Raw genomic sequence first — 64,984 nt, 5'->3', positions numbered from 1 at the left:
CTCCGAAAAACCATCGGTACATCAAAACACATAAACTCATAATACCGATCGTCATCGAACGTTAAGCGTGCGGACCCTACGGGTTCGAGAACTATGTAGACATGGCCGAGACTCATCTCCGGTCAATAACCAATAGCGGAACCTGGATGCTCATATTGGTTCCTACACATTCTACGAAGATCTTTATCAGTCAAACCGCGTAGTAACATACGTTGTTCCCTTTGTCATCGGTATGTTACTTGCCCGAGATTCGATCATCGGTATCTTAATACCTAGTTCATTCTCGTTACCGGCAAGTCTCTTCACTCGTTCTGTAATGCATCAGCCCGTGACTAACTCATTAGTCACATTGCTTGCAAGGCTTATAGTGATGTGCATTACCGAGAGGGCCCAGAGATACCTCTCTGAAACACGGAGTGACAAATCCTAATCTCGATCTATGCCAACCCAACAAACACCATCGGAAACACTTGTAGAGCATCTTTATAATCACCCAGTTACGTTGTGATGTTTGATAGCACACTAAGTGTTCCTCCGGTATTCGGGAGTTGCATAATCTCATAGTCATAGGAACATGTATAAGTTATGAAGAAAGCAATAGCAATAAACTATATGATCATAGTGATAAGCTAACGGATGGGTCATGTAAATCACATCATTCTCTAATGATGTGACCCCGTTCATCAAATGACAACTCATGTCAATGGTTAGGAAACTTAACCATCTTTGAGCAACGAGCTAGTCAAGTAGAGGCATACTAGTGACACTCTGTTTGTCTATGTATTCACACATGTACTAAGTTTCCGGTTAATACAATTCTAGCATGAATAATAAACATTTATCATGATATAAGGAAATATAAATAACAACTTTATTATTGCCTCTAGGGCATATTTCCTTCAGTCTCCCACTTGCACTAGAGTCACTAATCTAGATTACATGGTAATGATTCTAACACCCATGGAGTCTTGGTGCTGATCATGTTTTGCTCGTGAGAGAGGCTTAGTCAACAGGTCTGCAACATTCAGATCCGTATGTATCTTGCAAATCTCTATGTCCCCTTCCGACACTTGATGACGGATGGAATTGAAGCATCTCTTGATGTGCTTGGTTCTCTTGTGAAATCTGGATTCCTTCGCCAAGGCAATTGCTCCAGTATTGTCACAACAGATTTTCATTGGACCCGATGCACTAGGTATGACGCCTAGATCGGATATGAACTCCTTCATCCAGACTCCTTCATTTGTTGCTTCTGAAGGAGCTATGTATTCCGCTTCACTCGTAGATCCCGCCATGACGCTCTGTTTAGAACTGCACCAACTGACAGCTCCACCGTTCAATATAAACACGTATCCGGTTTGTGACTTAGAGTCATCCGGATCAGTGTCAAAGCTTGCATCGACGTAACCATTTACGATGAGCTCTTTTTCACATGCATAAACGAGAAACATATCCTTAGTTCTTTTCAGGTATTTCAAGATGTTCTTGACTATTGTCCAATGATCCACTCCTGGATTACTTTGGTACCTCCCTACTATACTTATAGCAAGGCACACATCAGGTCTGGTACACATCATTGCATACATGGCTGAAGCATAGGGAATGACTTTCATTTTATCTCTATCTTCTGCAGTGGTCGGGCATTGAGTCTCACTCAACTTCACACCTTGTAATACAGGCAAGAACCCTTTCTTTGACTGGTCCATTTTGAACTTCTTCAAAATCTTATCAAGGTATGTGCTTTGTGAAAGTCCAATTAAGCGTCTTGATCTATCTCTATAGATCTTGATGCCCAATATATAAGCAGCTTCACCGAGGTCTTTCATTGAAAAATTCTTATTCAAGTATCCTTTTATGCTATCCAGAAATAATGTATCATTTCCAATCAGCAATATGTCATCGACATATAATATTAGAAATGCTACAGAGCTCCCACTCACTTTCTTGTAAATACAGGCTTCTCCAAAAGTCGGTATAAAACCATATGCTTTGATCACACTATCAAAACGTTTATTCCATCTCCGAGAGGCTTGCACCAGTCCATAAATGGATCGCTGGAGCTTGCACACTTTGTTAGCATCTTTTGGATCGATAAAACCTTCTGGTTGCATCATATACAACTCTTCTTTCAGAAATCCATTCAGGAATGCAGTTTTGACATCCATTTGCCAAATTTCATAATCATAAAATACGGCAATTGCTAACAAAATTCGGACAGACTTAAGCATCGCTACGGGTGAGAAAGTCTCATCGTAGTCAACTCCTTGAACTTGTCGAAAACCTTTCGCAACAAGTCGAGCTTTGTAGACAGTAACATTACCGTCAGCGTCAGTCTTCTTCTTGAAGATCCAGTTATTCTCGATGGCTTGCCGATCATCGGGCAAGTCAACCATAGTCCACACTTTGTTCTCATACATGGATCCCATCTCAGATTTCATGGCCTCAAGCCATTTTGTGGAATCTGGGCTCATCATCGCTTCCTCATAGTTCGTAGGTTCGTTATGGTCTAGTAACATGACGTCCAGAACAGGATTACCGTACCACTCTGGTGCGGATCTTACTCTGGTTGACCTACGAGGTTCAGTAGTAACTTGATCTGAAGTTTCATGATCACTGTCATTAGCTTCCTCACTAATTGGTGTAGGAATCACTAGAACTGATTTCTGTGATGAACTACTTTCCAATTCGGGAGAAGGTACAATTACCTCATCAACTTCTACTTTCCTCCCACTCACTTCTTTCGAGAGAAACTCCTTCTCTAGAAAGGATCCATTCTTAGCAACAAATATCTTGCCTTCGGATCTGTGATAGAAGGTGTACCCAACAGTCTTCTTTGGGTATCCTATGAAGACACATTTTTCCGATTTGGATTCGAGCTTATCAGGTTGAAGCTTTTTCACATAAGCATCGTAGCCCCAAACTTTCAGAAACGAAAACTTGGGTTTCTTGCCAAACCACAGTTAATAAGGTGTCATCTCGACGGATTTAGATGGTGCCCTATTTAATGTGAATGCAGCCATCTCTAAAGCATAACCCCAAAACGATAGCGGTAAATCAGTAAGAGACATCATAGATCGCACAATATCTAATAAAGTGCGGTTACGACGTTCGGACGCACCATTATGCTGTGGTGTTCCAGGTGGCGTGAGTTGCGAAACTATTCCACATTGTTTCAAATGAAGACCAAACTCGTAACTCAAATATTCTCCTCCACGATCAGATCATAGAAACTTTATTTTCTTGTTACGATGATTTTCCACTTCACTCTGAAATTCTTTGAACTTTCCAAATGTTTCAGACTTATGTTTCATCAAGTAGATATACCCATATCTGCTCAAATCATCTGTGAAGGTTAAAAAATAATGATATCCGCCGCGAGCATCAACTCTCATCGGACCGCATACATCAGTATGTATTATTTCCAACAAGTATGTTGCTTGCTCCATTGTTCCAGAGACTGGAGTCTTAGTCATGTTGCCCATGAGGCATGGTTCACAAGTATCAAGTGATTCACAATCAAGTGATACCAAAAGTCCATCACCATGGAGTTTCTTCATGCGCTTTACACCGATATGACCTAAACGGCAGTGCCACAAATAAGTTGCACTATCATTATTGAACTTATATCTTTTGGCTTCAATACTATGAATATGTGTATCGCTACTATCGAGATTCAATAAAAATAGACCACTCATCAAGGGTGCATGACCATAAAAGATATTACTCATATAAATAGAATAACCATTATTCTCTGATTTAAATGAAAAACCGTCTCGCATCAAACAAGATCCAGATATAATGTTCATGCTCAACGCTGGCACCAAATAACAATTATTTAGGTCTAAAACTAATCCCAATGGTAGATGTAGAGGAAGCGTGCCGACCGCGATCACATCGACTTTGGAACCATTTCCCACGCGCATTGTCACCTCGTCCTTAGCCAATGTTTGCTTAATCCGTAGCCCCTATTTAGAGTTGCAAATGTGAGCAACAGAACCAGTATCAAATACCCAGGCGCTACTGCGAGCATTTGTTAAGTACACATCAATAACATGTATATCAAATATACCTTTCACTTTGCCATCCTTCTTATCCGCCAAATACTTGGGGCAGTTCCGCTTCCAGTAACCAGTCCCTTTGCAGTAGAAGCACTCAGTCTCAGAGTTAGGTCCAGACTTGGGTTTCTTCACTTGAGCAGCAACTTGTTCGTCGTTCTTCTTGAAGTTCCCCTTCTTCCCTTTGCCCTTCTTCTTGAAATTGGTGGTCTTGTTGACCATCAACACTTGATGCTCCCTCTTGATTTCTACCTCCACAGCTTTTAGCATCGCGAAGAGCTCGGGAATTGTCTTATCCATCCCTTGCATATTATAGTTCATCACAAAGCTTTTGTAGCTTGGTGGCAGTGATTGAAGAACTCTGTCAATGACACTATCATCAGGAAGATTAACTCCCAGTTGAGTCAAGTGGTTGTGGTACCCAGACATTCTGAGTATATGTTCACTGACAGAACTATTCTCCTCCATCTTGCAGCTATAGAAATTATTGGAGAGTTCATATCTCTCAATCCGGGCATTTGGTTGAAATATTAACTTCAACTCCTGGAACATCTCATATACTCCATGACGTTCAAAACATCGTTGAAGTCTTGGTTCTAAGCCATAAAGCATGGCACACTGAACTATTGAGTAGTCATCAACACACGTCTGCCAGGCATTCACAATGTCTGCAGTTGCTGGCGCGGGTAGTACACCTAGCGGTGCTTCCAGGACGTAATTCTTCTGTGCAGCAATGAGGATAATCCTCAAGTTACAGACCCAGTCCATGTAGTTGCTACCATCATCTTTCAACTTAGCTTTCTCTAGGAACGCATTAAAATTCAACGGAACAGTACCACGGGACATTTATCTACAACAACATAGACATGCAAAATACTATCAGGTACTAAGTTCATTATAAATTAAAGTTCAATTAATCATATTACTTCAGAACTCCCACTTAGATAGACATCCCTCTAATCATCTAAGTGATCACGTGATCCATATCAACTAAACCATGTTCGATCATCACGTGAGATGGAGTAGTTTTCAATGGTGAACATCACTATGTTGATCATATCTACTATATGATTCACGCTCGACCTTTCGGTCTCAGTGTTCCGAGGCCATATCTGCATATGCTCGGCTCGTCAAGTTTAACCTGAGTATTCTGCGTGTGCAAAACTGGCTTGCACCCGTTGTATGTGAACGTAGAGCTTATCACACCCGATCATCACATGGTGTCTCGGCACGACGAACTGTCGCAATGGTGCATACTCAAGGAGAACACTTATACCTTGAAATTTAGTGAGAGATCATCTTATAATGCTACCGCCGAACTAAGCAAAATAAGATGCATAAAGGATAAACATCACATGCAATCAATATAAGTGATATGATATGGCCATCATCATCTTGTGCCGTTGATCCCCATCTCCAAAGCACCGTCATGATCACCATCGTCACCGGCTTGACACCTTGATCTCCATCGTAGCATCGTTGTTGTCTCGCCAACTATTGCTTCTACGACTATCGCTACCGCTTAGTGATAAAGTAAAGCAATTACATGGCGATTGCATTTCATACAATAAAGCGACAACCATATGGCTCCTGCCAGTTGCCGATAACCGTCATAGAACATGATCATCTCATACAACAATTTATATATAATCACATCTTGACCATATCACATCACAGCATGCCCTGCAAAAACAAGTTAGACGTCCTCTACTTTGTTGTTGCAAGTTTTACATGGCTGCTACGGGCTTAGCAAGAACCTTTCTTACCTACGCATCAAAAACCACAATGATTTTTCGCCAAGTGTGATGTTTTAACCTTCAACAAGGACCGGGCATAGCCACACTCGATTCAACTAAAGCTGGAGAAACAGACAACCACTAGCCACCTGTGTGCGAAGCACGTCGGTAGAACCAGTCTCGCGTAAGCGTACGCGTAATGTCGGTCTGGGCCGCTTCATCCAACAATACCGCCGAATCAAAGTATGACATGCTGGTAACCAGTATGACTATTATCGCCCACAACTCTTTGTGTTCTACTTGTGCATATAACATCTACGCATAGACCTGGCTCGGATGCCACTGTCGGGGAACACAGTAATTTCAAAAAAAATCCTACGATCACGCATGATCTATCTATGTGATGCATAGCAACGAGAGGGGAGAGTGTTATCTACGTACCCTCGTAGACCAAAAGCGGAAGCGTTATGACAACATGGTTGATGTAGTCGTACATCTTCACGATCCAACCGATCCTAGTACCGAACGTACGGCACCTCCGCGATCTGCACACGTTCAGCTCCGTGACGTCTCATGAACTCTAGATACAGCTGAGGTCGAGGGAGAGTTTCGTCAGCACGACGGCGTGATGACGGTGTTGATGAAGTTACCGACGCAGGGCTTCGCCTAAGCACTACAACGATATGGACGAGGTGGAAATCTGTGGAGGGGGCACCGCACACGGCTAAACAATCAACTTATGTGTCTATGGGGTGCCCCCCTCCCCCGTATATAAAGGAGTGGAGGAGGGGGAGGGCCGGCCTCCTAAGGCGCGCCCAAGGGGGGGAGTCCTACTCCGAGTAGGAGTAGTTTTCCCCCTTCCCTAGTTAGAGTAGGAGAAGAAGGAAGAGGGAGAGGGAGAGAAGGAAAGGGGGCTGGCCCCCCTCCCAATTCGGATTGGGCTTGTGGGGGGGCGCGCCCCCACCTTGGCCGCCTCCTCCTCTCTTCCACCACGGCCCATTAAGGCCCATTAACTCCCCGGGGGTTTCGGTAACCCCCGGTACTCCGAAAAAATGCCCGAACCACTCGGAACCTTTCCGGTGTCCAAACATAGCCATCCAATATATCAATCTTTATGTCTCGACCATTTCGAGACTCCTCGTCATGTCCGTGATCATATCCGGGACTCCGAACAACCTTCTGTACATCAAAACACATAAACTCATAATACCGATCGTCATCGAACGTTAAGCGTGCGGACCCTGTGGGTTCGAGAACTATGTAGACATGACCGAGACTCATCTCCAGTCAATAACCAATAATGGAACCTGGATGCTCATATTGGTTCCTACACATTCTACGAAGATCTTTATCAGTCAAACCGCATAACAACATATGTTGTTCCCTTTGTCACCAGTATGTTACTTGGTCGAGATTCGATCGTCGGTATCTTAATACCTAGTTCAATCTCGTTACCGGCAAGTCTCTTTACTCGTTCCGTAATGCATCATCCCGTGACTAACTCATTAGTCACATTGCTTGCAAGGCTTATAGTGATGTGCATTACCAAGAGGGCCCAGAGATACCTCTCCGAAACACGGAGTGACAAATCCTAATCTCGATCTATGCCAACAAACACCATCAGAAACACCTTTAGAGCATCTTTATAATCACCCAGTTACGTTGTGATGTTTGATAGCACACTAAGTGTTCCTCCGGTATTCGGGAGTTGCATAATCTCATAGTCATAGGAACATGTATAAGTTATGAAGAAAGCAATAGCAATAAACTAAACGATCATAGTGCTAAGCTAACGGATGGGTCATGTCGATCACATCATTCTCTAATGATGTGATCCCGTTCATCAAATGACAACTCATGTCAATGGTTAGGAAACTTAACCATCTTTGATCAACGAGCTAGTCAAGTAGAGCATACTAGTGACACTCTGTTTGTCTATGTATTCACACATGTACTAAGTTTCCGGTTAATACAATTCTAGCATGAATAATAAACATTTATCATGATATAAGGAAATATAAATAACAACTTTATTATTGCCTCTAGGGCATATTTCCTTCAATATTCACATGATCCACTTGATGTATGTTTTGGTGATCAACTTGTGGGTTCTGTGACCTTGTGAACTTATGCATAGGGGTTGGCACACGTTTTCGTCTTGACTCTCCGGTAGAAACTTTGGGCACTCTTTGAAGTTCTTTGTGTTGGTTTGAATCGATGAGTCTGAGATTGTGTGATGCATATCGTATAATCAAACCCGCGGATACTTGTGGTGACATTGGAGTATCTAGGTGACATTAGGGTTTTTGTTGATGTGTGTCTTAAGTTGTTATTTTAGTACGAACTCTAGGGCTATTTGTGACAGTTGTAGGAATAGCCCAATAGATCGATTAGAAAGAATAACTTTGAGGTTGTTTCATACCCTACAATAATCTCTTCGTTTGTTCTCCGCTATTAGTGACTTTGGAGTGACTCTTTGTTGCATGTTGAGGGATTGTTATATGATCTAATTATGTTATCATTGTTGAGAGAACTTGCACTAGTGAAAGTATGAACCCTAGGCCTTGTTTCAAAGCATTGCAATACCGTTTTTGCTCACTTTTATCATTAGTTACCTTGCTGTTTTTATATTTTTCATATTACAAAAACCTATATCTACCATCTATATTGAACTTGTATCACCATCTCTTCGCCGAACTAGTGCACATATACAATTTACCATTGTATTGGGTGTGTTGGGGACACAAGAGACTCTTTGTTATTTGGTTGCAGGGTTGTTTGAGAGAGACCATCTTCATCCTACGCCTCCCACGGATTGATAAACCTTAGGTCATCCACTTGAGGGAAATTTGCTACTGTCCTACAAAACTCTGCGCTTGGAGGCCCAACACGAGTCTACAAGAAGAAGGTTGCGTAGTAGACATCAACACCTCCTGAGGTTGTTCTTCCACTGTACTAGTTCATCCTCAGCCCACCTCGAGGCCAATCCACCATAAAGCAGGAGTAGGGTTTTACACCGCAAGGTGGCCCGAACCTGGGTAAACTATTGTGTCCCATTTCCTTCCTGTTCATCGAGCTAGGCCGTGAGATTGGCGAGTAGGCGGACTGGGGAGGTTGAGTTCTTCGCACGCACCCTAGAGTTCGAATCTACCAGGGTTTGTGGAGCCCGAAATCCGACATTGGTGCCTCTCTGATGATGCGTGAGTAGTCCTTTGTAGACCTACCGGTCCGTAGTTAGTAGCTAGATGGCTTCCTCTCTCTCTTGTTTCTCAATACAATGGTCTCTTGGAGATCTATTTGATGTAACTCTTTTTGCGGTGTGTTTGTTGGGATCCGATGAAATTTGAGTTTATGATCAGATCTATGTTTTTATCCATGAAAGTTATCTGAGTCTTTTGATCTCTTATATGCATGCATGATTACTTATAGCCTCGTATTTCATCTTCGAATCTTTGGTTTAGTTAGGCCAACTAGATCGATTTTTCTTGCCATGGGAAGAGGTGCTTTGTGATGGGTTCGATCTTACGGTGCTTGATCCCAGTGACAGAAGGGGAACCGACACGTATGTATCGTTGCTATTAAGGATAACAAGATGGCGTCTATTTCTACATAAATAGATCTAGTCTACATCATGTCATTGTTCTTATTGCATTACTCCGTTTCTCCATGAACTTAATACACTAGATGCATGCTAGATAGCGGTCGATGTGTGGAGTAATAGTAGTAGATGCAGGCAGGAGTCGGTCTACTAATACTGGGTGTGGTACCTATATAATGATCATTGCCTGGATATCGTCATGATTATTTGAAGTTTTATCAATTGCCCAACAGTAATTTGTTTACCCACAGTTGCTATTTTCTCGAGAGAAGCCACTAGTGAAATCTACGGCCCCCGGGTCTCTTCTTTATTATATTTGCCTTCGCGATTTATACGTATCCAACGTATCTACTTTTCCAAACACTTTTGCCCTTGTTTTGGACTCTAACTGGCATGATTTGAATGGAACTAACCCGGACTGGCGCTGTTTTCAGCAGAATTGCCATGTGTTATTTTTTTGCAAAAATAAAAGTTCTCGGAATGACCTGAAACTTCACGGAGAATATTTTTGGAATAAATAAAAAATACTGGCGAAAGAATCAACACCAGGGGGCCACACCCTATCCACGAGGGTGGAGGGCGTGCCCCCTGTCTTGTGGGCCCCCTGAGGCTCCACCGACATCAACTCCAACTCTATATTCATGTTCAGGGAGGAAAAATCAGAGAGAAGGAGTCAACGCGTTTTACGATACGGAGCCGCCGCCAAGCCCTAATCTCTCTCAGGAGGGCTGGTCTGGAGTCCGTTCGGGGCTCCGGAGAGGGGAATCTGTCGTCGTCATCAACCATCCTCCATCACCAATTTCATGATGCTCACCGCCGTGCGTGAGTAATTCCATCATAGGCTTGCTGGACGGTGATGGGTTGGATGAGATTTACCATGTAATCGAGTTAGTTTTGTTAGGGTTTGATCCCTAGTATCCATTATGTTCTAGGATTGATGTTGCGATGACTTTGCTATGCTTAATGCTTGTCACTAGGGCCCGAGTGCCATGATTTCAGATCTGAACCAATTATGTTTTCATGAATATATGTGAGTTCTTGATCCTATCTTGCAAGTCAATAGTCACCTACTATGTGTTATGATCCGGCAACCCCGAGGTGACAATAATCGGGACCACTCCCGATGATGACCATAGTTTGAGGAGTTCATGTATTCACTAAGTGTTAATGCTTTGGTCTGGTACTCTATTAAAAGGAGGCCTTAATATCCCTTAGTTTCCAATAGGACCCCGCTGCCACGGGAGGGTAGGACAAAAGATGTCATGCAAGTTCTTTTCCATAAGCATGTATGACTATATTCGGAATACATGCCTACATTATATTGATGAACTGGAGCTAGTTCTATGTCACCCTATGTTATAACTGTTGCATGATGAATCGCATCCGACATAATTATCCATCACTGATCCAATGCCTACGAGCTTTTCACATATTGATCTTTGCTTAGTTACTTTTCCGTTGCCACTGTTACAATTACTACAAAACTGCTACTGTTACTTTTGCTACCGCTACCGTTACTTCCATACTACTTTGCTACTAAATACTTTGCTGCGGATATTAAGTCTTCCAGGTGTGGTTGAATTGACAACTCAACTGCTAATACTTGAGAATATTCTTTGGCTCTCCTTGTGTCGAATCAATAAATTTGGGTTGAATACTCTACCCTCGAAAACTCTTACGATCCCCTATACTTTTGGGTTATCAAGACTATTTTCTGGCGTCGTTTCCGGGGAGCATAGCTCTATTCTTTGAGTCACTTGGGATTTATATCTGCTGATCACTATGAGGAACTTGAAAGACGAGAAAACCAAGATTTATCCCTCAACTACTAGGGGAGGTAAAAACTGTCATCTAGCTCTGCACTTGATTCACCTTCTGTTATGAGTAAACTTGCGACACCTACTCCTGCTATTGATTCTGATATGTCGCATGTTATTGATGATGCCACTTCTGCTTTGCATGATACTTATGATGAAACTACTTCTATGCTTGATAATACTGTGCCACTAGGTGAATTTCTTGATGAACAACTTGCTAAGGTTAGAGAGAATGAAATTATTGAAACTGATAATATTGATGAAAGTGATGATGAAGATTCTCCCCCTAGATATGAATTACCTGATGTGCCTGAGGGTTATGTTATGGATGAAGAAACTGCTAGAGATCTTTTTGCTTGCAAAGATAGATATGATCTTAAGAAACTGTTAGCCAAGCTGAAAGAAAAGTCTTTCAATGCTAGAATGAAATATGACCCTGCTTTTGCTACTTCGCCTATCTGTATTTCTGATAAGGATTATGATTTTTCTGTCGATCCTGAGTTAATTATTTTGGTTGAATCTGATCCTTTTTATGGCTATGAATCTGAAACTGTTGTGGCACATCTTACTAAATTAAATGATATAGCCACCCTATTCACTCATGAGGAAAAAATTCGTTACTACTATATCCTTACGCTATTTCCATTCTCATTAAAGGGTGATGCTAAAACATGGTTTAATTCTCTTACTCCTGGTTGTGTGCGTAATCCCCGGGATATGATTTATTACTTCTCTGCTAAATATTTCCCCGCTCATATGAAACAAGCTGCCTTAAGGGAAATATATAATTTTGTGCAAATTGAAGAAGAGAGTCTCCCACAAGCTTGGGGGAGGCTTCTCCAATTACTTAATGCTTTGCCTAATCATCCTCTTAATAAGAATGAAATATTTGATATCTTTTATAATGGACTAGCTGATGCTTCTAGAGACCACCTGGATAGTTGTGCTAGTTGTGTTTTCAGGGAAAGAACTGTTGATCAAGCTGAATTGCTATTGAATAATATGTTGAGTAATGAATAATTGGACATTTCCTGAACCAACTCCTAAGCCAACTCCGAAGAAAAGGGGTATTCTATTTCTCAGTCCTGAAGATATGCAAGAGGCGAAGAAATCTATGAAAGAAAAGGATATTAAAGTTGAAGATGTTAAGAATTTACCACTATTGAAGAAATACATGGTCTTGATAACACGACACAGGTAGTAAAGGTAAATTCTCTCTATAGATTTGATGAATGTGATATTACTCGTTATAAGTCTGCTAGCCAATGCTTAGATGAGTTTGATAATTTTATTGTTAAACAAGAAAACTTCAATGCTTATGTTGGTAGACAATTGAAACGTAATGCTTATATGATTGAACACTTGAGTGATTATATGTCTAGAGTTAAAGGTGAACTTAAACTTATTAGTAAACATGCTTCTATGGTTACCACTCAAGTGGAACAAGTGCTTAAAGCTCAAAATGATTTGCTCAATGAATTAAATAATAAGAAAAATGATAATGTTGTTAGAGTTATGACTAGAGGGGGTAAAATGACTCGGGAACCTTTGTATCCTGAGGTCCACCCTAAGAGAATTGAGCAAGATTCTCAGAGAACTAATGTTGATGCACCTAGTCCTTCTAAGAAGAAGAAAAATAAAAATGATAGGACTTTGCATGCTTCTAGTGAACCTGTTGTTGACACACCTAAGAATCCCAATGATATCTCTATTTCTGATGCTGAAACACAATCTGGTAATGAACATGAACCTAGTGATAATATTAAAGATAATGTTCATGTTGATGCTCAACCTAGTAATAACAATGATGTAGAGATTGAACCTGCTGTTGATCTTGATAACCCACAATCAAAGATCAATGTTATGATAAGAGAGACTTCGTTGCTAAGAAGCACGGTAAAGAAAGAGAACCATGGGTTCCGAAACCCATGCCTTTTCCTCCCAAACCATCCAAGAAAAAGCATGATGAGGATTTTGAGCGCTTTGCTGAAATGATTAGACCTATCTTTTTGCGTATGTGTTTGACTGATATGCTTAAAATGAATCCTTACGCTAAGTATATGAAAGATATTGTTACAAATAAAAGAAAAATACTGGAAGCTGAAATTTCCACCATGCTTGCCAATTATACTTTTAAAGGTGGAATACCTAAGAAACTTGGAGATCCAGGAGTACCAACTATACCATGCTCCATTAAAAGAAACTATGTCAAAACTGCTTTATGTGATCTTGGAGCCGGTGTTAGTGCTATGCCTCTCTCTTTATATCGTAGACTTGATTTGAATAAGTTGACACCAACTGAAATATCTTTGCAAATGGCCGCTAAATCAACTACTATACCTGTCGGTATTTGTGAGGATGTGCCTGTTGTGGTTGCAAACGTTACTATTTTAACGACTTTGTTATTCTTGATATTCTCGAGGACGATAGTATGTCTATTATTCTTGGTAGACCCTTTTTGAACACTGCAGGGGCTGTTATTGATTGCAACAAAGGCAATGTTACTTTTCATGTTAATGGTAATGAGCATACGGTACACTTTCCGAGGAAACAACCTCAAGTCCACAGTATCAATTCTATTGGAAAAACTTCAACGATTACTATTGGAGGTTTTGAATTTCCTCTTCCTACTGTCAAGAAGAAATATGATATTCTTATTGTTGGGGACATTCATATCCCCATTGAGGTAACTTAGTGTTATTCGAAAATTCTCCGGTTTCATGCGATTCGGAAAGAGTTTGTTAACAAGACTTGATCAACCTTGTTAGTGGATTCCTTTTGATGAGCATGAGATGGATGAAGTTAGAAAGCACAACTCTCTGTACCCTCCTTTTACTTTCTGTTATTTAGATTAAATAAAGCAAAAATAGTATTTCTGTCTGTTTTCTGAATTATCCTTGCAATAAAAAATACCCCGAAAATAAAAGTTCTCCAAATGTCCTGAAAATTATATATGATTTTTTGTAGAATATTTAAGAATATCTGGCACTGAGAACACACCAGGGGGAGCCACCACCTAGCCATGAGGGTCCAGGGCGCACCCCCTGCCTCGTGGACCCCACGTGGACCCCCTCCACTTATTCCTGCACCCACACACTTCGTATTCCTCCAGAAAAAATCCTCCCATAGCTCAAACCCGTGTTCTAGCTCATCTTGCTGCCATTTTCGATCTCCTTGCTCAAAGCTCCATTCACGAAACTGCTTTGGGGGATTGTTCTTCGGTATGTGACTCCTCCAATGGTCCAATTAGTTTTTGTTCTAGTGCTTTATTTATTGCAAATTTTTGCTGCTTAGGTGACCCTGTTCTTGAGCTTGCATGTCAAATTTATATGGTCCCAAGTAGTTCTAATGCATGATATAGCCTCTAGGCACTTGTGGGAGCAGTTGCTATCAATCTTGTTGAGTTTGGTTCACTTTTATTTTGAGTCACTAAAAATCTGAGAAATTTTTCAGAGGGAGAAAATGTTGAAGAGATTGTTGAGAGGCTCTTCGAGCCGAAGCTCGAAGGATAAGCAAAGTGAAGAGAATAAGAAGCCCAAATATAATTTTCCTCGCACTGCGGAGGTTCGGCCGTGCGAATGGCCTTGTGATGAGTTCTTGCGAGCCGCCGGAATTTATGAAGATTTTTATCACTTGGCTGAGAATGCAGGCCTCACCGACTTCCTCCACGACCAGTGTGAACAGTATCTTCTCCTCACTAATATTTTCGTGCAAAATTTTTATTTTCATGCTAATAAATAACCACCTTCAGTGGAGTTCCATTTATATGATGAGGTTAAGGAGATGTCACTCCGCGATTTTTGTCGGGTCTGCAAGATACCCTTTGTAGGCAGCATCGAGGAACCACACCGTAGTGATGTGGAGGGACTTATTGATGAAATTGCTATAGGGGAAACGAGGAACGTTTCCGATGCAAGAATTACTAGCATACATTTTCCTGTTCTACGTTACTTTGCAATATTTGCTAGTAGATGTTTAATTGGTCGCGGGAACAGTGGAAATCTCAGTGCTCCTGATATTGTTATTTTGCGCCATGCTTTGTTTCGTGATACAACTTTCAGTTTAGGCACTATTATTGCTAAATGATTAAGTCTGAACCGTACAAAGGGCCCCATCTTTGGTGGCATCTTTGCTTCACGCCTTGCTGCACACTTTGAGATACCTATTAGGCATTATGAGAAAGAAGAAAAGTTGTTGCCTCCTGTTTTTCTAGATTATAAGAGTATGGTAGCACATGACTTTATTGTTAAAAATAAGAAGCAACTGCTTAAGTATAATTTGATTTTTGGCAAAACTCACTATGAGGTTATTACCTTACCTGCGCCCTCTTTGTTTAACATATTTTCAGGCACGTACCTCATCTTGTCGGAGGCCGTTTATGCATACTGGAGCCTGACACCAGCTCCAGAGCCTGAGCCGGAGCCACGCCTGGACCCTTATCGACAGTCTGTTTATAAGTGGGATCCGGAGGAGATCGCCAACCAGTGGAACCCAGAGGACACTCCTCCGTACACCGGAGAGGGCAGCTTTGAGCCGTGGCCCTAGACCAACTTAGGCCAAAAGCCTAAGCTTGTGGAGTATGTATTTCTCACCGACATTACATTCATGTTCACACACTCATGCCAGTTGTCGGTGCTCATACTTTTTCACTGTACTATCCATGCTAGTTTATTTTCTGTTTTAAGCCTTCTTCTTGTGTGTTTGAAAAACCTTATGAAAAACAAAAAAATAGTTGTAGCTTTTAGCTAGTTTTCTTTTCATGCCTGTAGTAGTAGTAATTAAAAGAAAACCCAAATAGATTTCTCGTTCTTCTTTTGCTTGTTGGGAGCTTTCCCGTGTAAATAGTTTTATTTCTTTTCTTTGGGGGTCGAGAGGAGAAGACCATGATGAAAATGTTGAAGTGGCTCTTATATGCATTATTGTTGATTTAACCAAGAGCCCATATTACCTTGTCTTCTCCCTTGTATTGAATGCTTGCAGATTCCAGCTTAGTCCAATGCACGTGCACTATTATTATTATTCACACCGTTCGGTCGTGCGAGTGAAAGGCAATAATGACGATATATGATGGACTGATTGAGATGAGAAAAGCTGGTATGAACTCGACCTATCTTTTTTTGTAAATATGATTAGTTCATCGTTCCTGATTCAGCTTATTATGAATGAAACATGTTTGCAATGACAATTAGAGATTATAGTTGCTCATGCCATGCTTAATTTGCTAGGAGTTTATAATGGTTTACCTTGCGTGCCAACATGCTATTAAAATAGTTGTGATGTGGTATGATAGGGTGGTATCCTCCTTTGAACGATTCGAGTGGCTTGACTTGGCACGTGTTCACGCATGTAGTTGAAACAAAATCAACATAGCCTACACGATATTTATGTTCATGGTGAATTATATCCTACTCATGCTTGCACTCAGTGTTGATTAATTTTCATGCATGTTCATGACTGTTGTTGCTCTCTAGTTGGTCGCTTCCCAGTCTTTTTCTAACCTTCACTTGTACTAAGCGGGAATACTGCTTGTGCATTCACTTCCATAAACCCCAAAGTTATTCCATATGAGTCCACCATACCTTCCTATATGCAGTATCTACCTGCCGTTCCAAGTAAATTTGTATGTGCCAAACTCTAAACCTTCAAATGAAATTCTGTTTTGTATGCTCGAATAGCTCATGTATCAACTAGGGTTGTCTGTATCTTCCATGCTAGATGGGTTATTCTCACGAGGAGTGGACTCCGCTCCTCACTCACGAGAAAATGGCCGGTAATCGGGATGCCCAGTCCCATGCTCAAACCAAATCAAAATAATTGCAAACAAAAATCCCCCAGGACTGTTGTTAGTTGGAGGCACCCGTTGTTTCGGGCAAGCCATGGATTGATGCTTGTTGGTGGTGGGGGAGTATAAACTCTACCATTCTGTTTGGGAACCGCCTATAATGTGTGTAGCATGGAAGATATCGAGATCTCTCGGTTGTTATGTTGACATTGAAAGTATGCCACTCAAAATATTATTTACCTCTATTTCAAAAATCGAGCTCTAGCACCTCTACAGATCCCTGCTTCCCTCTGCGAAGGGACTATCTATTTAGTTTTATGTTGAGTCATCATCCTCTTATTAAAAAAGCACCAGTTGGACAGCACCGCTGTCATTTGGATGCATTACTATTAGTTTACATTGAGTATGACTATGACTGGATATCTTCTACCACGAATTACAATGTTTAGTCGGTCCTTGATCTTCAGAGGTGCTCTGCATTTATGTTTTGCGGTCTCAGAAAGGGCTAGCGAGATACCTTCTTGTTATATCATATTATGATTGTTTTGAGCATCTGAGATTTACTATTATTGCTCGCTAGTTGATTATGCCATTGATATGAGTAAACATGAGACCTAAAAATGTTATTGTGAACATGGTTAGTTCATAATCTTTGCTGAAAAATTGAATGTTGGCTTTACATATTTACAACAACAAGAGAGAATAGAGTTTGTAAAAGTTTTTCTTTATCACTTTCAGTTTGTCAACTGAATTGCTTGAGGACAAGCAAAGGTTTAAGCTTGGGGGAGTCGATACGTCTCCAACATATCTACTTTTCCAAACACTTTTGCCCTTGTTTTGGACTCTAACTGGCATGATTTGAATGGAACTAACCCGGACTGACGCTGTTTTCAGCAGAATTGCCATGGTGTTATTTTTGTGCAGAAATAAAAGTTCTCGGAATGACCTGAAACGCGAAGAATATTTTTGGAATAAATAAAAAATACTGGCGAAAGAATCAACACCAGGGGCCCCACACCCTATCCACGAGGGTGGAGGGCGCGCCCCCTGTCTCGTGGGCCCCCTAAGGCTCCACCGACGTCAACTCCAACTCTATATATTCACGTTCGGGGAGAAAAAATCAAAGAGAAGGATTCATCGTGTTTTACGATACGGAGCCGCCGCCAAGCCCTAATCTCTCTGGGGAGGGCTGATCTGGAGTCCGTTCGGGGCTCCGGAGAGGGGAATCCGTCGCCGTCGTCGTCATCAACCATCCTCCATCACCAATTTCATGATGCTCAAAGCCGTGCGTGAGTAATTCCATCGCAGGCTTGCTGGACGGTGATGGGTTGGATGAGATTTACCATGTAATCAAGTTAGTTTTGTTAGGGTTTGATCCCTAGTATCCATTATGTTCTAAGATTGATGTTGCTATGACTTTGCTATGCTTAATGCTTGTCACTAGGGCCCGAGTGCCATGATTTCAGATCTGAACCTATTATGTTTTCATGAATATATGTGAGTTCTTGATCCTATCTTGCAAGTCAATAGTCACCTACTATGTGTTATGATCCGGCAACCCCGAGGTGACAATAATCGGGACCACTCCCGGTGATGACCGTAGTTTGAGGAGTTCATGTATTCACTAAGTGTTAATGCTTTGGTCCGGTACTCTATTAAAAGGAGGCCTTAATATCCCTTAGTTTCCAATAGGACCCCGCTGCCACGGGAGGGTAGGAAAAAAGATGTCATGCAAGTTCTTTTCCATAAGCACGTATGACTATATTCGGAATACCTGCCTACATTATATTGATGAACTAGAGCTAGTTCTGTGTCACCCTATGTTATAACTGTTGCATGATGAATCGCATCCGACATAATTATCCATCACTGATCCAATGCCTACGAGCTTTTCACATATTGATCTTTGCTTAGTTACTTTTTCGCTGCCACTGTTACAATTACTACAAAACTGCTACTGTTACTTTTGCTACCGCTACCGTTGCTTCCATACTACTTTGCTACTAAATACTTTGCTGCAGATATTAAGTCTTCCAGGTGTGGTTGAATTGACAACTCAACTGCTAATACTTGAGAATATTCTTTGGCTCCCCTTGTGTCGAATCAATAAATTTGGGTTGAATACTCTACCCTCGAAAACTGTTGCGATCCCCTATACTTGTGGGTTATCAGCGATCTATTTTTATTTGCTTTTATTTTCAGATCTATTAATCCAAAAAATCCAAAAATACCTCGCTGAATTTTATTTGCTTTTATTTGCATTTATCAATCTATCACAATTTTTATCCCGTCTACTTGCCAATTTCTGGCGCCTTTGCCCGAAAGGGATTGACAACCCCTTTAATACGTCGGGTTGCGAGTATTTGTTATTTGTGTGTAGGTGCTGCTCACGTAGTGTTGCGTGGTTTTCCTACTGGTTGGATAACCTTGGTCTCATCACTGAGCGAAATACCTACCGTAGCTGTGCTGCATCATCCCTTCCTCTTTGGGGAAATACCGACGTAGTTCAAGCCGCATCAAAAGGAATTTCTGGGGCCGTTGCCGGGGAGACATCATCAACATCTACTAGGTTCCTAATGAAAAATCTCATCTCCTTGCAATTTACATTATTTGCCATTTGCCTCTCGTTTTCCTCTCCCCCACTTCACAAAAATTTGCCGTTTTATTCGCCCTCTTTCTTGTTCGCGTTTCTCGTTGGATTTTTGTTTGCTAGATTCGTCACCATGAGTGACTTTGGTATGGCAGAAACGGATGATGGCCTAACTCCTAAAATTGGACGATCTGGCAATCTGGATGCTAACACTTTTATTTTGGGGCAAGGGAATGTTATAGGAAAAGAACGTATCCAAGAATTTTTCAATTGTGTTGGAAATTTGAGTCTTGATGATGCTCCTATTCTTAAGAGGACTAAACCTTATGCAGAAGCTATTTCAACACTAGTCCTGAAACTTGAAAATAAATTTATCCATACGCATCCTACCTTGCAAAGATTGTTTTTTGAGTTACCCGTTATAAAGAACCCCAAAGCTAAAAAGTTGGCCACCCTTGTTCTTATGAATGAATTTGATTGCATAGTACGGGAAGCAAGGGAAAGTTTTGATTGCTATGGTATGAATAATGAAAAACCAGTGATAGATGAAATTCTTTATAATAGTGATTATGTGCTAAGACATTTGCTTGGGGACAATCAAATCTTTGATGAGAATCTTAAAAAGGAAGTCCATGTTTTAGATATAACCCAACAAGTTTTCAATGATGTTAATCAACACTATTCTTGGATTGTTGCCGGAAATCAAAAAGGATATGATGATAAGCAACTTGATAGTGTTAAAGTCTGTATGGATAAGGTGTTCTATGTTGTCTTTACAAAACCTGCTGACAAGGATACCTCTAAGGAAAATAAAAACAAAGATGACACTACTTAGATCTTTGCATTATGCCTAGCTAGGGGCATAAAATGATAGCGCTTGTTGGGAGGCAACCCAATGAATAAAATTTATTTTTGTCTTTTTCTTTCTATTCTTGAGTGTTTGCACAATTATGCTACTGTTATGATTGTGCTTTTTGTGTTTTAATTAGTGTTTGTGCCAAGCAAAGCCTTTGGGATCATGTTGGGTGATAGTTAATTTGATCTTGCTGAAAAACAAAAACTTTTGTGCCCAAGAAAATAATTTTCATTTCTAACAGAAGCGCGATAAAATACTGATTGTTTTTGCAGAAGATTAATATACAAATTGCTCACATTGTCCTAATTTTTCAGAATTTTTGGAGTTACATAAGTATTCGAAATTTCCAGATTGCTACAGTCTGTTCTATTTTGACAGATTATGTTCTGCGTTGTGTGCTTGTTTTGATGATTCTCTGGTTTTCTTTGAAGAGTTTTTGCCATGGAAAAGTTGGAATACAGTAGATATAATGCAAAAATAAAATATGAATGGGTTTGCAACAGTACTTATAGTGTTGATTTGCTTTCTTATACTAACGGAGCTCATGAAGGTTTTGTTCAGTTTTGTGTGATTGAAGTTTTGAAGTTTTGGGTGACATTACGATGGATGAAGGAATAAGGATTAGCAAAAGGCTAAGCTTGGGGATGCCCATGGAACCCCAAGATAATATTCAAGAAGTATCAAGCAACTAAGCTTGGGATGCCCCCAAGTGGCATCCCCTCTTTCTTCTAACAACCATCGGTAGTTTACTTGAAACTATATTTTTATTCGTCACATATTATGAGTTTTGCTTGGAGCGTCTTGTATGATTTGAGTCTTTGCTTGTTTTACTTTGTATTTTTAGTCATGAATCCTTGCTGGACACGTTATGTTATGACTTGTTAGAATTGCTCTCTGTGCTTCACTTAAATCTTTTTGAGCTATGGAATTGCTCTAGTGCTTCACTTATATCTTTTTTAGCACGGTGTGCTTTAGTATTTTTGGAGAAATACTCTCATGCTTCAGTTAGATTTATTTGAGAGTTAGTAAAAAAATTAAGAAATTCTCTCTTGCTTCACTTAAATTATTTTGAGAGAAGAATTTTTTTTATGCTCATGTTCTTCACTTAGATTTGTTTGAGCTATCAAAAGCAACATATGAAACTAGACCCAAAGTGATAGATATCCAAGGAGGATATAATAAAAACTTTCATGAAGATCATTGGACAAAATAAACTTGATTCTTTGTAATAGTTTTACGATATGTTGATATAATATGTGAGTCATGTTGATGAGTAATTATGCTTTAGTAAGAATATTGGTGTTAAGGTTTGTGATTCCCTATGCAAGCATGAAAGTCAATAGTTATGCAATGAAATTACATCCTACTTGTGGTGCATTATTCCGTGTTAGTTATGCTTAATGCTCGCTTATGAGATTTTTCGTTTCTTGGTTGGATGCTTCTCAATCTTTTGCTAGCCTTCATTTGCACTAAGTATGATCACTACTTGTGCATCCAAAATCCTTTAAACTAGTTTTTGCCACATGAGTCCACCATACCTACCTATATGTCGTGTTCTTTTGTCGTTCTAAGCAAATTTGTATGTGTCATCTCTAATTTTCAAAATAAACTTCCCTTTTGTATGCTCGTACTACTCATGAAACGGTAGGGGGTGGCTGATATATTTCCATGCTAGATGTGTTATTCTCAAGATGAGTGTTTATTCACTTGTCATTGCACGAGAGTACGGCAAAGGCATTAGGGATGCCCAGTCCCGAAATGAAAATGAATTTACTTTATGTTGTCAAATAAAAAATTCCTTGGAAAGTGTTGGTATGGAAGGCACCCGTGGATACGGTTAGCCACGGAAAGTGAAAGTATGGTGGAAAAAGGAATAAACTTTATTTTCTGTCTGGGAATCGCCTATGATATATCTAGCATGGAAAGTATTTGGAACTACTCCACTGGTACAGCGAGGTGCTATACAAACGGTTTTTAACCCCTTTCCGCGACGGCATTTGGAACCGTCGCCAAGTGAGTGTGGGCGATAGGGGGGTCCTTCCCACACGACCCAGAAATCGTCGGGGATAGGCCCTCGTGGGACACAGGATGGGGCAAAATGAGCTTGTGTGCGATCGGGCGAGGCATCGAAACCCAATCATTTCCGTTCGTATGTACATCCCACACGGTGAATCCCATAAAAACATTTTCGTTCGTACGTATATCACACACAGTCAATCTCCAAGGAATACGTTTCCGTTCTTATGTACATCCCACACAGTCAATTCAGGGAAAACGTTTCCGTTCGTATGTACATCCCACACAGTTTTATGTATAGGCTCGTGTGTGAAAGGTGTAACTATCACACACGCTCTGCCTTGGTTAACTGTTTGCTTTTATCAACTACATCACACACGATTTGATGAAGAAAACTGTGTGGCATTGGGCTATCCATCACAAGCGCTTTTACTGCCAGAACCGTTTGCAAAGTTCCATGACCGTCTGTTCTCTCTTTACATCGCACACGCTATTTTCTTTCCAAGTGTGTGCACATTATTTTATTAGCTCTTGTATATTTTTATTTTTGCCTGTAATTTATTATTCGAATTGGAAATTTTAAAATATGAAACGTGCAATTCAAATTCTCAGCACAATGGTTCAACAACGAATCCATAAATAAAATTGCCAGTACAATATGTTCAGTAATTACAGGATTAGACAGCAATTAACTTTGATGAACCACAATATTTAAAGGCGGTAAAGGTGAAGAGACAAGTGTAAATCATTTTGACTGCCGATGATGTTGAAGAAGCGGAATGCCCATAATGTGCCTTCCTACATGCCATAGGCACGAACCACTTTTGTCCAACCCCTTGTGACGATCGCCCGCCCATCCTTCACCGCCTTCAGGAAGAGTTCTAAAGCATTATCATGGCAGCATGAATTATATACTTTAACCTTAGTTGCCTCCACTCAGTAAATAGCTTCGGAAACCACTGAAAAGAGAAAAATACCAGATACTGAGGTCTAATAGAGTAACTTGATGTGGGCAGGGGAAAAGGCAACATATTACTTACCATCCTAAAGTTCACTGTTGTCTTGGACAAAGTGTAAATAAAGAGCTTAATTCCAATCACCCGTTTCTTTCGCCTAACAATCTTTCTTAGTTTCCTCACTTGACGCTTGTTCATGAATATCTCATTGCCCCATACGCAAAAGGGATCGAAGCGTGGATCGGTACCACTCATATATATACCTACAAGCAACCAGTAAATATTAGAAGCTAAACTGAGATTGCACAAATGATGTAAAATACAACTACCTATGTTCCTAAGTACAAGTATTTTTTTTGAGATTTCAATATGAACTACATACGGGTGTATATAGAATTATAGATATAGTTTAGAATCTAGATTCACTCATTAAGCTCCTTATGTAGTCTATATTGGAATCTCTAAAAATACTTATATTTAGGAATAGATGGTGTATAAGACATGCGATGCAGCTAACCTCGACGGCAAACAACAGCATCGCCCATTGTAGCCCTGTGTAAGTACATGGAAAGCCAATGTTAACTACAACAGGGTTAACATCCACCAAAAATAGCAAATGGTAATAAAACGGCAGCATCTGTAGTGATATCTTCATTGTGAAAGAGTAGCACGGTAGCAAAGGGACGGATTAAAAATGGATACAGCTATTAATTGCAACAGGCTTAACAACATCCTAATTCATGTTTTGTAAGTTTGTAACTACTGAAATACAACTCTTTAAAAATGGATACAACTGTTATTTGCAACAGGCTTAATGGCCATTGAAACCGGTACTGATTAAAATGCAATTGGCAGAGTTAAACAGCACAAGGCAGGTGCTGCCAGAGCAGATAATGGCCCAGTTGTCCGTAAAAATATAGGGAAAATAGCTAAAACATGTTAGGCATGTTTACTACAACATGCTTAATACATCGACCATATAAAACATAGCCATTAATCTCAACTGGTATTGGTAAGATTGAATTGGTGAGTACATACTTGATAAGTCCTGAGAGGTAGTTGCTTGGGCACTTCATCTTGGCCAGAACCCGTCCAAAGTCAGCGGCGGCGGAGGCGAGCTGTTCCTTCGGGTCGAAGCGTGGATCAGTGCCACTGACATGTGTACATACAGGCAACCAGTAAATGGTAGAAGTTAAACTGCAATTGCACAAATGATGTGAAATACTGTAAGACATGGGATGCAGCTAACCTCGGCGGCAAACAACAACATCGACCGTTATGACCCCGCGTAAGTACATGGACATGCATGTTAAGTACAACCGGGTTAGCATCCACCAAAAATAGCAAATGGGCAGCATCTCTAGTATATCTTCATTGCGGAGAGTAGCATGGTAGCAAATGGACAAATTTAAAAAGGATACAATTGTTAATTGCAACAGGCTTAACATCATCCTAAGTCATGTTTTGTAAGTTTATAGCCATTGTAATACAACTGTTTAAAAATGGATTCAACTGATAATTGCAACAGGCTTAAGAGCCATTGAAATCGGTACTGATAAAAATGCAATTGGCATAGTTAAACATCACAAGGCAGGTGCTGCCAGAGCAGAGAATGGCCCAGATGTCTATAAAAGGTAGGGAAAGTAGCTAAAACGTGTTAGGCATGTTTACTAGAACATGCTTAATACATCGACCGTACAGAACATAGCCATTAATTGCAACTGGTATTGAGTCGGGTTCTTCTCCTACCAGTATCGAATAGAACATGCTGAACAAGATCTTCTTCATGGGAACCTGCTCGATTTAGATCGGAAAAATCGTACAGATTTTATGAAACCATGTGCGATGGCTCGAATCCATAGTCAATCCTACTTTCGATAGGACCAGCTGATAATTGAATCCATTTTTTCCATTATTTGCCCCGCGAGTATAGCATGATGAGCCCAAGTTACGGCAGCTGGTAAGATTGAACTGGTGAGTACATACTTGATAAGTCCTGAGAGGTAGTTGCTGGGGCACTTCATCTTGGCCAGAACCCGCCCAAAGTCAGCGACGGCGGAGGCGAGCTGTTCCTCTGGGTCGAAGCGTGGATCAGTGCCACTGACATGTGTACCTACAAGCAACCAGTAAATGGTAGAAGTTAAACTGCAATTGCACAAATGATGTGAAATACTGTAAGACATGGGATGTAGCTAACCTCGACGGAAAACAACATCATCGGCCATTATGACCCTACATAAGTACATGGACAGGCATGTTAAGTATAACAGGGTTAGCATCCACTAAAAATAGCAAATGGGCAACATCTCTAGTGATATCATGAGTCATGTATTGTAAGTTTGTTGCTGGTATTGGTGAAATTGAGCTGGACACGGTAATATTTGAGCATCACACAGTGTGCAGTACTGAAATAAACAAGGCACGAACATGCTTAATACATCAACCGTATAAATCATAGCCCTTGCAAGTGGTATTGGTAAGATTTAGCTGGTCAGATCTTACCTGTTAAGTCCTGGGGGGTAGTCGTTGGGGCACTTCATCTGGGCCAGAGCCTACACCATGCCAGCGGCGGCAGAGGCAAGGTGTTCCTCCGGGTCAACACGCACAACGGCCATCGCGCCATGGACCGCCATCAGCTCCTGGCGATGGGGATTTGGAGGCATGAGGATGTTTCGCAGGCGCCATTTAAGCAATCAGGCCCGGGCCGTGATAGAGATCGATGGGTTACCTGACTGGATCCGAGCAGAACGTAGATGTGGTTGAAGCTGTGGTTGCGGCGGCGGTTTGAGATGCCGGTAGGGGGAGGCGCAGGGGAGGGGGGATACTGAGGGTGGGGATGTGATTGGAGAAATAAATTCTGAAATCGTGCGCCTAGTGAAAATTTCGCTGCGAAACTTGAAACTTGGGCGGGGAAAACACACAACGCACACGAAGCGCGTAAAATACTCATGTGCGAGAAAACAGAAAGTTGGCAGATCCCGTCTCTAAAAAATGTACACATGTAGTTTATTCTTTTCGGTCAATGGTACGCCTGATTTATTAGAAAACATCGCACAGGTAACTGACTTATGGATCATTAACGCAAAAAAACGCAGACGAGTACGGCATAGAAACCGTGTGTTTTGTGATCTTCTAATGATTAACGAAAAAAATGCACACGGGCACACATGCTAATCCCTCAAAGGATGCTCTACATCTATCTATCTATTTATTATATTAAAAAGTATTTGATGGGATCACCAGAAAAAAGATAAATATACTAGAAATTCTCATAAAAATTAGAAACATCCGTCCATCTATTTAGTAAATCAATAAACCTCAACCATTAGATTACATTGAAGTTGGAATATAATTACCCACTTATGCCATGAAATTATTTTCAACAGCCCAACTTTTCCATCTCAATCAGCTAATGGAGATAGAAAAGAAAACAACCAATCAAGGTTGCGAGCTCTCCATCCTCTAACGACATTGCCACCATGTGTTTTGGATGCCCTAGCTTGGTCCTTCTCCTCAACCTATCTAAGAAGATCAATCAAGGTTAACGCGGTCGCCGCATTCCAGAGCCCATGGCCGATGGACGTCCCATCGGCGTCTCAGGTTTTAATCTTCATTCCCCATGTATGCACATGCACCACGAAACCCTACAAGATCGATTCAAGACTTTGCCTACAGGCAAGGAGCGGCCAAGAGCTACGTACGTGAGTAACGTGACTCGAGTTTTAATTTTCTTACGCCATGTACATACATACGTGTACCATGAAACCCTATAAGATCGATCCAATACTTGGCTAGAGCTAGATTAGTGGCTCAAGTTTTAATTTTCCTGCCTATGTACGCACATGCACCACACAGCTCGATCTGGATAGCACTCTGAGGACGCGCGGAACGGTGGGAACGCATGACTTGCAGCCCAGGTATGCGCCACCCTTTTTCATCAATCAATGACCAATTGGTGATTAAAACCATCGTTGTTAACTGGAGTTATTATGTGCCGTCCAATGTACTCCCTCCGTTCCCAAATATAAATCTTTCTAGAGATTCCAACAAATGGCTACATACGAAGCAAAATGAATGAATCTATACTCTAAAATATGTCTACATACATCCGTATGTTGTACTCCATTTGAAATGTCTAAAAAGACTTATATTTAGGAACGGAGGGAGTAGAAGGTAATGTCCCCCATTGGATGGTAAGAATTCAAAGACATTGTAGAAGAATCGTTCGTGGGTAGGTGTAAACTAGGAGTAAATTATGGGCTTAGCTTTATTTAGATGGCTTCACGCCTGATTAGCGCACCGTGAAGACTGATATATGGATATCAGTGCAGGAATGCACTTGAATCGACAACACCCATGACGGCATGCACTATTGTACTGTCTTAACCAGAAAAAAGGCATGCCGGTAGATGCTTGAATTCCTTTTCAAATTCCCCAGGGTCTTGGAGTACCTTTATCTTATCTTTTAATTAGCTTTCCTCTCCGACTTCAGAGCCCCCTTTCAACATCGTCTTCCTCCAATGAGCGACACTTGAACATCGCCTTCCTCCCACTGTTGCTAGCACCCCAATCTCCTCTATTGACTCTCCTCGATTGTCATCCCAATCTCCTCTATTGACTCTCCTTGATTGTCATCCTAAATCTCCTTTGTTGACTCTCCTCGATTGTCATCAGCTCCATCGATCAATGGATCAAGAATATCTCTCTAGATGGCATCCAAAAAACCTCTCTTTCCATCGTGCAAACGTGGTAAACTCAGCCATCCCTATAATATCTCCCCCATGTAATGCTTCCACGGCCTCAGATATTAGGGTACAACTCCTACATCATCTTCCTACGGCGAGCAACACTTCGAGGTCAACTTCCTCCAACCAGTGGAACTTCAAAATTGTCTTCCTCCCGCATGCACAAGCCACCTCCGTCGAGCAATCAGACCACATCAAGTCAGTACCAACTGCACGAAATTATAGATCAGACCTCTTAATGGATCAATAATAGTTGAATTATGCTCTATGCAGTACTCATCTAAAAAAAATTGACATGTTACCTCAGAAGGCTGATTATGTAGAATTCTATAGGTGTGAGTTCCTGTCTTAATGGTGTCACGTTCATACTTTTTACTCATCTAGAGAAGACTGATGCCATGCATGTTGCTTCCAGTGTATTCATGTTAAGATAATATACTATAAAGGTCTAGAATTATACTACAACTATAACACAAACAAATGGGATTGCCTGCTGCGATATAGAGAAACATATATGATGCATCAGATGGCTTTCATATTATAGATCAGACCTCTTAATGGATCAATAATACTTCAATTATACTGTAGGCAGTGCTAATCTAAAAAGATTTGACATGTTAGCTCACAAGGTTCATTATGTAGAAACAGAAGAAACTATGAAGTGTATTCTACATTAAGTAATGCCATTCTATAGGTGTGGGTTCTATCTTAATGGTTGCACGTTCATACTTTTACTCATCTAGATAAAACTGATGCCATGGATGTTGGTTCTAGTGTATTTACGTTAAGATGATATACTCGAGAAGACTAGAGCCATACTATAGCTATAACAGAAACACATAGAATTGTTTGCTGCAATATAGAGAAACATATATAGATGGTTTTCATATTTGACCAACCTCAAATTCAATAGTGAGTTCCTGTCATATGCCACTAGCTCCAGCTGAAACAAAAATTCGGAACAACTGTCAATAAAATTGTATTTATTCAACTACTATGATTTCATATATCTTTTCCAGTTTAAATTTTTTTCAATTTTCTTTGTTGTCACATAATCACTGGAGGCAGTTGCAACAATAATATTTTGTACTCCCTCCATTGACTTGATACATCCGTATTTAGACAAATCTAAGACAAGAATTTTGGGACGGAGGGAGTATTTATCAAGCTTGCATTTCATTATATTACTTTGCTAATCAACATTATGTTCTTATATTTTTAGGGCCTCAAAGAATATGGCGGCTACACCATTGAATGCATTGACTACACGAAACGAGACATGGACAATCAAAGTCAAAGTTTTAAGACTTTGGGATGCAATTAACTTATCGACTAATGTGATCCATGCATTAGATAAAAAAGTGCAAGTATTACATATATAATGTCTCTTTAGTTTTCCTTTTCCAAAGTTTGCTAATGTATTCTCTCTATGTAGGGCAATGCAATCCATGCTTCTATTGGGAGCAAACTGGTAAATAAATTTAAAGCAAAAATTAAAAAGGACTCCATCTACATAATTAAGACCTTCAAAGTCTGGGAGTACGAAAAATGCCGACCATTGGAGAACAATCTCAAAAATCAGTTTTCTTTCTGATACAACAGCGACTACCAAAATGCTATAGTAAGACGTCGGTGGGCTGGATACACAGACCTATTTGTGATAGTCATGTGCAACACAACTTGGTCGGATATCCAATCTATGCTTGGAAGTAGGCCAAACAACATCAGGAAGACCTGGTATAGTGATATTGTTGATTGAGTGTTCCTCATAAGCTCAAGGAGTTAACGAGGGACATGATATGGCAGAATGGATATGATCTACTACTCCTAGAAGTATTGAAATTTGGAAACATGCATCAACATTTGATGGAAATAGCTGAATAATACCAAGTGTCGATACTTTGTGTTATCTGATACTCCCTCCGTCCCAAAATTCTTGTCTTAGATTTGTCTAGATACGGATGTATCCAAGTATTTTAAGCTTATTCTGTAGTACAAGCCAATAGTGACAGGACAGAGTCTGCACATCGTTTTAGTTCATGTGTAGGATGCAATCGCAACTATTTTCCTATTAATTTTATCTTTGGGAAATAGTAAGACATGGCTAATCACGAAACAACTAATTACTTACTAAATTAGTTGAATATATGAACGGGGGCAGGGGCCATAAGCAGATATACACCTTCCACTAACAAGCAGTACCTTAATCGCATTATATTGTTTACCCATAACATGCAGAAAAAGGATAAGAAACAAGAAAAATATTAGAGAGGCAGGAAAAGAGAGAAGGGGGACCGGTGGAAGAATGAGCTGCCGAAATCAGGCTGGCACTGTCAAGGATGAAGACGACCTGCTGAGCTGCCTCGCTCGGGGAGCCACGATGCATCCTCACAATAAAGGTGGATCCAAGCTGGCTGTGGGAGACAAGATCCACACCCACATCGCCTGCATGGACGGTGATGGCAACAGCACCATCGAGATCGACGAGCTCGCCTCCTCCCTTGAGCAGCTTTTCCTTGGGCCCTGCTATCCCTCCGACTCCGTTGACCGGTCTGAGAGATCGATGAGGCGTATAGGAGCCAAACCATGCGCCGTAGACGGCCAACCCGTGGCCGCACCAGTGAGCCGAGCTGCAGGTGCGCGTGCAAGATGACGGCAGGGAATCAAGAGAGAAAACTGAGGAGTCGATGGTAACTAAATCCGCAGCACCAATTACCAGCGCTAACAGCCAGAGCTCATCCGGTGGAAGCAGGACCGAGAGGATAGAAGGAAATGAAAAGGGGATCGAGAAAGGCCAAGGTGTGAGTGCGAGAGAAGAAGGCGTTTTTTTATTGAGGGGAATGAGAGAAGAAGACGTGTGAAGGTTGTGTACGTCTGCGTGAGTCCTGTTGGGCTAAAGCCCAACTAATCATCCACCAGAATAAAATTCCTTTCTTTAGAAACAAAAAAAAAGACTAATTCGATTACGTACAATAATATGTGTTGTTGACCCAAAATTATACTCAAATTTTGAACTAAAATCAGGTCATGTATGTCCGGACCGAGGGAGTATAATTTTCTGCTAGTATTCTAAACAAATGCATGCAAAATCTCTACTTCTAATGGAGGAGTTGGTAGTCTCCGCCGGTCAATTTTCATCCCATCTACCATGGTTAATTTTCGTCTGTTTTTTTGCTGGTTTTTTTTCGTCCCATTCCCCGTGCCGCAAACCCGATACCCCCACGCTCCATCCTCTCACGGTCTCACCCTCGATCTTTCTCATCCCTCTCGTCCCCTTAGGGTTCCACACCGTCGCCTCCATTGCCCAGTGTGCCGCCGCCGCCGGCCGTTCTCCTCCCTCCACCTCCGGCTCTCCTCCATCACGGTTCTTCCCTGCCCCCCTCCCCAATTTCTTCCCTAACCCGGCTATGGTTCTCACCTGTCATAGCTTCTCTTTCAGTAGTACCTCATCGCGCTGATCTGCGAGCACGCCAAGAACCGGGAGAGGGTGGCTGCGGAGGCCACCGAGGCGGGCGAGGAGTCGTCGCCTCCGGCTGCCACGCTGCTCCCGCTCCCCCCTATTCCACGTCTTCCTGCGTTCAGTCTCCGTGGTGCCACCGGGAACGAGAGGCGGTCGCGATCGGCTGTGCGAGGGCAAATCGAAAGAGGCCGGAAACGGGATCGGTGGCGGCCTACTCATCTCCCGCTCTGCCGGGAACAAGAGCAATGACGGCCAGGCCTGGAAGAGCCTCTCCTCTCCACCCCACCAGATCGATGCCGCCAATCTCGTCCAACCCCATCTTTTCCATTGCCCTCCACCGCTGACCTATCAGCAGCGGCGGTGCCTCCCTATTCCACCCTTGCAACGAGAAGGGTCGCACGACGTCCCCTGATGGCGTCGCGGACAGCCCCTTTGGCTCGTATGTGCCTGATGTTTCGTATAGCGGCGGCGCCGCCACCCATGCGTTCAGGTTCTGGCACCTGGATAAAAACGGTAAGCATCTCATGATCCATCCCGAGTTCACGAAATTTCACTGGTTTCTATGATTTAGTATTGCACATGCAGCAGTTTCAGAACCCGAGGAAAACTAGCCTGGCTGCTTCTACTTACCCGACTTCTCCAGGTTAGTTGGATGGCTTGGATCGCTAATAAATTGAGTGAGTCCGTCTATGCATTTTTAGTTACTGAACTTGTGATAACAGTAGCAGCCTTATCTTAATTCATAGTTTAGTTAATCCTAGCTGATTACTCACCACACATTATATTTTTTTAGTGTTCGGATATATTTCTTGCCAATGACCAAAATATATGGATTGGTAAGTATGCTCTATTTGAAAAATAATTGCACTGTGAATAGTTGAAATAACTAACGGGATTATCTTGTGTTCCGAATATATTGTCTGAAACATGTGATTTTCGGCCGCCCAAAGTATCGACTTCTGATGATTTATTAGAGCCCTTAATTAAGTTGTTCTTGCTCAACCCATAGGTAGATGTTCTAATTAAGTTGCTTATGATTTGATACATTATGTCTCTTCTGAGGTTGTAGGAACCAGTTACATGTTCTCTGAACTTCTTGCTGACATTCCATATGGCTCCATGTCCAACATATGGTTGCTAGGCAAGTATTCAAATGTAATTAACATTCCGTTGCATGTGTTGCTCGCATTATTCTCTTGGCTAAACATCTACAATTTTCAGGTTGCTTCATCTACGAGATGACTGCGCTGAATCATGGATTCAAAGCATTTCTAGGTAGCTATGTTGACATGCTCTTTAAGTTACAGTTCCTTCTTTCCCGCAAAAATAAAAGAAAAAATTACAGCTCCTTGTTGTAAGTTGTAATATATGATGTTTCACCAAAAGTTTTATGTCAGATGATGTTTTTTCATAACAGGATACGCAATATGCAGACACTGATAAACGAGATAAACAAGTCTGTTGTTGCTCCTCTATCGACTATATTTTCGGGTGCATTCTAAGCACTTGTAATGCATTAACTTGTACAGAGTTCTTGTGAGCTATTCATGTTGTAAGTTGTAATTTTATTTAAGTCATTCAGTAGGGGACTCATATAAAGCATGTTGCGCAGAAGTCCATATCACAGATCAAGTGTGAATCATTTTCGTAGAGCATATTTATTTTATTTTTATATAAATGAATATACTCTTGTTTCTGCACTCATTTACGCACCACATTGCCTCATATTGATTGGGATTTTCATGCAGTTTGATGTAGTATACTACATATTTTTCTTTTAAAAATGTGATCATTGTTTGATGTAGTATACTACATAACCAGGTAAGATTATCCATCTTTTCTTTGCTAATATTAAGTACTCTTTTGATGTAGTACTCTTTTGTGCTCTCTGTCAAGGCGTCATCATGGCAAGAAGTCCAGGTAAGATTATCCATATTTTCTTTGCTAATATTAAGTTTCTTAGCTAATGTCCTCCTAGTCTAGAGCATGTTCATCTGACTAATCAAGCTAACGCAAACCACTTGGATATGAAGTACACTTACCACAACTTGCTATGTGCTGACTTAAGTTTTCCTTTTAGTAAAAGAAACATGCCAGTTTTTTGTGGTTTATGGCTTCATGCTCAGTGTAAACCCATAAGGATCTCTACTCCTAATGTCTCACTTGGTAGGATAGCCTCCACGGTTTTTTTCGTCTCCCACTTTCATCTGGTTTATTTGTCTGGTTTTTTCGTCTCCACTTCCCCCTATGCACGCACAAAAAAACTCCACCCCCACACGAAACTCCGCTCCTCTCGGTCCCAGTCTCTCGGGTCGTCGACCGTCTCCCTTCTCCACCCGTCGCCGCCGTCACATCGGAGGTGCCGGCCTGACCTTGATCCCTTGTAAGACAGGTTTGGACCATCACTCGATGCCTTGCTCTACCCCGATCTGCTAGAAAGGCAGGTGGCAGCGGGGATTGGAGAGAGGAGACGAGAGGAAGGAGGCTGATCGGAGATAGACGGGGTGGTCCTGGTCCGGAGTAATACGAGAACGACAGCTGGAAAAGGCTGGACAGCGTTGGATGGAAGGGAGAGCGGGAGAGACAGGGTGGGCATGAGGTCATGAGGTCAATTTGGTTGCCAGTGAGGTTGAGGGAGACAAGCCACCATATAGCTTTTCGTACCCGCTAGCATGCGTGCTTGCTTGCAGATGTGCGCTTGTTACTATTGTTGTGTGTGTGGTGTGCCCCTGCCACTGTGCGATTGCTGTCATTACTGAGTGTGTGTGTGTGTGTGTGTTCTATGCGCTTGCTGTCGCGCTGTCTGGTCAAATCACATGCACTTTTTGTTTTGCTGAACAATTCATGACCACTCTTGAACAAAAGCCACTTGAACTTAGTTTGAGCTCTCATGTTGTTAAATGAAGCATGATTTTAGCAAGCTGAACAATGCTTCTGATTTCCTAACTTAACAGGAAACTTTTAGTTCTATTTGTATTGTTCCAATCAGTTTTTTACACTATTATGTAATCGCCATGCGTATATATCAAGGGATTACAACATCTTGATTATTATTTTTATGATTATTTCCTTTCTCAGATTGCTGATCCACGATCTTCCTGCAGATTTCAATGTTGACTTCAATCCTGTTAGGAGTTGATCAAGATATCTGCTATGTTCTGATGCAATCACTTATTAATTTGACAGAGAGAACGGCGTGGCAGCAAAAGTAACGAGATGTGGTGTTCCAACTATAAATGCCTAAATTGTCTTTAATATATGTCCATATAAAGAAAATTGTAGTGTTCCAACTATTGAATCTTTGATCAAGTGGTTGTTTAATTCATATATGTATCATAACTGTTAAATTAATTATTATTTTAGCTATATTATAGTTTGAGCCGAGGGCTTCTTACAATTCTTACTGCTACTAATTTACACTTTCTAGATTCATTTTCTCACATGAGTTTGTTTAGAGCAGGGTATTATTCTATGTGCTTGCTGTCGCGCTGTCTGGTAAAATCGCATGCACTTCTTTTTGTTTTGCTGAACAATTCATGACCACTCTTGAACAAAAGCCACCTGAACTTAGTTTGAGCTCTCATGTTGTTAAATGAAGCATGATTTTAGCAAGCTGAACAATGCTTCTGATTTCCTAACTTAACAGGAAACTTTCAGTTCTGTTTGTATTGTTCCAATCAGTTTTTTACACTATTATGTAATCGCCATGCGTATATATCAAGGGATTACAACATCTTGATTATTATTTTAATGATTATTTCGTTTCTCGGATTGCTAATCCACGATCTTCCTGCAGATTTCAATGTTGGCTTCAATCCTGTTAGGAGTTGATCAAGATATCTGCTATGTTCTGATGCAATCACTTATTAATTTGACAGAGAGAACAGCGTGGCAGCAGAAGTAACGAGATGTGGTGTTCCAACTATAAATGCCTAAATGTCTTTAATATATGTCCATATAAAGAATATTGTAGTGTTCCAACTATTGAATCTTTGATCAAGTGGTTGTTTAATTCATATGTGTATCACAATTGTTAAATTAATTATTATTTTAGCTATATTATAGTTTGAGCTGAGGGCTTCTTACAATTCTTACTGCTACTAATTTACACTTCCTAGATTCATTTTCTCACATGAGTTTGTTTAGAGAAGGGTATTTGATAAATGAGTTTAGATCACTCTTATACTAGACGGATTGACACGTACCAAAGATTGATCCCAAGCAGAACTACAACCTGTTCATGGATTACCTGCAGGCCCACATTCTAACCAACAACATTGGGCAACCTCGACATCACCAGCGACTACACAGAGGCTGTGAAGAAGTTTGGATACGAGATTGATGAGGTAGCTGGACGGGTGAGCGAGCTTTGTTGTAAGTGATTCGTACACTTGGGACTAACACTATTTAATTGATGCTTTGTTTGATTGTGAAATTGTCTAATTGAAGTACTAAGTTTTGTTTGGATTTTGTAGAAGCGGTTTACAAATTTGGTTGGGTGGCTTAGATTTTTTTATCCACTATTTAACTAAACAAAAAAAATCTTACAACATACACTATGTGAGAGAACCACTATAGTATTAGACCTGAAGCCATAAATTTATCTTGATTAATATTGTACCCCTGTTGAAAGTATATTTTGCATGTCTTAGAACTCAACAAATTAGTATGAATATTTATAGAAACAATTTTATACCTAAATACACGGGTTGGTTGCAGATTATTGGTAAAGAAGAACTGGAAATCAGTTGTTTACTATATCACTGTGAGCAGATCATTAGGGTCTACAAGTTTGGACTTACATACATTGTCCTTTATCAAGAAAATCCATAATAACCATGATGTTTAACACTTTTCATAGCTTTAGCCTGTGGGAGATTGTCAGCCATGACAATCTTACAATCTTTTTTACCTAGAAAATCCATAATAACTATGATGTTTAACACTTTTGAGAGCTTTAGCCTATGGGAGATTGTCAGCCATGGCAATCTTACAATCTTTTTTATCTAGAAAATCCATAATAATTATGCTCTTTAACACTTTTGAGAACTTTAGCTCGTGGGAGATTGTCAGCCATGACAATGTATATCCAATCAAAAATTTCAGCCACGTCGAGAGTTTTCCAGATGGTACGTAGGTCTACTGTAGACAAAATATTGATTAATAGCTTCTGACACCGTTTTTAGTGATTTGTAATACCCTCCAAAGTTCAAATATACAAGTGTTACTCGGCAAACTAATTATGTTGTGTAGATATTACTGTAATAGAGATCCATTTCTATACTTCACTCATATGCATGGTTGAGTAGTAGTACTTGTGATACGTGATGCGTAAAGTGAAACATGGTTGACATGGCTTTGCGACGGCGCTGGCGGAGAAGACGTCAAGGGCGGTAGAGGACATGTTTTAGAAGATGTTGAGGGCAGGGGTGGAGGAAATAGCCAAATGGGGTTCCACGGCGCCAGCGAGAAGGAGACCGATGGGTTCCGTTGTAGCAATGAGATGTTGTGTGATTCATTCATTTGTTTGATCCCTCCTTATTCCACTTGAATCAGATCTATAAACCTAAGGTTTTTCTTCTTCAGTAGAACATGACCCAGGGCATAATTTCATGCTTCGAGTTTGGCTTATTTAATTTAGTAGGAGTATGATGCAATATTTGCTGCTCATAATGATACAAATTTATATTTTTAAATGCAATATTATATACCATGTATATGGATGGAACAAAATATAAACTCAAATTGAATGTCAAGCATTAATTTGTAGTGCTATATGATGCAGGTTTGCCATATGTGTAGAATAGGATTTTTTTTTCTCCTTAGAGAATCTCCTAGATGGAGTTGTCTTGCTGATATACTTGTGAAAGTTGGCATGATCTTACCATGAATCCACTCGCAATGTTATCATTCACTTAACTGGCCTTTTCATAAAAAAACAGTTGGTTAAAAGCCTACTGGGCAAAATATTTACAAGGATTACATGTATGCAATTTACATGGGGCTATCTAATGTTAGAGATCCAGAAAGGTTGAAGTTGTGCGCAATGGTCATTGGAATGGTTACCATGCTAAGAGCAAAACTATTGATAAACAATATCACGTTATTCATTATTGTTGAACTTAAATTATTACATTCAATGTGATTGAATACTTGATTATTGTGTTTCTAATTAAAGCACATTCTGTGACTATATTCCAGTAGGGTGTTGTTAGATCAAGCTACTGCAGTTGCACCCGAGATGAGAAGATGGTAAATGAAAGATGTTGATTATAAATACTTTACTACTTACATATTGTTCATGAAAACATCAAGTAATTATAAGTATCATTTACGATTGCCAACAATCATATCAGATACCGGATGACTGTTTTCCTAGCCTTCAAAGAAGAAATATCCTAGAAGCTGAGCCCAGCCGGAGGGGCCTTGATACTTTTGAGCCAAGAAAAGTAGATGAGGTCTGTCCAAAATCTCGTGAGCTATGAATAATAGATGCGGAAGGGCTCAAATATTTTGTGGTTCCATGGTTCCTAAATGGTATGGTTTTAAGTCCCTAATTTTGCATGTAATAGTTTTCTAGGCAACTGCATAATGCAATCAATTTTTTGGTTGTAGTAGTACATTGGAGCATTTGTTTGAAGGGTTCAAAATCCTCCATGTGTTGTCTTTAATTAATGGATAATAACAATGGACCAAATTCGTGAGACGGTCGATCTTAAGCATAAAAGGCATCCAAGTGCTATCAACGTTTCTATAACACTCACTTTATTTTTTGCATCAGATCTGATAAGTCTTTCTATGTACACATAGTCAAATTACATTTTCTTATTGAAAGGATTTTTAAAAAATGTCTATTACTAGCTATCTTTTATATAGCGGTAAAATTTGACATGCATTATGTTAACATATGGAACCAGTAAAAAGTTAAAAATAGCTACAACCAATTTTTTTTAATGCCCGTAGCAACGCAGAGGCATTCTACTAGTATATATTACACGATCACCCGGTACTAATCGCTTATATTTAGACTGCATATGTAACTACCATTTCATGTCAACCAGGCACACACCATGGACACCAATTCGTCGGTAATGAAAAACGTAAGACATAAGTCCAGATGTGCGGCCACATGGTTTGGATTAAGGCACTCCCGAAGAATTTGACGAGAATGAGTTTGTGCTTGATATTTCCTACACTGTCACAAACCTAGATTCATGTTTGTAAATAGTGGCTTTGCATCCATGCATCATGTCTAATTTTATCTGAAACTTGAAATGGGGACCGATAAACCCTAGCAGCAAATGAAATTCAACTAGGGTCAAAATTAAATCTTTTCAATGAACCCAACATGCCCTTCATAAATGTCCATCATTTTTGTTTTGGTCCAGAACCTCTGACAAAAATGGTTAACACTTCTCTAGGACATTCTGGATTTTTGAATTAAATCATAAGTATTTGAATTTGGACATTTAAATTCTATAAAAAAATTAAATGTCCAAATAATCTTGAAAGCATTTGAGGGCTATTGGAAATATTTTCAAAAGTGCCCACAATTATTTTCAGGATTTTACAAAATGTATTGGTATTTTTACTAATTCAAAACAGAACAGAATAAATAGAAAAACCAAAAAAACTAAAAAAGAGAGAGAGAAAAGGCCATAGGCCACCCACCTGGCTGGGACGGCCCACCTGGCCCATGCCAGTCATCACCTACCTTTGCCAGTAGGCAGAGGAGGGAGACAGCGCCCGCGCGCCCGCGGCGCCACGCACCTCCCTGCTCGCCTGCGTCGCCGAGGCCGCCACGATGCCTCGGGCCTTCTCTTCGGCGCCACCCCGACCCCCTGGACGTTTCACTCTCACCCTCTGCCCTCTCTCTCGCCCTCTTCTCTCCATGGCCGCAACCGCCAAGCGCTCGCCGCCGTGAAACCCGCAGCCACCGTGCTCCCCTGGCCTCTCCGACCTGTCCACGGGCTCCGCCTCCATCGCCTGCGCCTCTCCGTCAGCTCGCACGACGCCAGACGCCCTGCATCACCTTCTGCCCCGCCATCTTCGCCGCCTCTGCCCCGAGATCGGCGGCGGCCGCACGACCTCATCAGCCCCTCCCCGAGCTCTCCAAGACCACCGTCGACCCCGCCGTGAGCTCCTGCATCTAACCCCCCTAACCCCGCTACCCTTTTCTCACCGTAGCCGTCGCCCTCTTGCTGACTGTAGCACGCCACCGCCCGAGCTCGCCGTCGACGCAGCTCCGATGACCATTTGGTCACCCCGGCGACTCCAACGCGTTCGTGGAACCCCGGAGAGCATGCCTAGCGCAAGTAGCCCTCCGTTTTCACGCCACAACAGCTATTCCGTGGTCGCCCGAACTCCGGCCACCGCGGATGACCTCGCCGCCGTTGACTCCGGCCACCCCAGCCCCGGAAACCACAACCTTCCGACGCGCCGTCGCGCCAACTCTCCGTAGAGCCCATCGGCGTATCGAACAGTGCCCCGTAGAGGAAACCCGAGGCACAAGAGCGCCGCTGACCCCGCCGGCGGCTAAACACCGGCGAGTTTGACCAAGTTGACCAGGGGTTTGACTGCCCCCTGACCCACTGACATGTGGGCCAGGCCCGAATTAGTTTAGACTTAGGGTTAAATTAGTGCTAATTAATAACTTAGTTAGAGGAGAGGCTGACATGCGGAACCCACACGTCAGGTTTGACCTGGCACGGTCTGTTGACCGCTGATGTCATGCTTGCACAACGCTGACGCAGTTAAACATTTTCTGGGTTTAAAATAATTCACAAAATTCCAGAAAATAGTGTAAACTTCTAAAAATCATACAAAATAATCTATAGCTCAGAATGAAATAAATTATATATGAAAAATGATCAGAAAAATCCAATCTATCCATCCATACCATTTTCATGCATGTTAGAACAACTTATAGCTGCTGTTTAGGACCAATCTTATAAATGGCATTTGAGTATCCACATGTGGAGTTTCAATTTGAATCTTGGCTTCAAACCAACTCCATTTAACCTGTTGCTAGTTGCATTAGCTCAAATCACAGCATATTTACATGTCATGATCATGCATCATATTATGCATTGCATTGATTGTGTTCCTTCTCTGTTGCCGGTGGTTGTTCCCTATCGATAGACGTGATCCGACGATGAGTTCGATGATACCGATGAAGAGCTATACTATCTTTAGAAGTGCCAGGCAAGCAAAACCCCCTTGTTCATTCCGATACAATCCCACTCTCTCGCTCCTTCTCTCTTTTATTACATTAGGACAACAACAATTCATCTGTTACATGCTGCAGTAGTTGAACCCCTTTTCATCTGCATGACTTGTCATTGCCACAGTAAATAGATGAAACCCACTAGCATGAGTAGGAGTTGTCTGAGCCCTGATGTGCCTACTCATTCATGCTTGTTTGTCATGCCTCCTACTGCTTAGAGTTGAGTCAGGTCTGATTCATCGGGGATGAATTGGAATGGTGATGAACATGTCCTACTGTGTGTGAGCTAAGTGTGTGAACACGATTTGGTAAAGGTAGCGGTGAGCGGCCATGTAGGAGTACATGGTGGGTTGTCTCATTGAACCCGTCCTCAGGAACTGAGTTATGTGTTTGTGATCCATGAACAGCTACTACCACGCGTTGGGCCCGAAACCAATGGACCCTCTAGACTTATTAACCGCCCCTGTCCTCTGCCGGGGAGTTGCAAGTAGTTTCTGGTGTTTGTAGTATGCTGGAGGCCGTGCGCAGCGCTGACCCGAGGGGTGGGCTGTGATGCGGTAGGCACATGGCATGGTGTACCGGGACGCCCGTTTGGTGCCTCCGGAACCCTGCACACATAGTTCGGGGCCATATGTGGAAATCTCGGCCGGACTCCCTGCGGATGGAACCTGAATAGGCGATAAACCTGCACTACGGACTTGTGTGGTTAGTCAGGTCGTGGCCGACACCCTCGCCAGGCTTTCGCTTGAAGGTTGCCGAGATACATAACGTGTACATGGCGGTAAGTGGCGAGAGCGTGTGTGAAGAAGTACACCCCTGCAGGGTTAACATCATCTATTCGAATAGCCGCGTCCGCGGTAAATGACCTCTGAGTTGCCTATACAGTTCATAGACAAGTGAAAGTGGATACTCTAAAATGCGCAAGATAAGCGTGAGTGCTATGCATGCCATTCTCGTAGGGAGACGGGAGCGGATCCATTGTGGTGTATTGATTTGGTGAATATGTGGACTCGTGTGCGCCACCTCAAAAGAGTTACTTGCAGTCGTAGTTCAGGATAGCCACCGAGTCAAAGCTGGCTTGCTACAGTTAAACTCCACCACCCCCTTTGTTGATACTGATGCATATGTAGCTAGTTCTGATGTAAGTCTTGTTGGGTACATTTGTACTCACGTTTTCTTACTTTATGTTTTTGTAGAGAGACTTCAGTCTCACTAGTAGCTCCGCGTGGACTTCGACGTTTAGCTTGTTACCTCAGCTATGATCTTGTACCCTTTGGAGGGTCTTGTAGATAGATAGGCTTACTAGCCTGCTCTCTTTTCAGGTGTCTGTACTCATACATGTTTATGCTTCCGCATGTGCTTGTTGCTTGAAAGACTTGAATGCTGGGTCATCAGACTCATGTTTGTAATATCTGGCTCTTCGGAGCCTAATGAATAAATACTTTGAGTCATAGAGTTATGTTGTGATGCCATGTTGTATTTGCACATATCGAGCATATTGTGTGTATGTTATTGAAATGCTTGGTATGTGTGGGATCCGACAACCTAGTTGTTTATCCTTGGTAGCCTCTCTTACCGGGAAATGTCTCCTAGTGCTTCCACTGAGCCATGGTATCTTGCTACTGCTCCGGAACACTTAGGCTGGCCAGCATGTGTCCTTCTTCGTTCCTGTGTCTGTCCCTGCGGGGAAATGTCACGCGGTGTCTACCGGAGTCCTGTTAGCTTGCTACAGCCCGGATTCACTCGCTGATGACCGACACGTTCGTTGCTGGGTCATGGATGCCTGTCCCTGTAAGTTAGTGCCAGTTTGGGTTCACGACTAGTCATGTCGGCCCGGGTTCTCTGTCATATGGATGCTAGCAACACTATCATATACGTGAGCCAAAAGGCGCAAACGGTCCCGGGCCAGGTAAGGTGGCACCCGTGGGAGTACTGTGCGTGAGGCCGCAAAGTGATATGATGTGTTACATGCTAGATCGGTGTGACTTAGGATCGGGGTCCTGACAGCTTTGGCATCAGAGTCTGACTGCCTGTAGGATTACCAAGCCAAACTGGTCGAAGTTGAGTCTAGAAATTCTTTAGTTATATAAGGGAATTGATTGTGGAAGGGAACGTAAGGCTCTTTTACTCCTTTACCTTATGCCTTTCTGATCTGAGTCAACCTCTTCTTTTCTACGGGGATTAAGACCTAGGCTTCTCATATTTCCATCAGGATCACGTGTTACTAATCCGTAGACTTATATGCTTGATGGTTTCAAGCCCCAGTTCAGTTCCTACTACTTCTGTGTGTTGACAGTTGATCTCAAAACCTTGATATTGTGATGTTAAGTGGTTATGCCACCATTTTGCAAGATTTCTCAAATCTTTTTGAGCATTTACAGCTGTTATGTTGTCCGAGTCATCCCAGGTTTCTAAATAGTCTGATGCACTTGCAAATCTTTTCTCCATGTTCCCGATGTTTCTTTGGGCCAGTTTAACCACACTAATTGGTGAGTTGAGGTACTCTGTTGCCTCGACATATATGTTGGAGCTATTATTATGACCCTAGGTGTCTTAGAGGATCACTCAGTAATCTAGCAATGCTTTATATTCTTAGTGTGATGATTCTGGCCATCATTCTCAAAAGCATCCTGTGATGCCATTTAGATAGTAGGCATTCTATTTCTGGGTTCCTGAACCTAAGATTCACTCTACTTACTTCCTGTTGATAGTGTTGCTCATACCTTTAGGATATTAGTAACCTTTGTGATAGACCTCGATGTCCGTACTATTTTTTTCTTCCAAATACCATGAACCAATTATGGCAGAAGTTCCTCGTTGAACCAAAAGATCACAACCAGAGTGCTCTTGATGAGTTCTCGATTCTATGTTGTGACTCTGCCAGTCCTACCTCTCTGCATGGATTATCTGGAAGAAACCTGTTGAACTTGGTTCGACATACTAATCTATGCTTCCACAACTCAAAAGTTATATGTTCCTTGATTTGACCCTCCTCAGCTGTATTCCGACCCTACTCTATCAATTGATAGTCAGGAATAGTTGTGCATTCGTGTTCATCGATGCCTATTATTCTTGTGGCCCGTCAAGCCGTTCTAGTTCAGAATGACTAGGAGAAACAAACTCCAGTACCTCATCCATTTCTAGGATTGGGTCAAAGTAGTTGTATCCCACAGATCAAAATGCCAATCCAGCTTTTGTTCTGTTCTACCTCGGAGTATCACCCTCTTTCATCATAAGAGTATCGTGAGAATTGCACACCCTCTTATGAATTCTTAAATCAGAGATACTTCTCTCCATCATTCTTCATTCCTCGGTATCTGTGTTGGTGGTTACAACCAGAATGCCGACAAGTGAACTATGATGTGTGAAAACAATACTTCTAGCAACCGTGTTGCTTGGTAGTTAATGGACAACAATCTCATTCTTAGCGTGTTGGTTATTGAATTGTCATTCTAAGATTGATCGTGCTACTAGTCCATATTTCTTGGTGCACCCTTCGATCAATGAGTTAGGATCGTGTCAATCCCTTGCTTATTTGATCATATCATCTTGCCTAGAAAAGCATGATTGTTCTCAAGCTTTGTAACATACCGGTGGTTCGTGATTTTTTGGATATCTTCTCGGAAGTATCACCAGGTTGTTCCCTGACCATTATGTTGAGCTCGTGATCAAGTTGGTTTCTTGTAAACCACCCCTTCTCTAAGAATCCATGTTGGATATCCCTAAGCTAGTTGGTTAAGCTAACAACAACTTGGAGGGTTGGAAGATAAAAGCTTTATCTGACTTAGTTCATTCCAAAGGGATATCTCTTTGTATATGTACGTTGAAGAGAGATGATATCTTCATCGATTGATCTCCGTGATCAATTGCTAGATCTATTGTCTTGTCCAAACTTTGATTTGAGTGTGGGCTATTGTCAAATCAAATCAGAACCAACAATATTCGTAATGTTATCTTACTCGCGGTTGTTCCTCGAGCATACACCATTATATCTTTTGGTCTGGCCAATGCTATGTCCTTGTTCACATAATTATGGAAACTTTAATTATTGTTGAGCCCATAGACAACATCCTGATCCTCTCCATGATTTTGTTGAACATTAAGCTAGTGTTGGGAACTTTGTAAGCAATGCCTTCCTGTTCCGTTCATGAAGCATATGTTGAAAGAAAGAAGTGACTCTCTCTAAGTTCACGTGCACTTGATGTAAGTTGCCGCCGTGGATCCGAGAAAGATTGTTTTTGCTTCCTCTGGAATCGTCCCAAGTTAGTCACGCCTATGTGCGAAGTACTCTATGGTTTGATAGGTTGGCCGCCTCCAATCCATATGCGTTTCCTAGCACGCCAAGCCACTGATTGATTTGTTCAAGGAGAAGGAGTTCCTTCCTAAGAGCAAGACTTATGCAAGGACTTCGATATCCTCGATGATAGTTCCCCACCTGAACCTAGTAGTGTTTTGTTGTAAGACTTCTATGTGGTCATGCTTGTCTTCGACAGTGTGTTCACATGTATGTAGCAGAATCAGCTCATGTTTTGCAGCTTGCTATCATAGTTCATTTCCCGAGAATCTCGCAACGTCATCTCATTGGTTAGTGTTGCAAACTTTCTTTCCAGACATGTTGTCTGAAATATCCTGTTACCAACCAGATCTGAATCTCAGGCAGATATGATGGTTGGAACTTTTCCAAGATCTATGATGTAGGTCCCGACAGGGTTGATGTTCTCGCAGACACACCTAGTCCGAAGATCTATCATTGTAGTATCTTGATCGCGCAATTCGACCATCCTCTCCATGAGGCTTTCTTGCGACTTATTCTAGAAGTTGTTCCTTGGGGATTCTTGTGCTCTCAGTCTCTTCTTTTATGCTATAACCATTCAAACAATGGAATCACTCTCGACTGTTGAGTTTTTCCCCAGTTACTAGAATCATTCCCAGAATTTGCATTTTTTCCCAGCTTGCACCCGCCGTTGTGCCAGTCTACCGTGGGTCCCATCCATTCCTGATGATAAGCAAAATCATCCAATGCATTGTCTTCAACAAGGTAGTCCACATCATCCATCCTAGTCTGAGTATGTCATTCTTTCGGACTCCTTCAAATGATCGATTGTGAATTGCCTTAGGCTGGTATAAAGAGTTTCAATGATCTAAATATCAAAAGTAATTCTTTTTGCCACTTAAGGGAATAATTCCACGAGTCACCTCCTCTAAGGTGCCCCGTTATGGTATGAAGGGCAATTAACTCCTCGCTACTCTGAAACTAGTGCACCATCTTACTCAAGCATGGAACTATTGCCTACCAAATTGAACTTTTGTCATCTGTTTATTTCCATCCCTCTTGATGTGTGTTTGGACGTCTCAGCTCAAGAGATGTTCCCACGTCTACTTCCATGAGCCGATCCTGAGTTGCTCGATCTTCGAGGAGATCGATTCCTATAGAGTTTCTTTCTGTCAACATCGCGTTGGATGAAGATCTCGAAAGCAAAGACGCCAAGATCAATTTGAAGCAATGAATCAACATCTTCGAGCAGGGAATCTGGATTGAGAAGATTGTGTTAGCTTTGTGTCCCCTCCTTCCTCTTACCTCACGTCTTGAATCTCGGGATGAGATTCTTGTTTAGTGGGGGTGAGTTGTCACAACCCTAGATTCATGTTTGTAAATAGTGGCTTTGCATCCATGCATCATGTCTAATTTTATCTGAAACTTGAAATGGGGACTGATAAACCCTAGGAGCAAATGAAATTCAACTAGGGTCAAAATTAAATCTTTTCAATGAACCCAAAATGCCCTTCATAAATGTTCATCATTTTTGTTTTGGTCCAGAACCTCTGACAAAAATGGTGCACACTTCTCTAGGACATTCTAGATTTTTGAATTAAATCATAAGTATTTGAATTTTGACATTTAAATTCTATAAAATATTTTAAATGTCCAAATAATCTTAAAAGCATTTGAGGGCTATTGGAAATATTTTCAAAAGTGCCCACAATTATTTTCAGGATTTTACAAAATGAATTGGTATTTTTACGAATTCAAAACAGAACAGAATAAATAGAAAAACAGAAAAACTTAAAAAGAGAGAGAGAGAGAGAGAAAAGGCCAGAGGCCACCCACCTGGCTGGGCCGGCCCACCTGGCCCGTGCCAGTCATCACCTACCTCTGCCAGTAGGCAGAGGAGGGAGACAACGCACGCGCGCCCGCGGCGCCACGCACCTCCCTGCTCGCCTGCGTCACCGAGGCCGCCATGACGCCTTGGGCCTTCTCTTCGGCGCCGCCCCGACCCCCTGGACGTTTCACTCTCCCCCTCTGCCCTCTCTCTCGCCCTCTCCTTGCCATGGCTGCAACCACCAAGCACTCGCCACCGTGAAACCCGCAGCCACCGTGCTCCCCTCGCCTCTCCGACCTGTCCACGGGCTCCGCCTCCATCGCCCGCGCCTCTCCGTCAGCTCGCACGACGCCGGACGCCCTGCATCACCCTCTGCCCCGCCATCTTCGCCGCCTCTGCCCCGAGATCACCGGCGGTCGCACGACCTCATCAGCCCCTCCCCGAGCTCTCCAAGACCACCGTCGACCCCGCCGTGAGCTCCTGCATCTAACCCCCCTAACCCCGCTGCCCTTTTCTCACCATATCCGTCGCCCCCCTTGCTGACAGTAGCACGCCGCCACCCGAGCTCGCCGTCGACGCAGCTCCGATGACCATTTGGTCACCCGGGCGACTCCAACACGTTCGTGGAACCCCGCAGAGCATGCCTAGCACAAGTAGCCCTCCGTTTTCACGCCGCAACAACTATTACGTGGTCGCCCAAACTCCGGCCGCCGCGGATGACCTCGCCGCAGTTGACTCCGGCCACCCTAGCCCCGGAAACCACCACCATCGACGCGCCAGCTCTCCGTAGAGCCCAACGGCGCAACGAACGGTGCCCCGTAGAGGAAACCTGAGGCACAAGAGCCTCGCTGACCCCGCCGGTGGCTAAACGCCGGCAAGTTTGACCCAGTTGACCACGGGTTTGACTCCCCCTGACCCACTGACATGTGGGCAAGGCCCGAATTAGTTTAGACTAGGGTTAAATTAGTGCTAATTAATAACTTAGTTAGAGGAGAGGCTGACATGCGGGACCCACACGTCAGGTTTGACCTGGCACGGTCTGTTGACCGCTGACATCATGCTTGCACAACGCTGATGCAGTTAAACATTTTTTGGGTTTAAAATAATTCAGAAAATTCCAGAAAATAGTGTAAACTTCTAAAAATCATAAAAAATATTCTGTAGCTCAGAATGAAATAAATTATATATGAAAAATGATCAGAAAAATCCAATCTATCCATCTGTACCATTTTCATGCATGTTAGAACAACTTGTAGCTGCTGTTTAGGACCAATCATATAAATGGCATTTGAATATCCACATATGGAGTTTGAATTTGAATCTTGGATTCAAGCCAACTCCATTTAACCTGTTGCTAGTTGCATTAGCTCAAATCACAGCATATTTACATGTCATGATCATGCATCATATTGTGCATTGCATTGATTGTGTTCCTTCTCTGTTGCCGGTGGTTGTTCCCTATCGATAGACGTGATGCGACGATGAGTTCGATGACACCGATGAAGAGCTATACTATCTTTAGAAGTGCCAGGCAAGCAAAAATCCCTTGTTCATTCCGATACAATCCCACTCCCTCGCTCCTGCTCTCTTTTATTGCATTAGGACAACAACGATTCATCTATTACATGCTACGATAGTTGAACCCCTTTTCCTGTGCATGACCTGTCATTGCCACAGTAAATAGATGAAACCCACTAGCATGAGTGGGAGTTGTTTGAACCCTGATGTGCCTACTCATTCATGCTTGTTTGTCATGCCTCCTACTGCTTAGAGTTGAGTCAGGTCTTATTCATCGGGGATGAATTGGAATGGTGATGAACATGTCCTACTGTGTGTGAGCTAAGTGTGTGAACATGATTTGGTAAAGGTAGCGGTGAGAGGCCATGTAGGAGTACATGGTGGGTTGTCTCATTGAAACTGAGTTATGTGTTTGTGATCCATGAACAGCTACTACCACACGTTGGGCCCGAAACCAATGGACCCTCTAGACTTATTAACCGCCCCTCTCTGTCCGGGAGTTGCCAGTAGTTTCTGGTTTTTATAGTATGCTGGAGGCCGTGCGTAGCGCTGACCCGAGGGGTGGGCTGTGATGCGGTAGGCACGTGGCACAGTGTACCGGGACACCCATTTGGTGCCTCCGGAACCCTGACACATCGTTCGGGGCCGTATGTGGAAACCTCGGTCGGACTCCCTGCGGATGGAACCTGAATAGGCGATAAACCTACACTAGGGACTTGTGTGGTTAGTCAGGTCGTGGCCGACACCCTCGCCAGGCTTCCGCTTGAAGGTTGCTGAGATACATAACGTGTATATGGCGGTAAGTGGCGAGAGCGTGTGTGAAGAAGTACACCCCTGCAGGGTTAACATCATCTATTCGAATAGCCGCGTCCGCGGTAAAGGACCTCTGAGTTGCCTATACAGTTCATAGACAAGTGAAAGTGGATACTCTAAAATGCGCATGATAAGCATGAGTGCTATGGATGGCGTTCTTGTAGGGAGACGGGAGCGGATCCATAGTGGTGCATTGATTTGGTGAATATGTGGACTCGTGTGCGCCACCTCAAAAGAGTTACTTGCAGTCGTAGTTCAGGATAGCCACCGAGTCAAAGCTGGCTTGCTACAGTTAAACTCCACCACCCCCTTTGTTGATACTGATGCATATGTAGCTAGTTCTGATGTAAGTCTTGTTGGGTACATTTGTACTCACGTTTTCTTAATTTATGTTTTTGCAGAGAGACTTCAGTCTCACTAGTAGCTCCGCGTGGACTTTGACGTTTAGCTTGTTACCTCAGCTATGATCTTGTACCCTTTGGAGGGTCTTGTAGATAGATAGGCTTACTATCCTTCTCTCTTTTCAGGTGTCTGTACTCATACATGTTTATGCTTCCGCATGTGCTTGTTGCTTGAAAGACTTGAATGCTAGGTCATCAGACTCATGTTTGTAATATCTGGCTCTTCGGAGCCTAATGAATAAATACTTTTGGTCATAGAGTTATGTTGTGATGCCATGTTGTATTTGCACATATCGAGCATATTGTGTGTAAGTTATTGAAATGCTTGGTATGTGTGGGATCCGACAACCTAGTTGTTTATCCTTGGTAGCCTCTCTTACCGGGAAATGTCTCCTGGTGCTTCCACTGAGCCATGGTATCTTGCTACTGCTCCGGAACACTTAGGCTGGCCGGCATGTGTCCTTCTTTGTTCCTCTGTCTGTCCCTGTGGAGAAATGTCACGCGGTGTCTACCGGAGTCCTGTTAGCTTGCTATAGCCCGGATTCACTCGCTGATGACCGACACGTTCGTTGCTGGGTCATAGATGCATGTCCCTGTAAGTTAGTGCCACTTTGGGTTCACGACTAGTCATGTCGGCCCGGGTTCTCTATCATATGGATGCTAGCGACAATATCATATACGTGAGCCAAAAGGCGCAAACAGTCCCGGGCCAGGTAAGGTGGCACCCGTGGGAGTATCGTGCGTGAGGCCGCAAAGTGATATGATGTGTTACATGCTAGATCGGTGTGACTTAGGATCGGGGTCCTGGCATACATATGAAAGGGAAATTCCCCTTATTATGAAAACCACCAGGGATATGTATGAATGTAAAATAGTGTTTACTACCAACACTTACGAACAATGGACAAGAACAACGGTCTAAATTTTGTTAAGTACTAGCCCGCACAAATAAATATGTGTTTAACACGAAAAAATTCTAGAAAAATGGTACAAAATATAAATTTCCCGATGTGATTCATCATGAAAAAACATTTAGTACAAGATGCATACTAAGCAGGTAAATGATAAATGGATAATATAAGTATTAATATGTCAATGAGAAAAAATGTACCTAAGACAAAAAATTATTCACATTAGTATTATCATAGATGTCATCACATATGGTCCCAAATTTATAGAAAAATCAAAGAATATATTCTCATAACTAAACTTTCTAAAGATCTAGCCCGCGCATCGAGCGGGCGAATTTGCTAGCTATAACAGAAACACATAGGATTGTTTGTTGCAATATAGAGAAACATATAAAGATGGTTTTCATATTTGACCAACCTCAAATTCGATAGTGAGTTCCTTTCATAATGCCACAAGCTCCATCTAAAAAAAATCAGAACAACTGTCAAAAAATTGTATTTATTCATCTACTGTGATTTCATATATCTTTTCCAGTTTAAAAATATTCAATTTTCTTTGTTGTCACATAATCAGCGGAGGTAGCTGCAACAATAATATTTTGTATTTATGAAGCTTGCATGTCATTATAATACTTACTTTACTAATCAACATTATGTTCTTATATTTTTAGGGCCTCAAAGAATATGGCGCCTACACCGTTGAATGCATTGACTACATGAAACGAGAAAGGTATACAATATAAATTTTCCAATGTTATTCATCATGAAAAAAATTAGTACAGGATGCATACTAAGCAGGTAAATGGTAAGTGAATAATATAAATATTGATATGTCAACGAGAAAAATATACGTAAGAAAAAATTTCGATAGCTTAACCCGTGTGTGATGAGTTTCAACGTCAAAAATTTTGGTTCGAATTTCCATGGTTACAGTGGTCATCCACGTCATTGCATAATTTGGGTACACAAAGGAGACTACAGCACACCCACACTTCTTAATCGAGCAAGTTCAGCAATTAAACAGAGCTAGCTGACCTAAACATTACTCTAACAAATTAAAGACCGGCGCTCTTAATTAAACAAAACAAAGAGTACCACTATGGCTGGTGCTCGTCGATCTCCGCCGCCGCCTCCATGTCCAGCTCGCGCCCGACGATCTCCTGGGGAAGGGGCTCCATGGCATCCATCGCACCATACCCGGCAAGCATCTCACCACCCGCGTCCGCCATCTCTTTGGAAAGGGTCGCCATGAGCTGGGCGTGGGCGGGCGTGATCTGGTCTTGGACGGGCTCCGTCGTCGCAAGGTATGCGGCGGAGGAACGGACGGCTGCTCGAACGCTATCGACGATTGCCAGCTCTTCGGCCGTGGGTTGCCGACCGTTGTCGGAGAAGCTTCGTTCTATTTGTGCGGTGACCGCCAGGAGCTGGGCGTGGGCGGCATCGACATGGTCGTGGGCGGCCTCCATCAGGGCTAAGGCCGCTGCTGTGGAACGGACAGCTGATGTATCGCGCTCGCCAGTTGTTATCCCCGAGCCAGATGTTGCTGCCGCCACCTGAGAAGCAACAACGGCCGTTTGGGCTGCCATGGCCGCCCGGTCGCAGATTGCGGCCGTGCTCTTGCACCTTGTTAGCACGCGCATGGCGGCTGCGGCCGCGCTCTCGCCGGAGTGGGCCACCGTAGTTGCCCTCACGACGCGGGTCCACGTGCCCATCTTTCACCAGCGACGATTGAACAGTGAAATGATATTTGGGGAGCGAGCTAGTGTGCTTGAGACGCCGACTGTGGACTATAGCCGACGCACCTTCTCGCGTAAGCCATAGGCGTACTATACACCGACGGTGCTCCAGGATATTTTGTGCTGCATCTCAAACGGTTGGTGATAATAAAATGTCTGCGATCTACTTGATTTTTCATCTTGATTTGAATTACATAATGGGGTCACAGCGGCAATGGACGGTGTTTGAATTGTTAGACCTTTTATCTGGAGTGAACATGCAACTATATGTGTGTCGCCAAAGAATTGGAATTATTCAGGGTTCGTTTGAACATTTTATACATTAAATTGGTTTTCTAGCCATTTCAGGTGCACCATTCAAAATTAAACTACATGCACATGCTCCGATGCACCAACATGGGTTGTAAAATCATATATGTGTCCATGGGTTTATACTTATCTCCCATGCAAGAAATGGGGATGAAATTCGAACACCACGGCACCGTGCCTCCCCGGCAAATGTTGACTTACTTGCTTTTGTAATTCTAGTAAATCCAAAATTCTTCCGAAATTCATGAAACTTGGCCTGCTATCATGGAGCGGCATCAACATGCCGTGGTAAAAATTTTGTCCCATTTGGGGCAGGTTCGGGTATAAGCTTCTCATAAACCAGAGCTTCTCACAACAAGTGTGATGGTTTCAGTAGGGAACATTTCACCTTTCTCGAAGAAACGATATCCGTTGCCTCTTCTCGATTTCAATTTTTTTCCTATTGTCAACATAGAACAACAGGAGTGTTGTGTCAATTTTTGGGATTTTTCGGGGTTCGCTTGGACATTTTTATACATTAACTGAGTTTTCTGTGCATCATGTGCATAATTCAAATTTGAACTACATGCACATGCCCTATGCATATAAATTAGTTGAAAATTCAAATCTGTGTCCTTGGTTGCCTGCTCAGGTCCCATGCAAGAAATGAGAATGAATGTCAAACACCCTGCCACCGTCACTCGGCCGCAAACATTGAGATACCTGGTTTTTAAATTCTAGTAAATCCAAAACTCATCTAAAATTCATGAAACTTGGAATGCTATCATGGAGCGGCATCAACATGCCGTGGAATTTTTTTGTCCCATTTGGGCAGGTTTGGGTATATGCTTCTCAAAAACCGGAGCTTCTCACAACAAGCATGATGGTTTCGGTAGGGAACGTCCCACCTTTGGGGACAAAACGATATCCATTGCCTCTTATTGCTTCCAAAAATTTTCTCGTGTCAACATAGAACAACAAGAGTGTTGTGTCAATTTTTGTGATTTTTTGGGGTTCGTTTGGACATTTTTATGCATTAACTGAGTTTTCAATGCATTTATGTGCATAATTCAAATTTGAACTACATGCACATGCTCCAGTGCATATAAATTGATTGAAAACTCAAATATGTGTCCTTGGGTGCATGCTTAGGTCCCATGCAAGAAATGGGAATGAATTTTAAACACCAGGGCACCATTGATTGCCGGCAAAACATTGAGGTGTCTGGTTTTTAAATTCTAGTAAATCCAAAACTCGTCTGAAATTCATGAAACTTGGCATGCTATCATGGAGCGGCATCAACATGCCGTGGTAAAAAATTTCTCCCATTTGGGGCAGGTTAGGGTATATGCTTCTGACAAACTAGAGCTTCTCACAACAAGCATGATGGTTTCGGTAGGGAACGTCCCACCTTTGGGGACGAAACGATATCCATTTCTTCTTATTGCTTTCAATTTTTTTTTCTCGTGTCAACATAGAACAACAGGAGTGCTGTGTCAATTTTTGTGATTTTTCGAGGTTCGTTTGGACATTTTTATGCATTAACTGAGTTTTCAATGCATTTATGTGCATAACTCAAATTTGAACTACATGCACATGCTCGAGTGCATATAAATTGGTTGAAAAATCAAATCTGTGTCCTTGGGTGCATGCTTAGGTCCCATGCAAGAAATGGGAATGAATTTCAAACACCAGGGCATCGTTGATTGCCGGCAAAACATTGAGATGCCTGGTTTTTAAATTCTAGTAAATCAAAAACTCGTCTAAAATTCATGAAACTTGGCATGCTATCATGGAGCGGCATCAACATGCCGTGGTAAAATTTTTGTCCCATTTGGGGCAGGTTTGGGAATATGCTTCTGACAAACCAGAGCTTCTCACAACAAGCATGATGGTTTCGGTAGGGAATGTCCGAGCTTTGGGGACGAAACGATATCCATTGCCTCTTATTGCTTCCAAAAAAATTCTCGTGTCAACATAGAACAACAGGAGTGTTGTGTCAATTTTTGTGATTTTTCGAGGTTCGTTTGGACATTTTTATTCATTAAGTGAGTTTTCAATGCATTTATGTGCATAACTCAAATTTGAACTACATGCACATGCTCCAGTGCATATAAATTGGTTGAAAAATCAAATCCGTGTCCTTGGGTGCGTGCTTTGGTCCCATGCAAGAAATTGGAATGAATTTTAAACACCAGGGCACCATTGATTGCCGGCAAAACATTGAGGTGTCTAGTTTTTAAATTCTAGTAAATCCAAAACTCGTCTGAAATTCATGAAACTTGGCATGCTATCATGGAGCGGCATCAACATGCCGTGGTAAAATTTTTGTCCCATTTGGGGCAGGTTTGGGCATATGCTTCTCACAAACCAGAGCTTCTCGCAACAAGCATGATGGTTTCGGTAGGGAACGTCCGACCTTTGCGGACGAAATGATATCCATTGCCTCTTATTGCTTCCAAAAAATTTCTCGTGTCAACATAGAACAACAGGAGTGTTGTGTCAATTTTTGTGATTTTTCGGGGTTCGTTTGGACATTTTTATGCATTAAGTGAGTTTTCAATGCATTTATGTGCATAACTCAAATTTGAACTACATGCACATGCTCCAGTGCATATAAATTGGTTGAAAAATCAAATCTGTGTCCTTGGGTGCATGCTTAGGTCCCATGCAAGAAATGGGAAGGAATTTCAAACCAGGGCACCGTTGATTGCCGGCAAAACATTGAGATGCCTGGTTTTTAAATTCTAGTAAATCCAAAACTCGTCTGAAATTCATGAAACTTGGCATGCTATCATGGAGCGGCATCAACATGCCGTGGTAATTTTTTTTCCCATTTGGGGCAGGTTTGGGTATATGCTTCTGTCAAACCAGAGCTTCTCACAACAAGCATGATGGTTTCGGTAGGGAACGTCCCACCTTTGGGGACGAAACGATATCCATTGCCTCTTATTGCTTCCAAAAAATTTCTCGTGTCAACATAGAACAACAGGAGTGTTGTGTCAATTTTTGTGATTTTTGGAGGTTCGTTTGGACATTTTTATGCATTAACTGAGTTTTCAATGCCTTTATGTGCATAACTCAAATTTGAACTACATGCACATGCTCCAGTGCATATAAATTGGTTGAAAAATCAAATCTGTGTCCTTGGGTGCATGCTTATGTCCCATGCAAGAAATGGGAAGGAATTTCAAACACCAGGGCACCGTTGATTGCCGGCAAAACATTGAGATTCCTGGTTTTTAAATTCTAGTAAATCCAAAACTCGTCTGAAATTCATGAAACTTGGCATGCTATCATGGTGCGGCATCAACATGCCGTGGTAATTTTTTTCCCATTTGGGGCAGGTTTGGGTATATGCTTCTGACAAACCAGAGCTTCTCACAACAAGCATGATGGTTTCGGTAGGGAACGTCCCACCTTTGGGGATGAAACGATATCCATTGCCTCTTATTGCTTCCAAAAAATTTCTCGTGTCAACATAGAACAACAGGAGTGTTGTGTCAATTTTTGTGATTTTTCGAGGTTCGTTTGGACATTTTTATGCATTAACTGAGTTTTCAATGCCTTTATGTGCATAACTCAAATTTGAACTACATGCACATGCTCCAGTGCATATAAATTGGTTGAAAAATCAAATCTGTGTCCTTGGGTGCATGCTTAGGTCCCATGCAAGAAATGGGAATGAATTTCAAACACCAGGGCACCGTTGATTGCCGGCAAAACATTGAGATGCCTGGTTTTTAAATTCTAGTAAATCCAAAACTCGTCTGAAATTCATGAAACTTGGCATGCTATGATGGAGCGGCATCAAGATGTCGTGGTAAAAATTTTGTCCCATTTGGGGCAGGTTTGGGTATATGCTTCTGACAAACCAGAGCTTCTCACAACAAGCATGATGGTTTCGGTAGGGAACGTCCGACCTTTGGGGACGAAACGATATCCATTGCCTCTTATTGCTTCCAAAAAAATTCTCGTGTCAATGTCGGAGTAAATGGCCACGGGTAGCCTAACCGACTGCCCCTGGTTCTTCTGAAAAAATTATCAGGCCTTCGGGCCTCCAAGCACTCCGAGCATTGGGCCGCCTTCCCTGGCCGGCTACCACTAAAGCCGACTCCCGGAAGGCGACCCAGCCTCACCAACCCCTCCCCAGAACGACTACGGGGTGGCCGACTCCAAGAAGCCGGCCAAGAAGGACGCCGACTCCAAAGAGCCGGCCGAGACCACAACCACTCCAAGCCACTCCCACATAACGGCGATGTGGCGGGGTGTGGCCACAGTGCGGCCCACTACCCCCGAAGCCCGAGGCGGGCGTGGCTACAGGAGGCCGTACGGGATGGACGTCTCCCGTGCGGCTCGGCGTTGTAGCCATGCTGGCCTCGACGTCACCCACGACCGACTCCCGTACGGCCCACGGGCGGCGGGCCCCTTCAGCCACAGAGATGCGCGAAGGCGGCCCGGCCTTTCCCAGTCGGCCAAGAGCGTAGCCGGCCTCCAGAAGCCGGCTACTCCCTTCCTCGAAGCAGGAGCCCCATTAAGGAGACAAGACGAGGTAAGGCTACAGTGATAGCCCCCGAGGCGGCCCACTGTAGCCACGCTTACCTCGACAAAGCCCTCGTCATCACAGGCGAGGCTACAGTAAGCAGCCGCCGACAAGACCCTAGGCGGTGGGGCCGGCCTGTCGACCGAGTAGCCGGCAGCCGGCGGGACCCAGCAGCCGGCGGGACCCAGCAGCCGGCGGAGAAGCCGGCAAGCGTAGACACTAACGGCTGGGACCAGAGCCCAGCCGGATTACCATTGTACCCCCGGGGGGGTAGGCCTATATAAACCCCCCGGAGCACCCATGCAAAGGGTTCGCACCTAAGCATAGATGGCCTTTGAGCATAGAGTCGCCTTCTTAGCTTAGCACACACACCATAGATAGAGAGAAGCAAGAGCTAGCCTTGTTCTTCTTCTCCCTTGATCTCAACAGCTCTAGGAGCGATTGTAGCTACCTTTCATTGATCTAGTGATCATGCGGAGACCCCGCAGAGCAGAACTAGGGGCGTTATCTCCTCGGAGGGCCCCGAACCTGGGTAATATTCGCCGGCGTGCATGTCTTCGCCTCATCCCGTTTCCGGGCACCGGCGACGTTTTATTGGCTCCCACAATGATAAGCCATCCCTTGGCATATGTCGCACCAACCACCCGACATTTGGCGCCCACCGTGGGGCCAGGTGCACCGTCGTCCGAAGACCTGTTCTGGACGGGAACCCTCTTCCTCCCCCGCGAGCGCAGCCAGCCTGCTGCGCCCGATGGCGTTTGCCACGACGCGCTGCAAGGCGTCGACGACGCCTGCGCAGCGAGCCGCCTCGCCGATCTGCTCGGCGAGACTCGCATCTCCGACGAGCCTGCGTCCGACGCAGGCACCGACTACCCTGAGAGCCGCCTCGTCAGCCTCCTCGACCAAATTCACGTCTCCAGCGAGCCTGCTGCGGACATGGAGTCGGTCGGCTCCACCGACCCGATGCTCATCGACTCCGACACCGCGTCGCTTGACGCCTACCCCTCCGACGTGGTGGTCTTCGACGACCCCCTCCCTCGAGCTGACAGCGGCAGCAGCGCTGTCACCGAAGTGCTGGTCATCAGCCACGTCTCCAACTCGGGCGAGAATGCCCGCGACGCTCAGCAAGCGGCGATGCACGACCTCTCCGTCCCCATCCCGGCAGACGCCGACGCCGAGACCCTGGAGGCACGCCGCCTTGCCCTCATCCCGGAGGGCCAGAAGATAGCCTCGATGAGACGCCTCACCGAGGCCCACCAGCGCGAAGTCGACCGCGCCGCCTAGCGGCCCGAGCCGAGCCGGCTTCGTCCAGAAGCGCGGCGCAGCCGTTGCCAGCATGCTGGGCGCAGATCACCCCGTCTACGCCACCCCGCTCGAGAATCTGCGAGCCGCTCAGGCGGCTGCAGAAGAGCTCAATGGGCTGGGAGCCGATGAGCTCCCCTACATGACGAGACGGATCCAACAGCTGCTCGACGCGGCTGCAGAACGGCACGAAGCCGGCGCCCGTGCTGATAGTCATCCCCCGCGCCGGGAGCACGCCGCGACGTCCCGCTCGCCGACTGCGAGCGGCGCGCGCCAGAAGAAAGACAAGGAGCCGGCTGCCAGCCGCAGCCGGACTCGCATCACCATCGAGCGCGACGCGGATGGCCGCCCTCGAGCTGTAGAGCACCAAGGAAATCTGCCTCCTCCCCCGCCTCGAAGAGAAAGACGCATCACTCCGCCGCCTATCACACACCCGACTCTTGGCGACCGACTCGGCCGCCGAGAAGGAGTCGGCTAGAACGACGCCCGCCACAGGATCAACCGCCTTGCTCGATCCTTGGCGTTAGAAGAAGAAGACGATGTCGGCCCGCCATGCTTTGGCCCCCGCATCCGCGACGAGCCCTTCCCCAAAGGGTTCTCGCTCCCCAGAGACACGCCCAAGTACAACGGCTCAGTGAAGCCGGAAGATTGGCTCATCGATTACTCCACGGCCGTCAGCATAGCCAACGGCAACCGGCGCGTTGCCGTGAAATACGTCCCCCTCATGCTACAAGGCACTGCGCGCACATGGCTCAACAGCCTCAAGCCCTACAGCATCAACAGTTGGCTGGACTTCACCGAAGTTTTCGTCCGCAACTTCACCAACACCTACAAGCGGCCTCCCAAGCCTCGCCAGCTCTCCCTCTGCGTCCAAGGGCCCAACGAGTCGACCCGCGACTACCTCACGCGATGGGCCGAGCTCTGCAACTCCTGCGAGGGAGTCCACGAGGTCCAGGCCATCGAGTACTTCACCGCCGGGTGCCGAGAGGGCACCCTCCTCAAGCACCGACTCCTCTGCGACGAGCCGGCTACCCTCGACGAGTTACTAGTCATCGCCGACAAATACGCCACCGCCGACTCCTCAATGAAGACCGAGCTCCGAGTGGATGCCTCGGGGAAAGTAATTGCTCCGGCTCCCAAGACGCCGGCTGGCGACCCTAATCGGCGCCCCTACCAGAATGACCACAAGCGCAAGGGCCCCATGCCGACTTCCTCCAGTCGGCAAGTGGCCACAGTTGAAGACGAGCAGCCCGAAGAGCGGCCCGCTCCCAAGAAGAAGGGTGGCCAGCCGCCCTGGCAGCCGTCCTTCTCCTACGAGCAAGCACTCGATGCCCCCTGCAAGTTCCATAGCGGCGCGAAGCCGTCCAACCACACAACCCGGAAGTGCCACTGGCTCACCCGCATCACCAAGGGCGAAGGGATGTTGCCGCCTCCGCCTCCCGGCCCGCCGCCTCCGGCCCCCCAGCAGCCGACGGCTCGGCCGGCAGTCGGCGCCATCCAAGACGAATTCCCCGAAGCGCACGACGCCTACGTCGTCTTCACTAGTCAGGCCGACGACAAGCGCAGCCGATGCCGACAGCACCAAGAAGTGAATGCAGTCGCCTCTAGCACTGCCGAGTTCATGCACTGGTCAGAAAAGCCAATCAGCTGGAGCCAGGCCGACCACCCAGAGGTGATGCCTTCGCCTGGCTCCTATGCGATGGTCTTGGATGTCACCCTCGCGACGGAGAGGCGAGCTGCCAGATTTTCCCGCGTCCTGATAGACGGCGGAAGCAGTATCAACATACTGTACCGCGATACCATGGAGAAGCTGAACATCAAAGCGAAGCAGCTCATGCCGAGCCGCACCGTCTTCCATGGTATCGTACCCGGCCTGTCTTGCTCTCGAATCGGCAAGATGAAAATGGATGTTCTCTTCGGAGACAAAGATCATTTTCGTCGGGAAGCAATATGGTTCGAGGTAGTGGATTTGGAGAGCCCCTATCATGCACTACTTGGCCGACCTGCTTTGGCCAAGTTCATGGCTGTGCCCCACTACGCCTACCTGAAGATGAAGATGACGAGCTCGAAGGGGATCATCACGGTAGCCGGCGACTACAAGAAGTCCATCGAGTGCGCCATGGCCAGTAGCCGGCTGGCCGAGTCCCTCGTGGTGGCAGAAGAGAAGAAGATGTTGGAACAGGTTGTGGCCATGGCCGGCAAGCAGCCGGCCTTGTCCCCCAACCCCAAGGATTGTGATGCGCAGGGCTCCTTCTAGCCTGCAAAAGAGACGAAGAAGATACCTCTGGACCCGGAGAACCCGGAGAGGTTCGCTGTGATTGGGGCGAACTTGGACAGTAAATAGGAAGGCGAGCTCGTCGACTTCCTCCGTGAGAATCGAGACATCATTCCATGGTCCCCAAAGGACATGCCGGGTGTCCCAAAGGATTTCGCCGAGCACAAGTTACATGTCCGAGCTGACGCGAAGCCGGTCAAGCAACCCCTTCGCCGACTGTCAGAAGAGAAGCGAAGAATTGTGGGAGAAGAGATAGCCCGGCTCCTTGCAGCCGGCTTCATCATGGAAGTGTTCTTTCCAGAATGGCTTGCCAACCCAGTTCTGGTTCTGAAGAAGAATAACAAGTGGCGTATGTGTATAGACTACACGAGCTTGAACAAGGCCTGCCCAAAGGATCCGTTTGCTCTGCCACGGATTGACCAAGTGATAGACTCCACAGCCGGATGCGAGCTGTTAAGTTTTTTGGATGCATACTCAGGGTATCATCAGATCAAGTTGGACCCGGCTGACCGCCTGAAGACTGCCTTCATCACACCCTTTGGAGCTTTCTGCTACCTGACAATGACATTCGGCTTGAGAAATGCCGGTGCCACTTTTCAGCGTTGCATGCAGAAATGTCTCTTGAAACAACTCGGCAGAAATGCCCACGTCTATGTAGACGACATTGTGGTGAAGACAGAGAAGCGCGGTACCTTGCTGGAAGACCTGAAAGAAACATTTGCCAACTTGCGCCAATTCCAAATCAAGCTCAATCCCGAGAAGTGCGTGTTCGTAGTACCAGCCGGCCAGCTGCTAGGCTTCCTGGTCTCCGAACGCAGCATTGAGTGCAACCCCGTCAAGATCAAGGCCATCGAGAGGATGGAGATTCCCACCAAGCTGCGAGATGTGCAGAAGTTCACTGGCTGCTTAGCCTCCCTGAATCGTTTTATCAGCCGACTAGGAGAAAAGGCTCTCCCCCTGTACCGACTCATGAAGAAGTCCACTCACTTTGAGTGGAATGATCAAGCCGACCAAGCCTTCCATGAGTTGAAGAAAATGTTGACCACTCCGCCTGTCCTGGCTGCACCGACTGAGAAGGAGCCCATGCTCCTCTACATCGCCGCGACTAGCCGAGTCATCAGCACTGTTGTTGTGGTCCAGCGCCCGGAGGAAGGCCGAGCCCAGCTAGTCCAGAGGCCGGTCTACTATCTCAGCGAAGTACTATCCAGCTCAAAGCAAAACTACCCGCACTACCAGAAGATGTGCTATGGGGTGTACTTCGCTGCCAAGAAATTGAAGCCCTACTTCCAAGAGCACCCCATCACGGTCATGTGCACTGCCCCGCTCGCCGAGATCATAGGCAGCCGGGATGCATCCGGCCGGGTGGCCAAATGGGCCATTGCCTTGGCGCCCTACACGATCTTCTATCAACCCCGCACCGCCATCAAGTCGCAAGCATTGGCCGACTTCCTCGTCGACTGGGCCGAGACCCAGTACTTACCGCCGGCTCCCGACCTCTCCCAAAGGCGACAAGCTCAAGTACACGCTGCAGATCCACTTCACCGCCTCCAACAACGTTGTCGAGTACGAGGCGCTCGTACATGGGCTCCGGCTAGCCAAAGAACTCGGCATACGCCGGATCCTGTGCTACGGCGACTCAGACTTGGTGGTCCAGCAATCATCTGACGACTGGGACGCCAAGGACGCGAACATGGCGAGCTACCGTTTCCTCGTCCAGCAGATAAGCGGATACTTTGAAGGGTGCGAGTTCCTTCACGTGCCAAGGGCCGACAACGACCAAGCAGATGCCCTAGCACGGATCGGCTCCACCCGACAAGCCATACCGACTGGCGTCTCCCTCCAGTGCCTCCTCAAGCCGTCCATCAAGCCGTCTCCAGAGTCGGATTCCATCTTCGTACCGCCTGCGCCAGAAACAGCCGGATCCGACTGGAGAAATCCCGCAGGCGGCACGGGGACTTCGACGACTGGCCCGGGGACTGCCGTAGTCGCACCCGGCCCGAGGACTTCAGAACCCGGCTCGGGGACTGCAGCAGTCGGCCCGGGGATTGCAACGACACAAGAAGTGGTGGCCGACTCCAATGCAACACCCAACCCACCCACCCGAGTCATGGTGGCCACATTAACAGAAGAAGAAGTCACAGCTCCCTCATGGGCCCAGCCCATCCTTAAGTTCCTAGTCAGCAGAGAGCTGCCGGCTGACGAGATCTCAGCAAGACTAGTGCAACGACGAGCCGCGGCATACACAATAATCAACAGAGAGCTTGTGAAGCGCAGCGTCACTGGAGTCTTCCAGCGTTGTGTCGAGCCAGAAAAAGGAGTGGCAATCCTCAAAGACATCCACCAAGGCGAATGCGGCCATCACGCAGCCTCAAGATCCCTCGTGGCCAAGGCTTTCCGCCACGGTTTCTTCTGGCCGACTGCCTTGGAGGATGCTAAAGAAATAGTCAAGAGCTGCAGAGGATGTCAAATTTTTAGTTCCAAGCAACACCTGCCGGCTTCTGCCCTCAAGACCATTCCCCTCACCTGGCCTTTTGCCGTCTGGGGACTGGACATGGTGGGCCCTTTCAAGACAGCCCGCGGTGGCCTGACACATCTACTTGTTGCTGTGGACAAGTTCACAAAGTGGATTGAAGCAAAGCCGATTAAGAAGCTCAATGGGCCGACTGCCGTAACATTCATCACCGACATCACTACTCGCTACGGCGTGCCACACAGCATCATCACCGACAACGGCACGAACTTCGCCAAAGGAGCACTGGCACATTTCTGCGTGACGCAGGGCATCCGACTGGACTTAGCGTCCGTTGCCCACCCGCAGTCAAACGGCCAGGTCGAGCGAGCAAATGGACTCATCCTCTCCGGCATCAAGCCCCGACTGGTTGTACCACTGGAGCGATCGGCCGGCTGCTGGCTCGAAGAGCTGCCGGCTGTCCTCTGGAGTCTGCGTACTACACCCAACAAGTCAACCGGCTTCACTCCATTCTTCCTCGTGTACAGTGCCGAGGCTGTCATCCCCACAGACATCGAGTTCGACTCACCTCGGATCACCATGTACACGGAGGAGGAAGCCAAAGAAGCAAGAGAAGACGGCGTCGACCTGCTGGAAGAAGGCCGGCTGTTAGCCCTCAGCCGGTCCGCCATCTACCAGCAAGGGCTGCGCCGCTACTACAACCGCAAGGTCAAGCCAAGATCCTTCCAAGAGGGCGACCTTGTGCTCCGGCTGATCCAGCGAACAGCCGGCCAGCACAAGCTCTCGGCCCCTTGGGAAGGCCCCTTCGTCGTCAGCAAGGCACTCGGCAACGACTCCTACTACTTGATCGATGCGCAAAAACCAAGAGCACGCAAGAGAGACGACTCCGGCAAGGAGTCGGAGCGACCATGGAATGCAAACCTCCTAAGACGATTTTACAGCTGAAAAGCAGTATGTATCATGCTCCCCTTTTGTATTAAGTACAAACAACAGGCCCCCCGAACAGTACTCGGGGACTGCCTTTTATTTATCTATGAATGACGAGTGTCATATCCATGAATGTATTATTACATTTCGAATTCTTGTCCGGCACCGGGTTCGACTAGTCGGCCTGGGGACTGGCCGCCTTGAGCTATATTGAGAGTTTTTCCTAAAGTCAGAAAAGTAGTGCGCCGGCTCCCGAGTCCCCTCTTGTTGCAAGTCGCAGCTCAAAGAACTGACTGCCCGACTAGCAAGAGGCAAGACAGAAAGGACGCCCACACGAAAAACGGCTAAGGAACAACGAACCTATATAGCAAAGAGACGGCCTCCAAACATGCCTGCCGGCTACCAGAGCAGCCGGCTGGCCGGCTTCCTAAGAAACTTAGCTTTAGTCCAGCAGAGCTAAAGTACTTCCCCCTCCCCAATCGGCCAGGCACTCCCCCGGCTACAGATTGCAGAGCAACTGTTTGACTGGGGAGGCGGCAACCAAGGGAGGGCGGCAAAGGAAAAAGCAGAAGGACAAAAAGTAAAAGTACAAGGAAAGACCAAATGCATAAGTCATATATATACATAAAGCCGCCAAAAGGCCGGCAACAGACATAAGTTCGAATACACCCAGTGGGTGGAATTGTGCAGACTTAACCAAACATTGTTCAAAAGTAACAAGACAGGAAAAGCAAAAAGTGGCGGACTAGGGCGCGACATGGAGGCCGAGCTGGTTGGTGAAGGCGGCCTCGCCGGCTGAAGGAGTGGCTGCCTAGCGGGTCTCGGCTTGGCTACCACCTACGGCAGGCGACGCACTCGCGCG

At 44.2% G+C, this 64,984-nt stretch overlaps 1 long non-coding RNA gene across 1 annotated transcript; it reads right to left on the bottom strand.

Moving 5' to 3' along the window:
* Nucleotides 1–27,396: 27,396 nt before the first annotated feature.
* Nucleotides 27,397–31,028, bottom strand: LOC123079484 (uncharacterized). Its single transcript, XR_006438012.1, has 2 exons — nt 29,051–31,028; nt 27,397–28,360 (listed from the first exon to the last, which is right to left on the bottom strand). It is a non-coding gene; the product is annotated as an uncharacterized lncRNA (long non-coding RNA).
* Nucleotides 31,029–64,984: the final 33,956 nt, after the last annotated feature.

The sequence above is a fragment of the Triticum aestivum genome, chromosome 3D, assembly GCF_018294505.1.
Source record: "Triticum aestivum cultivar Chinese Spring chromosome 3D, IWGSC CS RefSeq v2.1, whole genome shotgun sequence".
NCBI classification, from domain to species: Eukaryota; Viridiplantae; Streptophyta; class Magnoliopsida; order Poales; family Poaceae; genus Triticum; species Triticum aestivum.
The sequence above is the reverse complement of the archived record's forward strand: the minus strand, read 5'-3'. Positions and strand labels throughout refer to the sequence as shown.